Genomic DNA, 72,089 nt, shown 5'->3' with positions numbered 1-72,089 from the left:
CTTGAAAAGGTGAGGAAACCATTTGCTTTTAAAATGATTAACTGACTTTTAATGCGATTAGTTGACTGGAAAAGTGAGTTTAATTAGTTGACTGAGGCGAGTAAACCCATTGCCTTAAAGTGAAGTAAATGAACAACGTGCATTAACTTAACAGTTCCATGTTACAGCGGGTTTATTCGTCTTTTTAAGTAACTAATCATTTCTTAGGTTGTGGCAGAATCAGACATCCATGAGATCCTCTTCATATAAATGATCTGCTGAATCTGGATGCGAGTGTGTGTGTGTGTGTGTGTGTGTGTTTCAGCATGAACTCTGGTCTGATGGTGCGCTGGATTACAGACTGACAGAAGAAGCTCTGTCTGAGGACATTTATACGCTACTGGTGCTAGAGTGGAGAAACTGGGGAATATTTCCTCACACACTCGCTCTCTGGTGTTTGACATGGGTTTCATTTACACATTGTCTTATACTGATGATGATGATGATGATGTGCTTTGTTTTGTTCGTTTGTCAAGTACATTTTAGCAATAAATGCCTTTGATTTAAATCATGCATAGTGGATTCATTATTAGTGATTCTCGTGCATGTATAATGAGTGCAGCTGAATAATTATTTATAATAGTCACCGGTGGCGCGGTAGGTAGTGCTGTCACCTCACAGCAAGAAGGTCGCTGGTTCGAGCCTCTGCTGGGTCAGTTGGCGTTTCTGTGTGGAGTTTGCAAGTTCTCCCTGCGTTCGCGTGGGATTCCTCCGGGTGTCTAAAGACATGCGGTAGAGGTGAATTGGGTAAGCTTAAACTGTCCATAGTATGTGTGTGAGAATGAGAGCGTATGGGTGTTTCCCAGTGATGGGTTGCAGCTGGAAAGGCATCCGCTGCATAAAAACATGTGCTGGAATAGTTGGCGGTTCATTCCGCTGTGGCGACGCCAGATTAATAAAGCTGAAAAAGATTAATAAGCTGAAAAGAATGTGAATTAATTACAGAATACAGTCACTGTGGAATAGTTCACTCATCATTGTACTGTAACTAATTGGATTAATCAGAGTTGGGATATTGCTGATTGGACGAGTGCCGTTTCTGATTCTCAAGAGTCTCAAAGCAGCTGAATTCATTACAAACACTGATGTTTGCTTTCATTGTGAGAAATCTTCATGTTATACTATACAATCATGAAGTGCTAAACTTCTGTTTCTAACTAGTCTAGTCCTGATGATAATTACCTAAATGTATTTAATTTAAATTGAATTAAAGCCTTTAATTATCTGTATTTGTGCATCATATCACTGCTGTTTTTTATTTAAGTTAATTATTTTCTTCTAATGTGACCAGCGTTAATCTGCATGGGTGTATTTGGTGGAGTCAGTTATAAATATTTATTTAACGCCAAACACATAATTCTCCCACTGTAAATATATCAGAACTTATTTTGATTGGTAATGTGCATTCTGAAGAGCTTCATTTGCACAACTCTAAAGGTAATTCTCTTAATATTTAGTTATTTTTGAACCCAGATTTTCTGATAGTTGTATTCATTTTCCTTTGGCTTAGTTCCTTATTTGTGCAGCCTGATCTCACGAGAAAACGTAAGTATTTTACGTTTTGCCAGTTTAGTTGTTCAGTCGTACGAAATGGTAAGATTTTAAAAAGGAGGCGTGGCACCTAACCCCACCCCTAACCCCAACCGTCATTGGGGGATGAGCAAATCGTACTAAATTGTACGAATTAGATCGTACAAATTCATACGAATTAGCCACTAAATGAAAAAGTTACGAATTGCCGTGAGATTGTGTTGATTTGTCAGGGGTCGCCAGAGCGGAATGAACCGCCAACTATTCTAGCATGTGTTTTACACAGCGGATGCCCTTCCAGCTGCAACCCAGTACTGGGAAACCCATGGAAGCCCATACACACTCATAAACAGGCCAATAAAGGATATTATATTGAAGCAAATTTATAATAATAACAATGATAAGCTCTGGACTTGTTTACTCCACATTGATCTAAGAGAAAGAGAAGAGAACACGGCAGAAATGTGCAACAATGGGAATCTAGAAGTGCGTTGATGTTAAGAGATGTGCCGAATTTTCAGCCACCAAAAATTTATTGGCTGAAAATGTGTTATGGCATTCATTGGACCCTGCAATTTTTGTGGCATCAGTCATTGTTGGGATGCTTTTAAGTCTGGAAGCATTAACAACTCAAATCAAAATATATATCGTTATGATTCAGTGAGGAAAATAATCATCGAGGGTACATTTTTGCTGCATTGCCCAGCTCTACACTACGGCCAGTTTAGTTGATCAGTTCCCCTATAGCGCATGTGTTTAGACTGTGGGGGAAACCGGAGCACCCGGAGGAAACCCGGAGACTCCAACTCAGCTGAGACTCCAATCTTGTGTTAACTAGAGCCACGGTGCCGCCCTAAATGCATTTATGAAATGTAAAATATTAGTATGTTAATAAAAGGCACTGATGTTTTGATGAGTGGCTCCACATGTAATCTCCGCAGACGTGCACATTATTAAACACTGTGGTTGATTTGATGATGTCTTCAGTAAGGGCGCCGTGTTCTCAGCTAGTTACAGCATTGATTCAGGTTTTCTCTCAAATCAATGTAAATGTGAGTCGGTCGGCTTCTCTCTGATCCACACTTCTGATCAATAATCTGCTTTAGTGCATTGATGCTCCAGTGAGGAACCTTTAAAATCCATCAACTCTTTACAGAGAAGCGTCTTCTCTTTACTGAAATGCACCAACAAAATCAAATCTGCTTCATTCACGTTCGGAGTCCACTAGAGTCCTTCAGAGATGCTCTGTGAGTTCATCAACTCCTTCAGAAACTGTACCTGGATGATAGAGGCTTTCAATCGTGCTTCCGACTGAGCCGAGCCCAGTTTGAGCAACTGTTAACCGGTGTCGGCAGGAGAATTTTCTCTCAAAACACCTATTAACTCTACGTACTTTGTACAACACCAACAATAGGCGCTACATCATAATCACGTCCATACAAAAGCAAGCTCTTGATTGGTTAACGCACCACGAATGTCCGGCGAAGTTCAGATTTTCTAACTCAAGTGATGCGCATCAAATGCTGCTTCATTCGCGTGAATCATTAGCGCAGCAGGATGTTTATTTGTGTCTTTGCATTTACGCAACTTACAAATCATTTGCATGTGACGCTTAATCTGCATCTGGTGTCAATGCAGCATTAGGGGCCGATCACACCGAACACGCTATTATGTTCCAAAAACACGAGGCTCACCACCCTGCCTTATTGTTGACAAAAAAAGTTGAAAAAAATAAGTGCCGTGCACCTTTTATGTTGCCAGACAACAACTGAATCAGATGCCTACTGTACGCGAGTGTTGCTGTTGATATTGTTATATTTTTATTATTAGAGTAATAATATTGTGATATTCAAAATTTGTGATGTCATAAATCTCTGTATTACTCAAAACAGCAGCCGCTAGTCTCTCCTCAATCTTCAAAAATCTCCATAGTCTTCATGACAACGCAAACACTGCCGTCACCTCAACAGAAACCCCGCCTCTGCTTTCATTTGATTGGAGAACAGACGCGACTCACGTAATGCGATTTTTCCGCTCAGAGTTGACTTTTTTCATCTGTGAGTGCAGAACGCGCAACTGTGAAATCTCACTGGCCCAAAGTTCTGCTTCTCTTTAATACGTGTTAATAATAATAGATAAGGAAAATCTGATTGGATACTGACAGTATTTCAGAAGAGCGCACAGTAGCAGAGTTGAAAGTAAGAAATTGACAGTATCAGAGTTGAGGATAACAGAGTTGTTAATAACAAGAGTGAATGTTAACAAGAGTAGGCGGTTACGAGTCAACGGTAACAAAAGTCGACAATAATAGTCAACAATAACAGAGTTGACAGTAACAAGAGTCGATGGTAACAAAAGTCAACGTTAACAGAGTCGACCATAACAAAGTCGACGATAACAGTCGACAATAACAAGAGTCGACGATAACAAGAGTCGATGATAACAGTCGACGGTAACAAGAGCTTATGGTAACAGAGTCAACGATAACAAGAGTCGAGGTTAACAAAAGTCAACGGTAACAGAGTCGACGATAACAGTCAACAATAACAGAGTTGACAGTAACAAGAGTCGACGATAACAGGGTCGACGGAAACAAGAGTCAATAGTAAACAGAGTTGAGTGTAACAGAGTTGACGGTAACAAGAGTCGATGGTAACGAGAGTAGACGATAACAGATTCAACAATAACAGAGTTATACAATTATAGCAAGAGTTGACGGTAACAAGAGTCGACAATAACAAGAGTCGCGGACAACAGAGTTTACGGAAACACAAAGTTGAGAATAACAAAGTTGGCGATAACAGTCGATGCTAACAGAATCGACGGTAGCAGAGTCGACGATAACAGACGATAGGAACAAGAGTTGACTGTAACAGAGACCCACCCCTGCACACACACACTTTTAAAATATCCGCCACGCCCCTGGTGTGTAGTAAAAAGAGCAGCACTGATGAGCACACGAGCTGTTTTCCACTCTTTCTCTCCTATACGTCTCACAGCTCCTGCCCGAGTGGAATCTGCGCTTGTAATTGGAAATTTTAAATCTTTCACAGCGGATGAAAGTGACAAACCAATTTCCCTGCAGAAGCGTGGCTGTCCAGACCCTGCTATCTAAATGCAAATGCAGATGATTATTTCCAAGAGCTCCGACAGCAAATGAGGTTATTCTGTTCTCTCCAGGCCACAACTCGAAGGGAATCAGCTTTCTTCTCTGCACACGGAAGTGGGAATAATTCTGTGACGGTTCAGCAGCATCTCATCCCTGTGAGTTCATCATGTGTTAACCTCTGAGAGAAGACATGAGTCAAAATGACATTTCTGTATTTCAGATGGAGAAATCTGTGAAATCTCACTGGCCCCAAGTTCTGCTTCTCTTTAATACGTGTTAATAATAATAGATAAGGAAAATCTGATTGGATACTGACAGTATTTCAGAAGAGCGCACAGTAACAGAGTTGGAAGTAAAAAATTGGTAACATAAGTTGACAATAACAGAGTCAATAATAACAGAGTTGGCAATAACAAGAGTCGACTGTATCAAGAGACGACCATCACAACAGTCACCAGTAACAAGAGTCGACGATAACAGAATTGAATGTAACAAGAGTCAACGGTAACAAGAGTCAACAGTAACAAGAGTCGACAATAACAAAAGTCAACGATAACAGTTGAGGATAACAGAGTCGATGATAACAGTCGACGGTAACAAGAGTCGAGGAAGAGTCGACAATAACAAGAGTCAACAATAACATTGCACGGTAACAAGAGTCGAGGATAACAGAGTCGACGATAATAGTTGATGGTAACTAGAGTTGACGGTAACAAGAGTCAACGATAACAGAGTCGACAGTAACAAGAGTCGAGTATAACAAGAGTTGACAGCAACAAGAGTTGACATTAACAGTCAACGATAAGAGAGTTGTCGGTATCAAGAGTCGACGATAACAGAGTCGACAGAAACAAGAGTCAATGGTAAACAGAGTCGACAGTAACAAGAGTCTAGGATAACAGAGTCGACGGTAACAAGAGTTGACGGTAACAAGAGTCAACGATAACAGAGTCGACAGTAACAAGAGTCGAGGATAACAAGAGTCAATAGTAACAAGAGTTGACAGTAACAAGAGTTGACATTAACAGTCAACGATAAGAGAGTTGTCGGTATCAAGAGTCGACGATAACAGAGTCGACAGAAACAAGAGTCAACGGTAACAGAGTCGAGGATAAAAGTCAACATTAACAGAGTTGACAGTAACAAGAGTCGTAGATAACAAAGTCGATGGTAAAAAGAGTCGATGTAACAAGAGTCGGGGGTAACAGAGTTGATGATAAAAGAGTCAACGATAAAAGAGTCGCAGTAACAAGAGTCGACGATAACAGAGTCAACAATAACAGAGGTGACAGTAACAAGTATCGATGGTAACAGAGTCGACGGAAACAAGAGTCAATGGTAAACAGAGTAGAGAATAACAGAGTCAAGATTCGACAGTAACAAAGTCGATGTTAACAGGGTTGACTGTAAGATAGTCTACAGTAAGAAGGTTGATGGTAACAGATTTAACGGTAATAGTTGACAATAAAACAGAGTTGATGGTAACAGAGACCACAGTAAGAAGGTTGAAAGTAACAGTTAACGATAATTGTTGATGGTAACAGAGTTGACTGTGACAGTTGACAGTAACAGATGTGACGGTAACAGTGTCCAGTGGCTCGCCGCATACACATTTGAGATGCAGAGCGTAGTTTACCATGACGATGGGGATCGAGTCTGATGAAGAATGGTTCTAGAAAGCAGGTAAGACAAAACAAAAGGCAAAAAATAAAACAAACAACACCTGAAAATGTAGTAAAAGAAATTAGGTGAGTTATTTTCTTTTTTTGGATTGCTTTTGAAAACACTATCGGTTGGGTTTAGGGAAGGAGGTGGGTATTCGGTCGGTTAGTCAGTCAGTCAGTCGACAGCGGCTCTCATTTATTTACGTGAGAACAGCAGGCGCGATTGGCACTCGCAAAAGAAATTTGAAATCTGAAAAAGTGTACACAGCGCCCTCTGGTGGATTCACAAAAACTGCAAAAAAAAAATGTCGCTCCTAGGACATATTTGGCGCTCTCCAGAAAGGTATATAAGGGTACATAATCAGAATTAGCCTGTGTTGTTTAAATAACGAAAAAAAAGTAAACGCAAAAAAAAAAAGATGAAACTTAGACGTAATTATTTGATGAGGGCTGAAGTTGAATGTATAATTTAGGAGGTGCAGACAGTCAACAATACGAATAGTGTAGTCTTTAAATTAATTTTATTTTATTTTTATTTTTTCAATACAAAATGTCCATAAAAACACATACAAACATCATTTTTAGAGTTAAATTGATATACTTTGTGTTAGGTTTCTCTTGGAAACAGTAAATGTACCCGCAGCTCTAGAATCAGCCATTAGTCAGTACTGTTCTCTGATTGATTCTGAACCACACAGAAGGTCAAATTTGCAGAAAAATACAAGTTTATTTGTTTAAAACGTCCCCCAGAATAACACTGTTTAAATACACGTAACATGATATGAGTATAAAATGTGGAAAATAAATGCAAACAAGTAAACATCTGTGGTAAATTACTATAGTTTATGTCTGATTAATGTTTTTAGCCCTCGTCGACCGTATAAAAACACAAGTCCAGCAGAATAATTCATCATACACTGACCAGTACAACTAGTGGATTAACATTTCCTCAAACATTAATAATAAACAGAGCATCTTCTGTGATAAATCAGCTGCATTGTGCTCATGATGCATTATTTTCATCTGTCAGGCACCAACGTGAAGAAGTGAAGACGTGTGCTGTTCTTCAGAGCGTAGTGTTCAGTACCGCCATCTGCTGGTGAGTGTGTGTGTGTGTGACAGAGAGAGAGAGAGAGAGAGAGAGAGAGAGAGAGAGAGAGAGAGAGTGTTTGCATGTGTGTGTGTGTAAACATGCCGGCTCTTGTCTCCTCTCGTCTTCACATGAACCCAGAGCTGTAGAATCAGAAACATAAACACACATTGCAGACATTCCTCAGATATTTCCCTGTTTTTAATGAGCAGGAATTCTCTGAATGCTTTCAGCACAGCAGCATCACGCTGTAAAGAGCAGCTGGTATGGTGTGTTGAAATGGTTTAAGTCAGAAAACACTGTCGACAACTTAAGACAACTGACCTATATTCAAGTTAGGGCAGCACAATATATGGTTTGAGCATCGATATCGCAATGTGTGCATCTACAATATGCAACATGTCACAGGACATGCAATGTTGGGATTATAGTTTAACAGAGTTTAATCATAATGGAGTCAAAGTTTATCATCTGCATGCATTTTTAAAGAGATCGTTCACCCAAATATTACCATTTTCATTACACCCTTCACATGTTTCAAACATTCTTTATTTAAATGAACACAAACGAATATAATTGAATAACTCCTGTAGTATTGAAACAAGTGAAGAGTGAGTAAATAGTGAGAACATTTTAATCTTTAAGTAAACTGTCCCTTTAAGGCCTGTGACTGTGAACATTTCAGTATAATAAATAGTATATAATACATAGTTTAAAACATCCGACCACAACACATTTATTGTAGCTTTAATAACGATTAAATAATATGCAGGGTAGGGTTGGGCGATGTCGACCAATTTGGCGTCGTACAACGTCTAATATGAAACATCACGATGGAAGATGGCATTGTCGTCATAGGCGGTGGTGAATTAATTATAAATAATTAATTAATTCATAACAAATTAATTATTTATAGTCTACCATTTTGAACTACCTGACCCGCATGCTCTTTGTTATACCCCTAAACAAATTATAATTGAATAAAGATAAGTTATACACATAATTACTACCTGTCAATCACTTTTCCGCAGGAAATAGGCGTGAATAGGCAAAGTGATCGGTGTCGTTATAATGGCGTCGACAAACTTGGTTGGTAAAAAAGGTGCACAACCAACAGAAACTAACCGACAGTATCCGAGGACTAAAGCAGTCTACTGACCCTCTGACTGCCTGGACCTGCTGGCTCGAGCATTTGACAGTGTGTGTGCATCTGTGTCTGTGTGTGTGTGGTCACGTGATGTGCGTTTTCAGCAGTAGTGTGGAAGGAGGGCTGCTTAGAAATCCTAAACGACAGATTGGATGTGGATCGTTTTCGTTCTAAAATGCCAATTAAAAACTAAGAGCTATTAGTGTAAACAGGGCCCGAGTGTGTATTTTTCACGACAGGTTTGCAAAGAGGGCGGGGCGGAGGATTGCGATGCTGGCTCAGCATCGTGGTGTCTGTCGGCCATCGGCAATGGACGATGGCATTGTCTATCGGCCCAACCCAAATACAGGGTGGGCCATTTATATGGATACACCCTAATAAAATGGAAATGGTTGGTCATATTAACGTCCTGTTTGTGGCACATTAGTATATGTGAGGAGGCAAACTTTTCAAGATGGGTGGCCATTTTGAAGTCGGCCATCTTGGATCCAATTTTTGTTTTTTTTCCATAGGAAGAGGGTCATGTGACACATCAAACTTACTGGGAACTTCACAAGAAAAACAATGATGTGCTTGGTTTTAACGTAACTTTATTCTTTCATGAGTTATTTACAAGCCCCCTCACATATACTAATGTGCCACAAACAGGACATTAATATCTTGAAGCGTATTCATTTAAATGGCCCACCCAGTACAATGAAGACACACAGCTGTGCATGAAAATAAATGTTTACAGTGTCAGTATAACTACTGTAGCCTATATAATGTTGATTTTGCCAGTGAATTAAATAGTCTAATAATGTTGTCAATGACAGCATATATGTAATGCAAGCATATATCTCAAATAGGGGTGTCAAAATTAATTGTTTCTTTGGTGCAGACGCGGACAATTCGGTATCGGTTCAGTAATAATTATAACCAGTTATTATGTACTGAAGTCATTTATCTCATTTGCGCTCTGTCGTGAAGGAGGCGAGCACGATTACTCACGAACACTCAGACGACTTAAAAGTCATAAACTGTGCACAATTTGACTGCGTGTGTGTTTGCTGGATCAGTCTTTCACTGACACACAGCAGAAGCCCCTATTTCACTGTGATTGAGAGAATGACTACGCCATTTCTCTCTCTCTCACACACACACACACACACACACTCTGCCCCATTTGACCTGCTGGTGTGACTTCTTCTCCTCTCGGCTGTTTTACAGCGATACAGACACGAGCGCGTGCCTGCAGAGTTTTTTCCACCGTGTCTATCATGCATCAGCTGTATCCCCGCACCTGCCGCTTATCAGTGTCGCTTATTTGTGAAGAGCGCAGCGCGCAAGAGCCAATCGCAACCGTTTTTGTTGAGGGTGTGACCAATCAAAGAGGTGTAAGAGAACTAGACAAGGATCAGAAAGCGAGTGGGATATTGTTTATACTAATCACAATAAATGCTCGTGTTGATTAAAGGTAGAGTTTATATATCTGACTGTTTGTATTAAATGACACAATTGTATTACAAATAGTATATAAATATGAATATAGTTATACATTTTAATACAAGAACTGCTGCTGTGAAGAAAATATAACGATGTGTATGAAAAGCACCGTCAATGCACCGTGATATCGAATTGAACCAAATCGATGGCATGATAATCGTAACTGAACCGAACCGTGAGACTAGTGTAGGGTTACGGCTCTAATCTCAAACTAAATTCGATATCAGAATTATTATAAGTAATCAGTAGACCTACACATAATATTATTGTTGTTTCACCATATGTTTGAGAGAAAACAGTAATAATTGCCGACTCATATTAACCTTTATTTTACATCTACACAATCCTGAGAAAATCCCGATCTTTATTTTAAGCAAAAAATAAAAAAATAAATAAAAAAATAAAAAATTCGCAATTCTCATATTAGCCAGAATCGTGCAGCTCTAAATTACAGTCGGATTTTGCCAAATGTGTTGACCTTTACCTAATACTGTACTGATTTGTGGCATAAACACACATTTGACAGATAGAGTGTGTTGTTGGCCTGCAGACTGAGGTTGTGAGTTATGTTGTGGTAGTGAAGAGTGAAGTGTGACTGACTTCTTGCGGTCTTTGTCCTTCTTGTTGTTGGTGCTGGTGTTGAAGGACTGCGCCTGCAGGAGTTCGGTCGCTGCTTTGCGTTTGCTGAACACACTCATCTCCTCCTCCAGACTCCTGCGCTTCTCCTCCAGCTTACTCTTCTCATCCGCATGCAGACGCTTCAGCTGCTCGAACTTACCCTGCAGCTGCACACACGCACATACACACACACACGATATGACGATGAGGCTGAGTCTGTGAGTATGTGTGTGAAAGAGAGAAAGTGTGCGTGTGTGAGAGTTAGTAACAGGCGCATTTGAGTGTGTGTCTGTGAGAAAGAGTCTGTGAGAGAGATTGTGTGAGAGAGATTGTGTATATGTGTGCACGCATTTGAGTGTGTGTGTGTGTGTGTGTGTGTGTGTGTGAGTGACAATGAGAGTGTATGCGTTTGAGAGATTGTTTGTGTGTCTATGAGAAGAGGGTGTGTGTCTGTGGGAGAGAGAATGTGTTTGTGTGTGAGAGTGAGTGAGCATGAGCGTGTGTGAGAGAGAAAGTGAGTCTCACTGTGTGTGTGTGTGTGTGTGTGTGTGTGTGTGTGTGTGTGTGTGTGTGTGTGTGTGTGTGTGTGTACGTGTGTGTACGGTGTGTATGTGTGTATGTGTGTGTGTGTGTGAAAGAAAGGGACAGAGTGTGTGTGTTTGTGTGAGAGACATTGTGTGTGTGTGTGTGTGTGTGTGTGTGTGTGTGTGTTGTACCTCTCTCTCTGCATCTTTCAGCTCGGCCTCTTTCTCCTTCACTCTCTGCACAAACGTCTGCCTCATCTCTTCTTCTCGTCTCTGCAGTTCACCCAGAAACTCCTGCCGCTTCGCCTCGTACGTCTGCTGGAGACTGACACACACACACACTTCTGCAGTTATCCTTTAATTCACACTTTAATACAACACTTCAACAACACAGAATATTCTCATCTCTGCTGGGTGTTACGGCCCATTCACACGGGGCTTCAGCGTCAGCGCTTGACTGAAGGCGTGTCTGAAGTTGGGGCTGACGCGATCGTCACAGCAGGGTCAGCCAATGAAATTCAGTCAGCAATGGGCCACTGTCTAGCTGGTGTATTTGCATACAGAAATCTGATTGGCTGACGCTTCCACAATGCAGTTCGGCAACGCCTGACGTCACCCATTCAAAGTGAATGGGAAGCATTGACGCTGATGCCTCGTGTGAATAGGGTATAAAGGGTCAGGTCACTTAAAGTCAATTCTGCCATCATCTGCTCGTCTTTTACCTGTGTTGCTGTTATTTAGAACACGGTTTAAATCAGCTGTGTTAGTCAAACTCGCTCCTGTTGGTCAATCTGGCAACCTGCTTTTGTTTTGGTTCAGTAATGTAATACCTAGTTCAACCACTGGGTGTCAAACTGAAATACCGCACCTTTAAACACATATTAATCTCATTTTTTTCTTTATTGTTTTTATTTTCTTAGTCTTGTCTCTTTTATTCTTGTTTAAGTTAAGCACTACTATTGTGTTTGCTTGTGTGCTTTATAAACAAACTTGCCTTAAATTCAGTTCGAAATGAAAAGTCCCTGGTGGATGAAGCTCACTGGTGAAACTCCACAGTTCAGAGCTGTATTTCAGTGTCTGTAATGTGTTTCAGCAGTACACTTATACACAGCAGCCTGTAATAAACGCCAGCGCCGCTGCTGTAATCTGAGAATCTGCTGCTGCTGCTGAGAGAATCTGAGGAATGTCCTGATGGTGAGGTTAAACCAACAGTTCCCATGATCCCCTGCCACTGACACGGCCATTAGCAGCTGCGCAGGAAACCACTCTGTGTGTGTGTGTGTGTGTAAATGTGTGTGTGTAAATGTGTGTGTGTGTGTGTGAGAGAGAGAGAGACAGAGAGTGTGTGTCTGGCTGTGTTATCAGTATGTAATTGAATGTGTTTGTGTGTGCTTCTCTATACGTTATTGTGTGTGTGAGATTGAGTAAGTGAGAATATGTGTTTTTCTTTTGTATGTGATGTGTGTGTGTGTGTGTGTATATGAGTCTGTTTTTCTATATGTGATTGTTTTTTCTAATGCGTTTGTGTTTTTCTATATGTGATATTTTGTGTGTGTGTGTGTGTGTAAGTCAGTGTCTATGTGAGTGTGTGATTGATTGTGTCAGTGAAAACAACACGGTGTGTGTGTGTGTGTGTGTGTGTGTATGTGTGTACCTGACAGGTTTACACTCAGGACCTGTGTCTTTAAAGCCCATCTCCTCCAGTTTGCAGCGTCTGTAGAGCTCGTAGTGGCGTGTGTGTGTGTGTGTGTGTGTGTGTGTGTGTGTGTGTGTGTGTGTGTGTGTGTGTTTGTGTGTACCTGACAGGTTTACACTCGGGGTCTGTGTCTTTAAAGCCCATCTCCTCCAGTTTGCAGCGTCTGTAGAGCTCGTAGTGGTGTGTGTGTGTGTGTGTGTGTGTGTGTGTGTATGTGTGTGTGTGTGTGTGTACCTGACAGGTTTACACTCAGGATCAGTGTCTTTAAAGCCCATCTCCTCCAGTTTGCAGCGTCTGTAGAGCTCGTAGTGGCGTGTGTGTGTTTGTTCCCGCAGATCCTCCATGTTCACACAGATCAGCATCTCACGCAGCTTCACAAAGTCACAGTGGTTCTCGTTCTCCACTGAAACACACACACACTAATATTAACACACTGATGTACTAAACTCATCCTCAAAGACACACTCAAGACATACACACGTATAGAAACACACACATACATATAGACACACAAACATACAGACAGATACACTTATAAATACACACATACAGACACACACCCCCATCAACACACACTGATCTGCTAGACAGTTTACAGTAATAAGAACACTCTGAGATCTGACCCGGATAAACACTGATACACAAACCCGTTTACCACAGTAATGTCATTAGATCAAGAGTGTACAGTGTGTGATGATCATGTAGGAAATATGCTGTACTGTCAGTGTGTGTGTGTGTGTGTGTGTGTGTGTGTGTGTGTGTGTGTGTAATAATGAAGTGCTCACCCTGTACGACACCCCACGGATACTGTCTGGCCTTCACCATCTTATTCCCGATGTTCACCTCCTCTGTGCTGCCGACCACAGCGAACGGCAGGTGACCCTAAACACCCCACACACACACACACACACACACACACACACACACACACACACACACACACACACACACACACACACACACACACACACACACACACACACACACACACACACACACACACACACACACACACACACACACACACACACACACACACACAGTCAGTCTAAACCAGCACATCACATCTTCATTTATGGGTTAACTGTCCCTTTAAAGAATAATAAATAAATAAATATATATATATATATATATATATTTTAATAAATAAATAAATATATTAAAAATAAACTTTTTTCTCTCCAAATTTCTTTTTCCAAGAAAATGTTGTTGTTTTTATTCAATGAAGAATGTAAGACATTCATTCATTCATTCATTTTCTTGTCAGCTTAGTCCCTTTATTAATCTGGGGTCACCACAGCAGCATGAACCGCCAACTTATACAGCATGTTTTTACGCAGCAGATGCCCTTCCAGCCGCAACCCATTTCTGGGAAACATCCACACACACATTCACACACACACACACTCATACACTATGGACAATTTAGCCTACCCAATTCACCTGTACTGAATTGGACTGTGGGACTGTGGGGGGAAACCGGAGCACTCGGAGGAAATCTACACAAATGCAGGGAGAACATGCAAACTCCACACAAAAACACCAACTGAGCCGAGGATCGAATCAGTGACCTGAATGTAAGACCTGTTTTATGGTCTTTAAAGTTGACTGTTTTCATTATTTGATGTATACTTTTGTTTTACATTTAAGTTTGTTTTTGAATCTACGCTTACATAAAGAAACTTAGGGCTGTTTTAGGATCATTAATATATGTTATAAGGGGGGCGACACGTGTCACACTGTGGCCTCAGAGCAAGTGTGTGTGATTGAGTGTGTATGGGTGTTTCTCAGTGATGGGTTGCTGATGGAAGGGCATCCGCTGTGTAAAACATATGCTGGAATAGTTGGCGGTTCATTCCACTGTGGCAACCTCTGATGAATAATGGACTAAGCTGAAGGAAAATGAATGAATAATATATTTTTTAATTATTTTATGAAACTTTTTTAACATTTCAGTATGTTTTGTTCGGCAAATTACACTTCTATAAAACAAATTAAGGCTTTTTCAGGAGTTTTATTAGAAGTAAAAAAAATCTGTTTTTGTTTTCTGGCAAAATTTATTTTTATTAATATTTTATATTTATTTATATATTTATTTTTTCTAAGAAAATAGTTTCTAATCATAATAGTGTTAATAACTTATCTCTAATAACTGATGTCATTTCTCTTCTCCATGATGACAGCACATAATATTAGACGAGATATTCTTCAAGACACTAGTGTTCAGCTTACAGTGACATGTAAAGGCTTCACTAGGGTAATTAGGGTAAAGTTAGGGTAATTAGGCAAGTCATTGTATAACAGTGGTTTGTTCTGGAGACAATCCAACACTAATATTGCTGAAGGGGCCAATAATATTGAGCTGGCTGATATAAACACACAGTGCTTTTTTTCAATTTAACAACATATGAACGGTGGACCAATTGGAGCTGTTTTCAGATCGACCGCAACTTGACGTAGGAGTGCAACCCCCCAACCCCCCCTAACTATGTGCCCTTTAAAACAATTAAAAACTGCTTTTATTCTGGCCCAAATAAAACAAATAAGACTTTCTCCAGAAGAACAGATATTAGAGGAAATACTGTGAAAAATTCCTGAATCTGAAAAACATCATTTGGGAAATACTGGAAAAGAAATAAAAATTCACAGTAAGCGAATAAATCTGACTTTTGAATACATGATATTTAAATTTTAATGTGAACTGCCCCTTTAAGAGTTTTTAATAGTTTCTATAGTGTATAAAGCAGATATTGTGTGTGTGTGTGTGTGTGTGTGTGTGTGTGTGTGTGTGTGTGTGTGTGTGTGTGTGTGTGTGTGTGTGTGTGTGTGTGTGTGTGAGAATAAATCTCTCAGACTGACGTTCATGGCCGTGTTGATCTTGGCCACGGTCTCGTCGTCGATGGGGAACTGGTAGATCTGCACGCCGTTGCTGACCAGCTCGCTCATGATCTTGATCTTGAACTTGTGTAATTCGCTCTTGGAGATGGTGTCAGCTTTAGCGATGACGGGAATAATGTTCACCTGAGCGGCAGAAGCAAAACACACACGCAAATACACACATGAGCAATTCCAGCGTTACGGATGTGTCGTGTGCAGTAAAAACTCAAAACATATATTCACATGTTAACATTATATTAAAACATCAGTTCATATTTCCCAAAACTACTAACCACAGAGATATGCGATCAAAGAAAATATCAATCTGTAAACCTTTTCCATATTTTAACCCTTGTGTATTGTTCAAATCGACTCCCCTTTGGTTATGTTAGCAGACATTGACTTCCATTATAAGCACATTTATTGTTGGCAAAGCCATGACAGCATATAATCATGCATTCTTGATTGCTGCTGGTTTTCCCTGTCGGGATTAAGAGGGAACATTTCTCATTTTCACTGTTGATCATCTAACAATGAAGTGTGGGCTAAAAACTGAGGTAAACGCCAGGAGGAAGCATTTTCTTATATATTTATGTAGACAATCATGAATATTTTTTACATCTTAATCACTCAGTTTTTCATATTTAACGATATATGTGCATTGCTGTACATCCCTGTGTGTGCATTAAGCACTGTGAACAATACTCAGACAAAGAAACTGAATAAATAGATGTAAAATAGCAGTATAGCCTTCATCATATACATAATTAAACAGATTAATCTTCGTTAAAGCCACAAACGATATCATTTCTTGTGCATAAATGTGTTAAAACTTAAAATTAGTTGTATACACAATATATAAACTACACAATGTATTGAAAATTAAAATGTTAAAAGGTTATCGAATAATATTCATTCATTTTCCTTCGGGTTAGTCTCTATTGTCACCACAACGGAATGACTATGCCAACTTGTCCAGCATATGTTTTACACAGCGGATGCCCTTCCAGCTGAAACCCAGTACTGGGAAACACCCATACACACTCATACACTATGGCCAATTTAATTAATCAGTTCCCCTATAGCGCATGTGTTTGGACTGTGGGGGAAACCAGAGCACCCGGAGGAAACCCACACCAACACGGGGAGAACATGCAAACTCCACACAGAAACAACAATTGACCCAGCCGAGACTCGAACCAGCGACCTCTTTGCTGTGAGGCCACAGTGCTAACCCCTTAACCACTGTGTTGCCCATCGCACTAATAGTATATGCAATATTTACATCGTAGAGCTGTTGACAGCTGTTAATTTTAGGGATGCACCAAAACTAAAACTCATGACTGAAACCAAAAACTCTGGATGCACTTGGCCAAAAACAAAGGCTGAAAATGCTTTACAGGCATCAGCGCACTGAAAGAAGCACTTAAAAAATGCATGATTGAGTCCATTTAGTCTATAAATAAAGCAGAGATGATGTAAACAGAACATTTCCTCAATCTCAGACACTGAGCACACAAACCAATCCAGCTAGGCCCGTCACAATTATGACTTTTTAAAAATAATTGTCTAAAAGAGTAATAGCTGTAAAAAAAACAATAAAAAATAGATGATTTCTGTGTGGTTTGTGAGCACATATAGAAAATAACATAAGAGCAAATATGAACATATACAAAACTAAGATATTTGAAGATATATATTTATCTAATTATTCATTCATTCTTTTTCTTGTCGGCTTGGTCCCTTTATTAATCCGGGGTTGCCACATCGGAATGAACCACCAACTAATCCTGCATATTTTTATGCAGCGGATGCCCTTCCAGCTGCAACCCATCTCTGGGAAACATCCACACACACTTATTCACACTCATACACTAGGGACAATTTAGCCTAGCCAATTCACCTGTACCACGTGTGTTTGGACTGGGGGAAACCGGAGCACCTGGAGGAAACCCACGTGAGCGCAGGAAGAACATGTAAACTCCACACAGAAACGCCAACTGACCCAGAAAAGGCTCGAACCAGTAACCTTATTGCTGTAAGGCAACAAAACTACCTACCGAGCCACTGCGTCGCCGCTATCTAATTACTCGTTTCAACTAAAAATTCATTCATTCATTTTCCTTCAGCTTAGTCCCTTTATTCATCAGGGGTCGCGACAGCGGAATGAACCGCCAACTATTCCAGCGTATGTTTAACACAGCGGTTACCCTTCCAGCCACAACCCAGCACTGGGAAACACCCATACACACTCATTCTCACACACACTCATACACTACAGCCAATTTAGTTCATCAGTTCCCCTATAGCGCATGTGTTTGGACTGTGAGGGAAACCGGAGCACCCGGAGAAAACCCACAAGAGAACATGCAAACTCCACACAAAAACACCAACTGACCCAGTCGGGACTCGAACCAGCAACCTTCTGGCTGTGAGGCGATTGTGCTACCCACTGCACCACCCTGAACCATGACATACCACTTTTTGGGAGCCTATTGTAAAGGTAGCTGGGTACCCGTGGACACTATAGAGTAGCCAACATTCTTCAAAATATCTTCTTCAATACTGTTCAAAAGAAAATAGTATCTCATAAAGGTTTGAATCCACCTTGAGTGTGAGTAAATGATGATGAAATCTTCATTTATAGGTGAACTGTCTTTTTAAGCAGTTGGAACTTAAATCTGGGTCAGACGGATCTGAAAACAGCAGAACGGGTGACCCAAATAGCCTTGAATTCTCAAAGAAAGAATCAAGTCACAAACTAATTAGTTCTGACAGTTTGCTGTGAATGTTGTGTTGGTTTGTTTCTAGTGCATTTGTGTGAAACACCAAGCCTCATGCACACCGGGATGTTTGCTGATCATCAGCGTTTTTTTCGACATTCATATTTAAAGGAATATCACTCCGCCAGCATTTCTGATGATTTTCAGCTAAATTTGATGTCCTCCAGTATTTCCTGCTATAATTATAAGCAAAGTATAAAGGAAAACAAAGAACCACATCTCTACTTTTAAACAAAACCAGCATTTTATTCTATTTTCATGTGTTCAAGTTGCATCAGCACTTAAAAGCAGATTATTGATGCAAAATGTGACATTACTGACAAAAAAAGCATTCCACTAGAAAATAAAATAAGTAAATAAAATAAACTAAATTAAATTAAAGTAAAAAAAAAAAAATATATATATATATATATATATATATATATATATATATATATAATATAAATATTAATTTTATATATAATATAAAATAAGAGTAATTTTATATCTAACCAGCACTCCTGATCCTCCATAGTACCTTTAATGCAACACGCCAAACCAAAAAAAACAAGCCAGAGGCGTTTTATTTAAATTATTGCTTTTATGCACGCTGTTTTGCACTCACGTTAGTGCACTTATATTTGCATTTTTGATAATAATAAAGAATCAAACGTCAGTTATTTTTTATAAAAAAAACGTTCTATACTTTTAACGTGGCACATCAAAACAAAAAACAATCCAGAAACATTTCATTTTTGAAATAATGCTTATTGCATGCAGTTTTGCACTCAAATTCGTGCACTTTTAGTCATGAGAGGGCCCACATAAAATCTGTGCACGCAGAATTCTGCAGATTTTTAGCCTATGATTGATTCTGTTCATTTGCTTGTGTGAACGTGTGATTTATATTTATTAGTTTTTTAATTAATTTCAGTATAATTTTTGACTAATATAAAAAATGTTCATTTATTTTTTTACAATACAGTTTGTAAAGTAATATTTTAATATTATATTAGTAATATTAGTATTTTTCCCAGAGATGGGTTGCGGCTGGAAGGGCATCCACTAAGTAAAAATGTGCTGGATAAGTTGGCGGTTAAATCCGCTGTGGCGACATCGGATTAATAAAGGGACTAAGCTGTTTATTCTGTTTGTATGCAGATGAGTTGCACAGGTCAGCAAAATATAGAACACTGTTGTGGTTGTTTTTATTTTTAAAACTTACAGCATCTTTGTACCTTTAACGAGATGCATCAAACCAAATAACGATGCTTTTTTAAATGATTTTATGCATGCCGTGGTGTGAAACGTTGGTTATAATAATGCACCATAATCATCCCAGTGTGCACAAGCTTTGAGAGTCTCACCTTGCTGTCCAGCTTCTTCATAGTGACCAGATCCAGGGATTTGAGCGAGTGTCCCGACGGAGCGATGAAATACAGGCAGGCGTGGATCCGGGAGTCGTGGTAGTTATGAAGAGAGCGCTTGATCTTCAGCTCCTCCTGTAAGTACGACTCAAACTGCGTGTCGATGTAGTCCACGATGTGCTGGTAACTGCAACAGAGACATCACTCATGTGCTGAATGAGCATATATTAGAGCTGCACAGTATAGCGTTTCAGCATGGATATATTCAGCATTGAACACAAGAGAACAGGACTGACCTCTCTTGCTTGTTCATCTGATCCCCGAAGCCGACAGTGTTGACCACGGTGAGCTTTAGACGAACATTACTCTCCTGGAGATCGTACGTCTGCGCACGCAGCTTCACCTTCGGCTCAAAATGAGAAGACTCGAAATTTTCAAAATTAGTGTTAAAGAGAGTGTCCATCAGCGTTGATTTACCAATCCCAGTTTCACCTGGAGGAGGAGAGGAAATGCAGAATCAATCATGCATTCAATCATTTTCCTTCAGCTTTGTCCCTTATTTATTAGGGGTCGCCCCAGCGGAATGAACCGCCAATTATTTCATTATTGCAATATTCCATTGACTTACATTAGTGCATATGTTTTATGAAGCGGATGCCCTGTAAGCTGCAACCCAGTACTGGGAAACACCCATACATACTCAATCACACACACACACTCATGCACTACAGCCAGTTTAGTTGATCAGTTCCCCTATAGCGCATGTGTTAGGACTGTGAGGGAAACCGGAGCACCGGGAGGAAACCCAAGCTGGGACTCCAACCAACAATTATAGTCACAAAATCTGAATTGACCATCAATATCTGCAATCGTGTCCTCATCTCACCGATGCAGAGGATGTTGAAGCAGAATCCCTGACTAGTGGACTTGTTGACTAGTTGATCCGGCAGACTGTCGAAACCAACATGGCCTGATAGAGCCAGCGGGCGAGCATTCTTGTCCTGGAAGAAACAAATGAATGAGAACATGACCATAAACACTCAATTATTAAGAAAGCAGCTTTTCTCTCAAATCAGATCAGGTTTACAGATTCAGCAATTAACTAAAAAACATGGCACCTTTAAAAAAAAAACACAATGATTACAGTGCTGTCTGGAATACGATCAGAACGGTGGCTCAGTGGTTAGCACTGTGGCCTCTCAACAAGAAGGTCGCTGGTTTGAGTCCCGGCTAGGCCAGTTGGCGTTTTTGTGTGGAGTTTGCATGTTCTCTTTAATAAATAAAGGAACTAAGTTAAAGGAAAATGTATTAATGTCTGGAATACTTCTTTCCGATTGGTTGATCATAACGTTCCAAGGTATGTTACTGTCAGATAACAAACAATAATAACATAGACTCATCTAAGTATTACGAAACGTCTTTACTTAGTGATTATATATATTTATATATCATGTTTAATTAAAGAATTAGTCAATTATTACAGCTCAGCTCAACGTTTTGGTCTTATTGTTTAGTGGCCAGTAGCAGTGTAATGATCAGTAATGCTGGTGGGTTTTGCAGAATCAACCCTTCCGTCTTATACAACAACTACTGATAAACTTTTAGTTGTTCAATAATCTGAATGACCATATAGTTGTGTTTGAGTAAAGCTAATGATGACCTTTCGTCAAATGAAAAATAAAAAATGTCTTTTAAAGGCATTTTGTAGATTAAAATAAGCAAAAAATTGCATGATTTTATGTCTCATAAATTTTTGACAGCACAATTCCACAATTTTTAGTCCAGAAGAGTAAAAAAAAACTATATTTTGGTGGAATAACCCTGATTATTAGACAACAAATGAAAACGTTTTGAAAAAGAAAATGCTCTTACATTCACTTTTTATTCTTATATGAGCTTTGGAAGAAATGTTATCCTAAATTTATAGGATAAAACAAATACTAACATTTTACTCAAACCCATGCCTAATAAATCCAGGCAAACTGAGACTTTTCGAGTGGTCTATTAAATTGCTTTTTATTTAATTAGTTTATTTTGCTTTTATATCTGTAAATGTGCACGCAACAACAAAATAAAAAGTCAAATTCCCTACACAAAGTAGTTTTAGTATTAGTTAATCAGTTATATTTCAAACTGAGAAAGTACTCAAAGTTATAAATGCATTAAAAGCGTAAAATAAAGTGTTTTTAAATATTTGTATTGAGATTGATAATTATATTCAGAAACATAAATCGTTAAGAAACCCAATAAATTGTAATCAAAATGCTTAATCAATGTGTTCTATTCTCACCAATATACCTCATCATGTTTATGTTCTGATGGATATTTTAACCTAATTTTAGATACAGATATTAATAATTCTAATAAATGTATTCAGACTGATAAGTAGATGCAGAACATCAGACACAAGCAATGTTTGGTTTATAACACGATGGCATTCAGTTTTATTTATGAACACACAATCAGAATCACCGGTCAGATTCACTCATCTCATTTATTCATCTCTAAACGTCACACATTCATAAACTACTTGAATTTACGTTGATAAGATCAAATATTTGTACTCAAGATTAATAATTCAGAGATAAGTATTCATAATCATGTTCATAGATCAGATGCAAGTTAGTTACTATTCATGTTGACAAATCTGATTTTCTGTTGTATTCAGACTCAGACTGCTCAATCGTATTTAGATCAATTAATCAGACACAGGTTAACTTCAAATCGATCAATCAGGTTAATCAATCAATCAATCAATCAATCAATCACATTGACGTTAATCGTTTATTTCAGTTCGATCGGGCGCGCGCTCGTGAGTATTTAAGCAGGTTATAATTAACGTTAACGAGAGAGTACTTAACGTTGCTCTGAGGTGTAGATTTAGGATCGGGCGTTAATAAAATACAAGTAATGTACAATTTAATAAATAATATAAATATTTTCTCGTTAACATCCGGCCGCAGCTGTATCCCTTCTAGCAACAAACGTCGGACACTCCCAGGCGCGTCAGAAAGTTGAATCTGGGGTTGGGATGAGAAAACACACTGAACCCCTCACCGTGTCGATCACACACACTCACCGGTTGTCGAAGCACGTCTGAGGAGGCCATTGGAGCGCAGAAAAACGGTGGAAAGTCGCTGAAAAGTCGCTTCTGTCTGATGAAAGTCAGCAAAAGTTACCGTGACGCGCCTCGTCCAATGAATTCCAGCGGGCGCAGACTGGAAAAAGAGCCGCGTCCACTTCACTGCCTGCGGGAGGGCTGTTTTTCCATATTCCTCCACAGATTATCACCATTTCACATGACATGTACCACGACTAGCATTTTCGTAACACTTCATATATACACCAGCTAAATTAAAGAAGCAACTCCAAGTCAATTTCGTGAATTTCTACTTGTATTCTTCAGAGTAGAAGAAACACCCCCTTGTCCCATTAAAGTAGTATGTTCTAAAGTCGGACTCGCCCTCAGATTTGTGGTGTAACTGGACGCCATTTCGGCTCCAAATGGATTCATGCTTTAAAAATCTCCCTTTTTCCATGTATGCACGTCAGTTTTCAGATTTTAGACATTCCTCAAATTATTAAAAAAAAAATTAGTAGCACTGTTCATTTGTGTAAATGTTAATATCTTTAGGGCTGTTTTAATAAAATGGGTTTAGTCCCGAAACACTTTAGCAGTGCTGACATTAAAATAGAGTTTTCTTCATGTTTATTCTGATGGACAGAATATGTTTATATTTTTCCAGATTATATACACGTTTATTATTATTATCTACAAATAAATAATAATAAAAAAACTGTATTTCGCAATAAAAAAATTATAAAGTGATGAAAAGAGATTCCTAAAAGTCACTCTGTAAAAACATTTGACTTTAATGTTAAAAAATAAAATAAAACTGGTTTATTTGAAACTGAATTCTTTCAATGTTCAGATTTTTTGTGCTAAAAATGTATGTGCTTTACTGCATTTTTAATTCAACAGTAGATTATTTGCATATTTAAACATAACATTGTACAAAATAATAATAATATGAAGCATGTTTGCAATTCTATTCATTTATTTATTCTGTAATTGAGTAGTAGGTAGCATGATCGCCTCACAGCAAACGTCGCTGTTTCAATCCTTGGCTGGGACAGTTGGTGTTTCTATGTGGAGTTTGCATGTTCTCCCCGTGTTGGCGTGGGTTTCCTCCGAGTGCTCCGGTTTCCCCCACAGTCCAAACACATGCGCTATAGGGGAATTGATCAACTAAATTGGTCGAAGTGTATGAGTGTGTATGGGTGTTTCCCAGTGATGGGTTGCAGCTGGAAGGGCATCTGGTGTGTAAAACATATGCTGGTATAGTTGTCGGTTCATTCCGCTGTGGCCACCCCAGCTTAATAAAGGGACTAAGCCCAAAAGAAAATGAATGAATAATTACCCAATTTACCTGCAGTGTATTACTTTGAATGGGTCTGTGTTGTAGATTTCAATTTTTAGACATAATTTTGAATGAAGAAATTACAAAAAAAGTAAAAATAAATGCAGAGTGACTTGCAAATTAAATAATTTATTTAAAAAACATTAAAATAAAACCATTTGAGACCTACGACACAATGATCCAGCGTTTTTAAGACCTAACACTTTGTATATTAAAGCAACAATTCACCCAAAAATAAAACGTTCTGCAAGATTTGCTCACACTCAAGTGGTTCCAAACTTTTATGAATCATTTCCTCTGTTGAACACAAAACAAGATATTATAAAGAATGTGGGAAACAATCGTCCATTACTCAGGGTTTAATCCTAACAACAAGAAAATCCCATATATAAATTAGCTGCATTTCCACTAAATTGTTAGAGTGGCTGACTGTAGTATTGGTAACCTAGCAACCAACAGTAAACAAGGCAATCATAATGCAGAGCGTGTACTGCACACTACATCACAGTTTATTTGGTAGATGTGTTTCACTTCTCCAGTGACGGATTTAGGCATGGGCAATATGGGCGATGGCCAAGTGCGACATCTTGCTGGGGGGCATAGGGAGGAGGTGAGAAAAAAGTGCCCAAGTAAAATCTTTGATATCTACTTAATGCAAGTGTATTAGTTTAGAGTGGTTATCGCAGATATAAGACATTAGTGGCCATTCATATTTGGCGTCTTTTGCACATGCAAGTTTGTTGTTTTCTATGTGCAACCGAAACAACGCTGATGAAAACAAATTGACACATGTGCTCACACGCGCTGATCCTGGTTGTTTACATGCACGCCGATGCAAGTTGACAAAACTAAAGTTATATAATATGATGATGATGTTACTTTGACTAAGCATGGCTATAAAGCAGAAAGGAGGAATAATCAGTCAGGAAGGCAACTTGTTCATAACATTAATTCTTGGTCGTGCGTCAAGTCTAAGACAACAGATAATTCTGTAAAACATATATATTTTTTTGTATTCTATAGAACTGTCATAATTAATAATCATGCAAATGTCTTAGAATATTACTCCAGTTGTGTCTTTACATTGTTTTTCACTTACATTTAGGATTGATTTCTGTTATTTATTTAGAATAATAATTGTATAATAATAATAATAAACAAATTGTTATATTTATTGCAAACAAATAAATATATTTAAATTTATTTAATAATATTTAAATGTATATATTAAAAAATAATAAATAAATAAATAAATAAATATATATATATATATATATATATATATATATATATATATATATATATATATATATATATATATATATATATATATATATATATATATATATATATATATATATAAAGTCAACCACATAGTGTCTTTATTTCTTGGGGGAATGCGGAGGGGGTATGTTTGGGGAAGTTTCGCCCAGGGTGCCACTTAAACTTGAACCGCCACTGCACTTTTCCACACAAGTCTAAAACCAGCTCAAGTGAAGGTTAAAACACTTGCAAAATTATTTTGCAAAAAAAATAATAATAATAATTAACTAGAAATTTGTAATTTTTATTACTTTTTTCTCATGCCATATTCAAAAATCGTATTAAGATTCGGGTTAAATCGTATTAAGATGTTTTTAATCCACTTCAAATATTGACTACTACTATACTTCCTGTGACAAACTACAAACAGTACATGTTTATACCGTTTTACATCTCCTAAACGCGGATTTAGTCACTGTTTTTGGATCAAACTAGCTTTTTAACAAACAAAACTCTTACTAACATCTATTAACATTTTAATTTTACGGGATTTTTAAACGATATCAGAATGTTATTGTGAACTGACCCTTTAAGAGCCCGAATGAGCGCCGCTGCGCTGCAGTTTCCCAGCAGTGAATGTGTTCCAGTGTTGCTAAGCTGCAACTCTACCGACCCCTGTCTGACAGTCCGCGATGTGTTCATCACCACCACCATCATCATCAGCGGCGCACAGATTTACCGCAGGCCGGCTCTGAGATGCTGAAGGCGGCGGAGCAGGTCACGCAGGAGTCGGTGCTGGACTTTCTGCTGGAGAGCGGCGGACGCGTCAGGAACAAGGAGCTCGTGGCGCATTTCAAACTCATCCTGAGCGGGGAAAACACGAACAGAGCCGCGCTGAAGGAGAAATTCAAGCGCTTCGTGGACAACATCGCGTATGTGAAGCAGGAGAACGGAGAGAAGGTGGTGTGTTTGAAGAAGAAGTACCGATTCCCGGAGGCGCGCAGCGAAGATGGCGATCAAGAAGATGATGATGATGATGATGATGATAAAGAGGAAGATGGAGATACAACTAGAGATAAAGATGGAGAAATAATGTGTAAAGATAAAGAGGAGATTAACAGAGCAGTCAGCGACCTCCAGCTCGAGGAGAAGCAGGTGTGTGTGTGTGTGTGTGTGTTGTGACATATCAGGACACTAATGTGTATAATGACATGTGTAACACTGGTATTACCGGAGAAAGTGAATTATGAGGACACTGCTATAAGGAGATTGAGATAAAATACAGTTTGTACAGTTTAAAAACAATGGAAACCAATGTAATGTCTCCACAATTCACAAAACAACCCTGTTTGTGCGTATGTGTGTGGCTGCATGATACTGAATTAAAAAGCTGACATTGTGATATATCGCGGTGTGAATATAATTTCACTTAAACAGATAGTTCACCCAAAAATACTATTTACTCTCCTGTTTTAAAGGTTTGAGTTTATTCTGTTCACAAAATAAGATGTTATAAAGAAAGCCAAAAACCAGTAACCATTGCATTCCAGTGTAGGAAATACAAACACTTTCAGTCGATGGTTACAGGTTGACATCATTCTTCAAAACGTCTTCTTTTGTGTTCAACAGGGTTTGAGACGAGTGTGCATGAATGAATACAGAACTTTCATTTTTTTGCGTGAGCTGTGCTTTTAAAGCTACAAATGCTTTTTTTTTTTTTTTAGCCTAAATGGTTTTAAATTAGCTTGAAAGCGTACATAGTCACAGGCTTTAATTTGTTGCTAATGTTATTTTTTCATGTGTTCAGGAGCACTGTTTTCTCAGAGGTGTATAAAGGACTAGAGACCCAGACTTGATAAAAGTACAAGTGCTCTATCAAAAAAGGGACTTGAGTAGAAGTTGAAGTGCTCTTCAAGCATTATACTGAAGTGGAAGCACTAAAGTATTCAACATTTCTTGTACTGAAGTATTGCAAATAGTTTATTGCAAAATTTACCACTCAAGTACTGAAAGTAAAAGTACTTAAAAGTACTAAAAGTCTTGTGTAATGTAGTTATTAAAGGTTCACAAAACCCTCAAATACTTTTTTTTAGATGTTAATAAATGAACTTAAATTAATTTAATACTAATTCAATAATTGTCAATCATCACTAATAACATAATAATAAAACAATTAATGTATATTTTCATTATATTACATGAAATTATTTTTTAAAACCTGCTTTAGCCCAAATATGACTGAAAATCCAATCTGAGTGTCTGAACTAATAATAATCCAAATTTGAAGTTGATATCTCCAAACCGCTCCAAGCTGGATTCGAACCGACAACCTTCCGCATGGGAGTCAGATGCTCTACCAAGGAGGGTTAAGACCATGGCCACTAGCGTCTGTCACTAGAGCGCATTTAGAGGTCAGAGGAGTGAGGTTTACCTGCTTAGCAATTAGTAGCTGGCCTCTGTTACACTCACCCCCCTAAACTTCACTCCTATCCGGGTCACAACACCAATGAAACCCCACCGGTCCTACCCCACCCAACCTGCTCCAAGCTGGATTCGAACCGACGACCTTCCGCATGGGAGTCGGATGCTCTACCAAGGAGGCTTACCTGCACAGCACTTACTAGCTGGCCTCTGTTACACAGTACCAGACATGACCACCAGGTTCAGGCGTTCAGGCTAAATGGATGACCTTATATTGGACCATGGCATCATGGTGATGCAGTGAGTCGCACAATCTCCTCACAGCAAGAAGCTCACTGGTTCGAGCCTCAGCTCAGCTCAGTTGGTGTTTCTGTGTGGAGTTTGCATGTTCTCCCCGTGTTGGCGTGCTCCGGTTTCCCCCACTGTTCAAACACATGCACTATAAATTAGTAGTGATGTGAGTGTGATTAAGTGTGTTTGGATGTTTCCCAGTGATGGGTTGCAGCTGGACGGGCATCCGCTGCGTAAAACAAATGCTGGATCAGTCGGCGGTTCATTCCGCTGTGACGACCCCTGATTAATAAAGAGACTAAGTCGAAAATGAGACGAGTGGATGAATATTGGACCATTGATGACCTGTTTTTGTGTGTGTTGTGAGGAATATGAATCATATTTTTTCATACTTTTGACAATATTTGTAAAGTATGCTTGAAATTCAGTAGCAGAATGGGCAGTTTGGTGGTATTTGGTTTAAATTTAGCCTAAAAAAACATTTACATGTGGATTGCTGTAGCAAAGTAATGATATATACTTAGTTTTTCATGTTTAGACTGCAGTGTTATGGCTTAAAGATGTAACCTCAAATGATCCCACAGTTTGAGGAGAGAGAGGGAATGTGTTTTGATTTCTTACTATAACTAATAACTATCAATATTTAGCTTGTCGTGTTAGAATTGGGATTTAGATTCTACATAGTGAGGTAAACATCCTGCTAATGGGACAGTGATAGTTAAGGGGCTTTAGATATGAAATAATTTTTCACAATCTTTTAAAGTGCCCATGATATCAGTATTGTGCATGGTCATCGTCACGCTATATTCAATTCTTGAATGTCTGGACATGTGCAGTGTGATGGAGAGTCTGCAGAGATGGAGCTGGAGCATGCAGAGGTGTGTGTGTCTGATATTTCCCTCATCGAGACGGATTCTCCTGCTGACTCCAGACCGGCGCAGCTCCTCATCAGCCGCCGCAGGACCTCCAGAGGCTCTCAGCGGGGTCTGCTGGCCCCAGAGGAGGATGGAGGAGCTCTGGACGGGCAGCTGGAGGACGGCAGCACCCCGAGGGGCAGCCGCAAGAACTTCATCGAACTCATGATGAGCAGTTCCCCACAGGTCAGACTGCATACATGCTTATATGCTGTAATACAAACGCACAATGCATATGATGTGTAGCGCAAATGCATGTATTATAATGCATATAATGAGTCTGAATGCACATACTTTACATATTGTGTAATCCAAATGCACATTTTGTAATGCAAATATAATTTAACAGCACATAATCCTATATTCTACAATCCAGTTCACATGCATGTAATATAATACATACAATGTAGGTCAGAATGCATACATGCCTATATAATACAAGCACACGATGCATGTATCATAATGCATATAATGATTCTGATTGCACGTACTGCATATAACGTGTAATATAAATGCACATATTATTATGCATATATGATATAAAGTGCACTTTCTGCACATAATCCAAATGCATGTAATGTAATGCATACAATATGTAATGCAAATCCATATAATGCATGTAACATATTATTCAAAATAGGCATTATTATACATAAATAATTAAAAAATTTAAATACTGCATGCAAGTTATGTATATTTGCTTGATGCGCATGCATTGATGCATGGAAACATAAATACATATACTATTTAATACATATGCACTTCATCGAGCTCATGATGAGCAGTTCTCCACTGGTCACACTGCTGCCATTGCACTGCTAATATACAGTATATCGTGCTTATATAATACAAATGCACAATGCATATGATGAACGCAAATGCACATATTACAATGTATGAATGAGTCCAAATCTACATACAATGTGTAATTCAAATGCACGTATTGTAATGCATATATAATTCAATAGCACATAAAGCCAATACTCCACAATCCAGTGCACATGCATGTAATATAATGCATACAATGTAGGTCAGAATGCATACATGCTTATATAATACAAGCGCACGATGCATGTATCATAATGCATACAATGACTCTGATGCATCATATTGCCAATACTCTACAATCCAGTGCACATGCATGTTATATAGTGCACACAATATGCAGTGGGTCAGAATGCATACATGCTTTTATAATATAGATGCACAATGCATATGACGCAAATGCATGTATTATAATGCATATAATGAGTCAGAGTGCTCTTAGTGCACTATAATATGTAATTCAAATGCACATAATGTAATGTTTTATAATTCAATGGCATATACAATTCAATACAATACAGTGCACATGCATGTAAAATAATGCATACATGCTTTTATAATACAAACACTCGATGCATATGATGCCAATGCATGTATTATTATGCATATAATGATTCTGAATGCACATACTGCATATAATGTGTAATCCAAATGCACATATCATAATGCATATATAATATAAAGTGCACAATCTGCACATAATCCATATGCAAATAATGCATGTAATGTAATGCATACAGTATGTAATGCAAATGCATTAAACATATTAACCAAAATACACTCCTGATGCATAAATAATTCAAAAAATAAAATACTGCACACAAAATGTAATGCAGATATGCTTAATGCACATGCATTGATACATGGAAACATAAATACTATTTAATACATATGCACTTCACTGAGCTCCACCAGTTAGACTGCTGTCATTGCACCCCATACACATATACAGTATATAGTACTTATATAATACAAATGCACAATGCATACATTCTGCACATAATCCAAATGCACACAATGCATCTAATATAATCAATTCATATGAGTACATAATGCAAATGCACATATTACAATGCATATAATGAGTTCAAATGCATGTAATGATTTTGAATGCACGTACTGCATATAATGTGTAATCTAAATGCACATATTATAATGCATATATAATATAGAGTGCACGTTCTGTACATAATCCAAGTGAAAATAATGTATGTAATATAATGCATACAATATGTAATGCAAATGCATTTAACATATTATCCAAAATACACATTGTAATGCGTAAATAATTCAAAAATAAAATGCAAATGTGCTTAATGCACATGCATTGATACATGAAAACATAAACGCATTTAATACATATGCACTGCATCGAGCTCCATCAGTCAGACTGCTGCCATTGCACTGCATATATCCAGTATATTGTGCTTATATAATACAAATGCATGTGATGAATGCAAAATGCACATAATATAATGCATGGATGAGTGCAAATCCACATACTGCATATAATGTGCAATCCAAATGCTCTTATTGTAACATAATGCATATACTCTACAATCTAGTGCAAATTCTGCACATAACCTAATTGCAAAGACTGCATGTGATATAATTCATACAATACTTATGCAAATGCACATAATGCATTTAACATATTATCCAAAACACTCATATTATAATTAATAAATAATTCAATCTCCCATAATGCACACAATATATAATGCATGTCATTTATAATGCAAATATGCTTAATGCACATGCATTGATGCATGCATATTATAAATAATACAAATGATTAATGCATACATGAATGTTGTATGTAATGAAAAATGCATACAATGATAAAAGACGAGATATGGTGGGAGTCTTTAAAATGAATTATCTTTATTAATCCCGCAACGGGCAATTAAATTAGGGCAGTAGCATCATGACACATCATGCAAACAAAATCACACAAAAACAATAGTGTGATCAACCCTGCTCCTGGAGATCAGCCTATCTTCCTGTGCAGAGTTCAGCTCCAACACTGATCAAACACTCCTGAACCAATCCATCAGGACCTGAACCTTATTAAAGGCGGGTGTGTTTGATATGGGTTGGAGCTGAACTCTACAGGAAGGTAGATCTCTAGGAGCAGGGTTGGTCACCCCGGTGATAAAGAATATTAAAAACACACCCCAGCATGCTTCATAATTCATTCAAGATGGCGTGATCATGCATAGGCTGTTTAATAAAGTGTGTCCTGCATGCACAGGTGAGGCGTTCTCTGGTGCACCGTAGCTCTCTGTCCATCAGGAGCTCTTCAGTGGACGAGGACTGTACGTCGGTAACGCTGGACCCGCTGGAGCACCAGTGGATGCTAATCACAGCAGACGGCGACTGGGAGAGCCTGCGCCGCTTACTAATGTGCGACCCCACGTTAATCTCCAAGCGAGACTTCGTGACCGGCTTCACCTGTCTGCACTGGGCTGCCAAACAAGGCAAGCACGAGCTCTTAGCGATGCTACTCAAATTCGCCAAACAGAACAACATAGCGGTGAACATAAACACGCGCTCCAGCGCAGGATACACGCCGCTACACCTCGCAGCAATGCACAGCCACAGCGAGGTGATGAAGCTGCTGGTGGGAGCGTTCGATGCGGATGTAGATCTGCGGGATTATAGCGGGAAGAAGCCGGCGCAGTATCTGTGCACCAGCGCCTCCGCGGACCTCAGGGATATAATCGGAGACTGCGGGAGTGAAAACGCGGAGGACGAACCCGCCGGCGGCCGCTGGAAACTACCCAGAGTGCTGAAGATGCTAAACCACACAGAGGACCTCGACAGCAAACCCAGAGCTCTGTGTCGGAAATCATCCATCAGCCGAATACGACTGCAGAGGAACCGATTCAAGACGCAGATCGTCCACAGCATGTCCTTCAGAGAGAACGAAGAGGTAGACGAGAGTCTGAAGAGCCCTGTGAAATCCAGACCGCTGTCAAACCTGTTCGGCTGATGCTAAAACTGCAATTAAAGAGATTTGGTTTACCTCAGAAGTTCAATTCTGCCATCAGTCGCTGTGCTTCCAGTCAAATATGTGAATTTGATTATGCACATGTAACCCCGCCGGTCCTACTCCACCCAACCCGCTCCGAGCTGGTATCGAATCGGCGACCTTCCGCATAGTAATGTAATGTAATGTGTGTTTATATAGTGCATTTATTGTGTATGGCCATACACCGAAAGCGCTTCACAATCATGAGGGGGGGGGGGGTCTCTCCACACCACCACCAGTGTGCAGCATCCACTTGGATGATCTGACGGCAGCCACAGGACAACGGCGCCAGTGCGCTCACCACACACCAGCTATTGGTGGAGTGGAGAGACAGTGATAGAGCCAATTCAGTGGAAGGGGATGATTGGGAGGCCATGATCGTAAGGGCGGATAGAGGGACTTTGGCCAGGACACCGGGGTTACACCCCTGCTCTTTCACGAGAAGTGCCATGGGGTTATTAATGACCACAGAGAGTCAGGACCTCGGTTTAACATCTCATCCGAAAGACGGCGCCCACTGACAGTGTAGTGTCCCCTTCACTATACTGGGGCATTAGGACTCACACAGACCACAGGTTGAGCACCCCCTGCTGGCCTCACTAACACCACTTCCAACAGCAACCTAGTGTTCCCTAGTGGTCTCCCATCCAGGTACTGACCAGGCTCAGCCCTGCTTAGCTTCAGTGAGTAACCGCTCTTGGGCTGCAGGGTGATCTGGCTGTGGCATAAGAGTGGGTTGCTCTAACAAGGAAGCTAAAGACCATGGCCTCTATAGCGTCTGTCACTAGAGCACCTTTAGAGGTCAGAGGAGTAAGGTTTAACTGCACAGCACCCACTAGCTGACTCCGTTACACAAACACACACACACACACACACACACACTCACACACGTTTATATCTGTCACATCATCTGATCAGCACAAACTACAGCACTGAAGTGCACACACTGTACCGATGAAGTGCAGGCGCAGACTTTACTCACTCAATTTGGTTGCATCAGAGTTTATTAGAGAAGAACAAAGACATGATATGCTTTTCTTTCTTAGATTTTTTTGTAAAAAATAATCAGCAAAATAATCTTATCACAAATCGAAAAACTAGATTATTGCTCACCCCATTGGCAGATCATTTTGCTTGATTTAAGGAAAAACTCGCTTCATTTTGGCATATTATTTCTTAAAACAAGACTATATGTGTTGCTTTTCTAGAAAATGCTTCTTGATTTAAGAATTTGTAGATATTTGGACTAGAAACAAGACAAAAAATCTAAGTAAGAAAAGCATTTTTTGCAGTGTAAAGAAATACACACTACATTACATCAGATGGAAACGCTGCTTTATTAGCTGATGCTTTATGCAATATTCCAGTTTTGTGCATGAATTAAATTCACGTCTTTTTAATGGAAGCACTGATATTTACTCATCCTCCACTTGTTTTAAACCTGTTTGAGTTTATTTCTTCTGTTCAGAAGAACAAAACTCATAAAAGATTAAGTAGATAATGAGTAAATAAAATAGTTGGGGTGAACTGTGCATTCAAGTGTATTGCGCAGATCATGATGCATGAGTTTCACAGATGAACAGAGAGTTAAACTGAAGTGCATATTATAGTTTGAATTCAATGCAACACTTGTTAATACATTTCAGACATTTATAATGAGAGAAGAATTCATTTATGAAAACAAAACTTCTTTCAAAACAGTCTTCTGAAACACTGGATATTGTACAATTAAAGGCAAAATGACTCGACTCCTTTGAAATATGAATTATTTTTAAATAAATCATGCTGTTTAACAGAGCAAGGGGAGGTTTTCACAGTATCACTAGGGAAATGTACATTTAAAGTTAGAATTATTCGTGAATAATTCTAATTTAATTTTATAATAAATATTTCACAGGATATAATTTTGCCTTTAACTGTATATACACAGAAATGATGACAGTAAGATGAGAACTGCTGCTGCTTTGTTTACATAGTACTTTATATATATTTTAATGTTTAAATTAATAATAAAATTATTAAAATAAATACATTTTTAATTAAAATGAAGATTTTAAATAATGAAAAAAATTCAAAAGATTTAAAAACATGTAATGATCGTGTAAAAAGACTACTTTACAGTATCAAAAGTTAACTATGGTATATTAGTTAAAATTAACAATTAATTAAAAACCAAAACTAACAATTAATAAAATTTCTCCATATAAAAAAATCTCAGTTTCTCTATTAATCTTAATATAAATATAAGAATGTTTTATTTTATAATATTAGTCACAACATGAACAAAGATAAGGCAGTAACATTGACAAAGTTTAAGAAATGTAAAAAGATTAATTAATCGATTAACTATTGTTAACAAACATAAATTTATTTTAAAGTGTTACACAACTGTGTTCAGCCAAACAAAATTATAGTTTCATATGGTTTATTTTTTAAAATGTGCAAATAAATTATGAATTTATTAATGAAATACATTTTTGATTATAATGAAGATTTTAAATAAAGAAATGAAAGCTTAAAATAAATAACAAATTGCATTTTATTAAAAGTCTAATTGTACAATAAAAATTATTTTAAATTCTTACAATTGTGTAAAAATCCACATATTATTTTTGATACATTTAAAATATAATTTTCCACATCGGGCACTTGTAGATGGAGATATATGCAGTAGCTTCTGCTTTTAAATGTTAGGATGAAGACGGATCAGCTGGAACACATTTCAATGCAATCACAATTGTTTTACTATGCACAATTATTTGATCAGATTATACAGACAGAACAAATGTAGATATAATAATCATATCGAGTATTTTTGACTTCATATTTCCCTGAATGCACTTTTTTTTGCTGTTTTACTGTATTGTGAAGGTCTTTCAGACGCAGACATGAATGTGTTTTTTCCGACTGTTATCCTGTAAATGTGAACATGACCTCATGTGTTTACGATGCTTCATAAGCTGCTGTTCAGATGGTGGATGGTGTTTTTTTCCGTGAGCTGTTTTCTGCACTTTTAGCTGATTTAATGACTGAGATTTTCATGTGTTAGAGATTCTTATGATCACTAATTAATAGGGATGCACTGATGCTGAATTTTTTACATTTACGATAACCGATAACTTTAGATTTGGCCAATATCCAATATAACAATCTTTTTAAAAAATAGTTTTTCAATATTTTGTGAATGATTGCAAATGCATATAGACTGAAGATATAGCCGATAACGCTTCACATTTGAAGAATAACAGCCAATATATTGGCTTATAAGCATAATAAAATTTTCCAATATTGGCATTGCAAACACATAGAGTGAACCAATAAGTCTTTAAATTTGGAGAATGATAGCCGATATGTAGGTTAAAAACATACTCTTTTTCTGTAGGATTGCAAACTTGTGTGAACAATAACTCTTTAGATTTAGAGGCCAATATGTTAGTCAATAAACACATTTTTATAACTTTTCTGCATGAATGCAAACACAGAGTGAATCAATAAATCCATAGCTAATTTTGAGGCCAATAGCCGATATATTAGCTGATAAATATAATTTTTTCAAATTTGTCTGCATGATTGCAAACACAGAGTCAATCGATAGCTCTTTAGATTTGGAGGCTAACAGCCGATATATTGGCTGATAAACATACATTTTCTGCATGCGCAAAAACATAAAGTTAACTGGTAACCGATAACTCTTTCAATTTGAAGGCCAATTACCGATATATTGACTAATAATTTTACACTTTTCAAATTTTTCTGCATGATTACAAACACAGATAACCGATAATTCTTTTAATTTGGAAGCAGATAGCCGATATATTGGCTGATAAATCAGTTTTTGCATGATTGTAAAGACATAAAATGAACCAATAACACTTTACATTTGGAGACTGATAGCCGATATATACATTTTTCAATTTTTTCTGCGATTGCAAACATATAGTGAAACAATAATCGATAACTCTTTTAATTTGGAGGCTGATTACTGATATATTGACCAATAAATATACACTTTTCAAATTTTTCTGCATGATTGCAAACACAGATAACCGATAATTCTTAAAATTTGGAAGCAAATAGCCGATATATTGGCTGATAAATTTACATTTTTGTGGAATGTTTCTGCAAAATATCTAACACAGAGTGAATCGATAACTCTTAAGATTTGGTGTCTAATAGCCGATAAATTGGCTGGTAAACATACATTTTTCAACATTTTCTGCATGCGCAAACACATAAAGTAAAATGGTAACCGATAACTCATCAATTTGAAGGCCAATTACTGATATATTGACTAATAAATATACACTTTTCAAATTTTTCTGCATTTGGAAGCAGATAGTCGATATGTTGGCTGATAAATATCCATTTTTCTGTATGATTGCAAACATAAAGTGAACCGATAACTGTTTACATTTGGAGGCTGATAGCCGATACATTAACTGATAAATTTACATTTTTCAGATTTTTTCTACGATTGCAAAAACAGAGTGAAACAATAATCAACCACTCTTTCAGCTTGGAGGCCGATTACTGATATATTGGCCAATAAATTTACACTTTTCTCATTTTTCTGCATGATTGCAAACAAAGGTAACCGATAATTCTTTAAATTTGGAAGCAGATAGCCGATAAATTGGCTAAGAAATATCCATTTTTGTGGAATGTTTCTGCAAATTTTCTAACAGAGTGCATCGATAACTCTGAAGATTTGTAGGCAAATAGTTGATATATTGGCTGATAAATATACTTTTTTCTGCATGATTATATGTCTGCATGACATATAGAGTGAACCGATAACCGATAATTCTTTATATTTGGAGGCAGATAGCTGATATATTAGCAACAGAACCAGTAGAAGTAAACATAATTTGTTGACTTAAATATATCAGCCTAATTGTGTCATCAGACCGATACTGATAACATTAAAAATAGCAAATATTGTGCATCCCTATTAATTACTGTAGTAATCCCAAATTCCTCAATGTGCCTGAGAGAGAAATGTTCATTTTAGGCACCGGTAAATGAATAATAATAATACAAAACATTATACACAAATAGACAAAATTAATTTCTTCTTCAAATATTTTCCAAATGATGTTGAACAGATTCAGGAATTGTTCACTGTGTTTCCTGTAATATTTGTTCTTCTGGAGAAAGTCTTAATTATTTTATTTGGGCTAGAATAAAAGCAGTTTTTAGTTGTTTTAAAACCATTTTAGCAAAAATAAAACTGCAATATTAGTGTTGGATTGTCTCCAGAACAAACCACTGTTATACAATGACTTGCTTAATTACCCTAACTTTACCCTGATTACCCTAGTGAAGCCTTTACATGTCACTGTAAGCTGAACACTAGTGTCTTGAAGAACATCTAGTCTAATATTATGTGCTGTCATCATGACGAAGATAAAGTTAATCAGTTACTATAAATGATGAACTGTTATGATTAAAAATGTGTTGATGAAAATTTGTAGAAATATTTGAAATTAAAATGTGTCATCATCTGTAATGAAAGCGATGTATATTGACAGACTATTAAACCCAGATCTGTGTTTACATTCCCTGAAGATGATCTGAAGTGTGTTTGCTGTTGTTCCGCAGTTACTATGGTGTCTGTTAGTGGTTGCTAGGTGATGTCCTGTTGGCTTTGATGTCCTGTTGTCTTTGATGTGTGGAGTTTTGACTGTTCACTGATGCGGCTCTTAAATATCAGCAGAGCTTCACCAGCTGCTGCCGCCGATACATTATTGATGGACATTTAGGAGATGCAGTCAACTTCTCAAACACACACACACACACAAACACAAACACAGAGAGACACAAACACAGAGACACAAACATGCATATTGCACACACACACACAGAAAAAAAATGCACACTACACACACATTGACACACAAACACACTACACATGCACGCTTAAAAAGACACACACACACAAATACTATACACACATGCACACACTCATGAATACACTCTCAGACACACACAAACACAGAGAGACACAAATATGCATATTGCACACACACAGACAAAATGCACACTACAGACACATTGACACACAAACACTACACATGCACGCTTACAGAGACACACACACTACACACACAGAAAAACTATACACACCAACACTAACACATGCACGCACTCACGAATTCACTCACTCTCTCACACACACACACACACACACACACACACACACACACACACACACACACACACTTGACTCAGTAAGTGTGTAATTGTATAATTTTCACACACACACATACACAGTGGCTCAATGGTTAGCACTGTGGCCTCACTGCAAGAAGGTTGCTGGTTCAAGTCTCGGCTGGGTCAGTTGGTGTTTCTGTGTGGAGTTTGCATGTTCTCCCCGTGTTGGTGTGGGTTTCCTCCAGGTGCTCTGGTTTCCCCCACAGTCCAAACACATGCGCTATAGGGGAACTGATCAACTACACTGGCCGTAGTGTATGAGTGTGTGTGAATGGGTGTTTCCCAGTACTGGGTTGCAGCTGAAAGAGCATCCGCTGTGTAAAACATATGCTGGAATAGTTGGTGGTTCATTCCGCCGTGGCGACCTCTGATTAATAAGGGACTAAGCTGAAGAAAAACAAACTGAACTGTGACAGCAAATAAATACAGCGCTTTCAGCACTGAGAGGTGTTTTTGCATGAGCTCATGATATTCAGCAGCAGACCCGTGATAATCATAATCATATCCTTCACTTAATGTGCTTCCCAGATGACTTTATTGCACTGTAAGAGATGAATCTGGCTGGCTGATGATACTGGAGCAGGATTTGCACTGTCAAATATGAATAAATAAGTGAATAAACACTGTCAGATTGAACATGTTTGTGATCCTGAACACAGGAGATTATAAGACTATGACAAATGCAATAATGTAAATATGAGACGTGCAGTAATATTCTGTGCTGTATAGTGATGCTCATTTGTTGTGTTTGACTGGAAGCCTGAATCAGATCACCTCATTTACATCACTAAAAGCATGTGTTGGGTATAAACATAAGCTCTTTGACTCTGTATTGACTTTGTGTTTGTGAGGGTTGTGTGTTTTCTGTGTGCAGGTTTCTCCATCAGTGAGAGGTTTATTATGATCTGCAGCTCTTTGTGTTTGTGGTTTAGAGATTTACTGGAGATTATCATTGTTTCCAGAGCTGGGCAAAGTTCAGGAAGTTTGAGAATGTTTTATTTCTACATCATCAGACCTCATAAAGCTAAATGTGTGTAAAGAAGTTTCTGGGTTTTAAATGTTCATCAGCTTAATTTAATTTTAAAATTAAATTAGTTAATTAATTAAAATTATTTATTTTTATTGTATAATTACTTTTAATTTAGTTCATTATTTTATTCATTTTTATTTTATTTTATTGATACATTTAATTTAATTACATTTTTATATTTAATTCATTAATTTTCTTTCAGCTTAGTCCCTTTACTTATTAAGGATTGCCACAGTGGAATGAACCTCCAACTATTCCAGCATAAGTTTTAGTACAAGGAAGTACAGGGAAACACCCATACACACTCATTCACACACACACACACACACACACACACACACACACACACACACACACACACACACACACACACACACACTCATGAACTACGACTAATTTAGTTAATCAATTCCCCACGCGGAAACCCACGCCAACACGAGGAGAACATGCAAACTTTTAGGGTTTAGTCCCTTTAATTATCAGGGGTCGCCACAGCGGAAGGAACCAACAACTTATCCAGCATATGTTTTACGCAGCGTGTGCCCTTCCAGCCACAACCCATCACTGGGAAACACCCATAAACACTTATTCACACACACACTCATACACTACAGACAGTTTAGTTGATCAGTTCCCCTATAGCGCATGTGTTTGGACTGTGGGGGAAACCGGAGCACCCGCCAACACGGGGAGAGCAAACTCCACTAATTTAAATTAAATTAAATTAAATTAAATTAAATTAAATTAAATTAAATTAAATTAAATTAAATTAAATTAAATTAAATTAAATTAAAATAATTTAATTTAATTTAATTTAATTTAATTTAATTTACTTAATTTATTAATTTATTTATTTTATTTTATTTTATTTTATTTTTTTATTTTATTTGATTGTTTAATTTGATTTAATTTATTTAATATTATATGTTATTTTATGTTATTTTGTAATTATTTTAAATGTAATTTAATTGATTATAAATTAAACAAATTTAATTAATGTGTTTAATTTAATAATTTTTAATGTTATTTTATGTTATGTTTTTAATTTAATTCAATTAGTTCAAAAATTTATTTTATTGTTATTTAATTTTATTTGTTTGTTTTATTTTATTACTTTTTTATAATTTAATTTAATTTAATGTTTCCCAGTGTTGGGTTGTACTGTGTAAAACATATGCTGAAATAGTTGATTAATAAAGGGACTAAGCAGAGAAGAAAATGAATGAATGAATTTGATTTATAAAACAAAATAAAGCTAAACTTCTGAGAGTAGCATCACTGATTTCGTTTTATGTGATGGATCATTAATTTGAATGTCTGTTGTTTTCCACACAATTGAACTTCTATTTTTTATTTTATTTATTTAGTGACCCGAGAAGAGTTTTCCCAGACAATAATTAACCTATTATAAATTATTTAAAATTAAAAACAATTTTTACTCCATTTTTATTATTTAAAAAAATAAATGTTTTAATTGGGGGCATCACGGTGGCGCAATGGTTAGCACTCTTGCCTCACAGCAAGAAGGTCACTGGTTCAAGTCTTGCCTGGGTCAGTTGGTGTTTCTGTGTGGAGTTTGCATGTTCTCCTCGTGTTGGCGTGGGTTTCCTCCGGGTGCTCCGGTTTCCCCCACAGTCCAAACACATGCGCTATAGGGGAACTGATCAACTAAACTGGCCGTAGTTTATGAGTGTGTGTGTGTGTGTGTGTGTGTGTGAATGAGTGTGTATGGGTGTTTTCCAGTGATGGGTTGCACCTGAAAGGGCATCCGCTGCGTAAAACATATGCTGGAATAGTTGGTGGTTCATTCCACTGTGGCGACACCTGATAAATAAAGGAACTGAGACGAAAAGAAAATGAATGAATGAGTGTTTCATTTAAAAGTATGTGTTTGGGATTTTGGCATCGTGGCCTGAGAGTATCTTTATCATCTGCGCATAGATTAATGAAATGTCATTTTTATGTCACTGATCCTTCATTATAAAGAGGTGTAAAGAGGCTCAGGGAACTATTTGTTTAATTCCGACTTTTTTTTTTTTTTTTACTTTTAATATATAATTTTATTTATTTTAATTATTTTGTTTATTGACGTCTGAGGGCTTTTACCCAACATTAATAAATATGTTTCATCTATTAACTCAATTTCAGACTAAGATCTTTTTTGTACTCAATTTCGTTCATAAAAACAGACATTAAATCAGGGGTCACCAACCCTGATCCTGGAGAGCTGCCTACCTTCCTGCAGAATTTAGTCCCAACCCTGATCAAACACACACCTGAACCAATTAATAGTACCTAAAGCAGCACTTGATAATTACAAACAGGTGTATTTGGTCAGGGTTGCAACTGAAATGTTCAGGAAGGCAGCTCTCCAGGAACAGGGTCGGTGACCCCTGCATTAAATAATAAATATTCACACAAATATAATCATATTTATTTTAATTTGCTACCATTTTATTTTATTTACACTTAATTTATGTATTTATTACTTTAGAAACTCTGTGAGTGCGTAAGTCTGATAACTTTATCTCAATTATTTATTTTTTATTATTATTTTTTTATTCATGATTGAAAGAACGGAGTGAAATGATGCTCCAGTTCCAGTGGCGGCAGCAGAACTCCTGCATAGCCATTCAGGCCGCAGTGACGTATGCGGAAGTGGTGCGCACCATGTCCGTTTGTTTCGGTTGAGCGGAGCGCCGTTACATTGCTTCACACAGGTTAGTGATGGTTTATTTAAAATTATAATTGATTAAAACAGCAGTCAAGAATATGTTGAACTAGTTAACCAGAGATAACCCGAGCGGTGTCGCTTATACCCGCTTTAATGACGCTTTACACGAGTAAAGGAGTCGAGTTTACTTCCACAGCTGTAAACACAACAGAAGAACAGAGAAAATACACAGAAGAACTGAACTCAGTCATCTTTAATTCAACTAAAGCAGCATTCTCCCACTGTATTTATGTGCACATATTAATATAACTACTTATTAACATGCAGATCAGTGTTGTTTGATGAGCGTTAATGCGATATTAAAGTATGTATCCGCATGTTTAATTCTTATAATAGTCATTTTAAGTCGTCCTTTAATTAAGGATTATCTTTATTGGGCGAGTTATTGGTAGTTTTCTGTTTATTTACGCCAGAGATGCCCAAACTAGGGCCCATGATAACCTTTGATTTGGCCCACCATCCTATCTGAGAACAGAGGGAGATGATGGGAATGTTGGGGCCAATGCCATCAGCAGAGCCGTCATCTCTAATTTTAACGTAACCGTTTGTTTGTTTGTTTGTTTAAATGTTGAGAAACAAAAAGCAAATAAAATGTTTCATTAAAAATGTAAGGATCCTTTCGTTCATTTTCCTTCGGCTTAGTCCTTTTGTTCATCAGGGATCGCCCGAGCAGAAGGAACCGCCAACTATTCCAGCATCCATCACACACACTCTTACATTACGGACAGTTTAGTTGATCAATTCCCCCATTATTATTATTATTATTATTATTATCATTTCCTTTATTTAGCCAGGAGATCACATGGTGACATGATTGATTTATTTTTGTATTGGCTGATTGTGATGTTAGTGTGTTTTCCCTGGTCTTGCAGTGCTGCCTGTAGCGTGTGCCAGCCGTAATGGCGTCTGTAGTGAGCGACGCAGCAGAGGCTCTGGATCTGTGTCCACAGCATCATCTGTACCTAAAGCCCATCTCCAGACTGACCATCAGCGTGGCTCTGCCGCACCTCAAGCTGCCCGGCAAGTCCATCTCCAACTGGGAGGTGATGGAGCGTCTGAAGGCCATGGTGCAGCCGGAGCAGTTCTCTGCCCTGCGCATCTCCAAGAGCACCATGGACTTCATCCGCTTCGAGGGAGAGGTGGAGACCCGCAGTGCTGTCAAACGCATCCTCAGCCGGCTGGAGGGAAAGAGCATCAAGCTCAGCGGATTCACCGACACGCTCAAGGTGACAGCTAAACCAGTTGCGTTTAACTGTCTGTTTAGTTTGCTTAACCTGCATTTAGTTATACATGAAGGTAACGCTGTAATTATTTTGTTGAGGTCATGCTCTGGTTATGTCCAGGTTATGTTAAGGTATTGTTCTGGTTATGTGTTGGTCATGTTCATTTTTTGTTGAGGTTGAGCTCTGGTTATTTTGAGGTTTTGTTCTGATTATGCTCAGGTTATGAATTGGTTATGTTGAGGTTGTATTCTGGTTTTGTTCAGGTCATGTTTGGTTATATTCAGGTTATGTTCTGACTATGTTGAGGTTATGTTTTTGTTTATGTTCACTTTTGTTGAGGTAATGTTCAGATTATGCTCTAGTTATGTTCATGTTATGTTTTAGTTCTGTTCGGGTTATGCTCTAATTATATTCAGGTTATGTTTTCGTTCTATTCAGGTTATTCTCTAGTTATGTTCAGGTTATGTTTTAGTTCTGTTCTCTGTTCAGGTTATTCTCTTGTTATATTCAGGTTATGCTCTAGTTATGTTCAGGTTATGTTTTAGTTATGTTCAGGTTATGCTCTGGTTATGTTAAGGTTATGTTTTAGTTCTGTTCAGGTTATTCTCTTGTTATATTCAGGTTATGTTTTAGTTCTGTTCAGAGGGGTATTCCAGAAAGCTGGGTTAACTTACCATCTGCTAAAACCTAAACTCTCGGTTGATTTACCCAAAACCTGCTTACCGCGAGTATGTTGGTTCCAAAACAGGTGACAAGAGTTAGTTAAATTAACCTCCTGAAGATAACCGCGGGTTAATGTGCGTGCACGGCACACACCTGAAGGCATTTTCAGTAGATCGCCGAATTCACGAGTCACCATAGAAAGTCACGGTGAGAAAAAAAGGGCAACGCACTTTACAGAGGCGAAGCTGGAGGTTTTAAACACAGAGATTACACATCTGCTTCAACGAAGGAAAGAAATATAGAATAAGAAATAGATAAGAAAATAAAAAATAAATAATAAGAAAATTTATTAGTTCATTAAATTACACATGCCACCCTCCATTTTATTTTAATGATAAATTAAACTACTCTTTAACATCCTTTTTGAGTATGTTGTGTAACCATTCATGCATTTATTTTTATTGCCATTAATTTCTTAAGGCCACAATATGTGTATTGACTAATAAGGTTAATAGAAATTGTAATCTTTCTGGAGCAAAAACTCTGTCCAAAGTCATTAAACACAGAAACATTCTCCTAAAAGGTAATATTTAATTACTGGAGCTCTTTATTTAACAATCTAGAATATTCTTTCTGACATGCAGCTAATAGAAAGAGGCCTGTCTAACTGCTGTGTCCTATAATAAAGGCTCATCAGTTGTTGAGTTTTTGACTTAAATTAAAGTAATTAAATATTACCTTTTATGATAATGTTTCTGTGTCTCAGCTTTCCAGTGCTGTATCACATAACATTCGCTTTCAGAGGCTCCGGAATCAGTGCGGTTACGTCATCAAAATTTGACAACGCTGATTTGACAAAGAAACGCTCGTCACTGTGTCTCCGGACAAACCAGACATGATACATTGATGCATTGTCCCTCCTCCATGCCCAGATTGGTTCAAACTCGCTATATCACAACCAATAAGCATAGGTTTCGCTTTTGTTTGTGGACCAACATGAGCTTTTTGAACAACACGGAATGAGAATAAAACGCAAAAAAAAGTTTTGCATGAAATAATTTGTCCCATTTATTTTTTATTTATTTATTTTTTATTTATTTTTATTTTTTTTTATTTATTTATTTTTTTAATTTATTATTTTTTTTTTTCACAGAAGAAAAAACATTATTGGAAAAAACAGCCTATGCCGGTTGTTAAAAAGAATCAGTCAGTATTTTCGTTTTGTAATATAAATGAATTATTTATATGAAAATAATTAAGGGCAGTCCTATTTATTTTATTTAGATTATTCTGCTCTTCTGTGCTAAACACTGCAGGTGCGTGAAGATGCTCTGTTGTTCTGTTCTGTTATTAATATGCTAGCATTTAAAAATAAATCAGTAGCATTAAATGCAATATTTAATGTGTCAGACACAAAATAGACGCGTCAATTTGTTTAATATAAAATTAATAGTAATCTGACCAGTTAACCGTTAATAACCGATTAATGCGCGGCGGTTGTCCGTTAGCAAAATTAACCGAAATGAGCATCCCTAGTAGCTATTTAATTTACTTTTTCTATGTAAGAGAACTTGATTGAAAAAGAATTTTCAACGTGCCTGAACCATCTACACAATGGAGTTTAGTTTTGTTTGGTTTTTTAACAGTATTTTGTTACAAAGAAAACAAAAGTGATATAGCTTTGGCTATTTATTTTTTTTATATATGGCTATTTATATTGTTAATAATTTGCATAGTTAATATTGTTCTTTAATGTTTAGTTTATAAAGATTTTTCAAATGTTATTTAATAAAAATAGTTTTAAAAATCTTTTTTTTCCACCCCACACGAAAAAAAAATCTTGATACGAACCAAATCGTGGGTCAAAAATTGTGATACGAACCGAATCGTGGGTTTGGTGTATTCTTACAGCCCTACTCGCATGTATATCTCAAATTAACAAATTACAAATAACTATACTCTTAACATATGTCACCAACTGCGTCACACATGCAGGTGTTTAACCAGATTTTTATAAACCTTTTAACCTGGTTAAAACACAGATAGACTTAGAAAATTTCCACATGAGTGTGTGTGTGTGTGCGTACAATTCTGAACATTATCTCCAATGATTACTTGGGCGTCAAGCTTATAAAAGTCAGACATAACAGGAGGATATTTCTGTGGTCGGGATTATCAGAAGTGAAATTCAGCTCATCATCATGTCTCCACCAAGAGCACACATACACAAAGATGACTTATCTACTTCAAGGATGTTTTGCTCTCTTGCAGGCATCGTATCAGAATGGTACAATAAACACTTTCTACTGGCAGATAGCTGAAAGATTACAAAATAATCTTAAAATAATGTATTCTTTAACTCTCAGTAATGTTGACATCTAGTGACAGCTGTTCAAGTAGCATCAAACGTCCAGTTCCACATGAGAGGTCTCCTTGACCTCATCGATGGGCCTGAAGATCCTGAGGAAACAAAAAACATGGCATACAGAAAAAGCAAAGACACGCATATTATTTCCAGTTTTACTTTGAAAAGGGATGACACCTAGGTCATAATATAGTGTAATTCTTTAAACTTTCAACATTATTAATAATAATAAAGACATGAGAAAGGATATGTGTTACTAAGATTGGCCTAATGGTTCAGTATACATGAAGGTAACACTGAGATTTTGTTGAAGTTATGTTCAGATTACGCTATGGTTATGTTCAGGACATGCTTGGTTATGTTCAGGTTATGGTCTGGTTATGCTCAGGTTATGTTCAGGTTATGGTCTGGTTATATTCTGGTTATGTTCAGGTTATGCTCTGGTTGTGCTCTGGTTATGTTCAGGTTATGCTCTGGTTGTGCTCTGGTTATGTTTAGGTTATGCTATGGTTGTGCTCTGGTTATGTTCAGGTTATGCTCTGGTTATATTCTGGTTATGTTTAGGTTATGCTATGGTTGTGCTCTGGTTATGTTCAGGTTATGCTCTGCTTATGCTCTGGTTATGTTCAGATTAGGCTCTGGTTATGCTCTGGTTATGTTCAGGTTATGTTCCGGTTATGCTCTGGTTATGTTCAGGTTTTGCTCTGGTTATGATCAGGTTTTGTTAAGGTTGTGCTCTGGTTATGTTCAGATTAGGCTCTGGTTATGCTCTTGAAATGTTCAGATTATGCTCTGGTTATGCTTTGCTTATGTTCAGGTTATGCTTTGGTTATGTTCAGGTTATTCTTTGGTTATGTTTAAGTTATGTACAGGTTATGCTCTGGTTATGTTTAAGTTATGTACAGGTTATGCTCTGGTTATGTTTAAGTTATGTACAGGTTATGCTCTGGTTATGTTTAAGTTATGTACAGGTTATGCTCTGGTTATGTTTAAGTTATGTACAGGTTATGCTCTGGTTATGTTTAAGTTATGTACAGGTTATGCTCTGGTTATGTTCAGGTAATGCTCTGGTTATGCTCTGGTTATGTTCAAGTTATGTACAGGTTATGCTTTGGATATGTTCAAGTAATGCTCTGGTTATGTTCAGGTTATGCTCTGGTTTTGTTCAGCTTATGCGCTGGTTATGCTCTGGTTATGTTCAAGTTATGTGCAGGTTATGCTTTGGATATGTTCAAGTAATGCTCTGGTTATGTTCAGGTTATGCTCTGGTTTTGTTCAGCTTATGCGCTGGTTATGCGCTGGTTATTTTGTAGAGGTTATGGCTTATTCCATGATTAGTGATGAACTGCAGCGCGTGCACATGAACAGCCAATCACACGACACATGAGTGCTGCAGACTAAATAAATAAATTCTACATTTGCTAAACTTCTGCTCTGCTTTTCAGGTGCGGACGGCAGAGAATAAAGTGGACTTCCCAACGCGCCACGACTGGGACTCATTCTTCCGGGACGCGAAGGACATGAATGAGACGGTGCCGGGCGAGCGTCCGGATACGGTGCGTCTGGAGGGTTTGCCCTGTAAATGGTTTGCGCAGAAGGATGGATCACCGGACAGGCCATCAGAGGCCGTGCTGAAAACAGTGTTTGAGAAATTCGGACAGATCCGGAACGTGGACATCCCCATGCTGGACCCGTACCGAGAGGACATGAGTGGGAACCACTTCAGCACCTTCTCCTTCGGCGGACACCTGAACTTCGAGGCGTTCGTGCAGTACGTGGACCACACCGGCTTCCTGAAGGCCATGGAGGCGCTGCGGGGCATGAAGCTGCTGTTCAGGGGGGATGATGGGAAGGCGGTGGCCTGCAGCATAAAGGTCAGACGCACTGCTCTGCTACATTCCTCATAGACCTGCACCATTAATAGCTTTTAATCTGAAATCTTGATTTGAAAAATGGTGATTATATCAGTAAGAGAAAATAGCCAGTCATTACCCTAAATTCCCCTTAATGCCTGTGCTGTCTCTTATCAATCAATGTAGAAAAGTGATGTAAAATATTAGCATTACTGACCACCTGGCAAACTCCCGATCATAGATATGTGTATACATGTGTGTATATCTATGGCTCCGGATAGCCAATCCGCCACTGCACCTTGGTCCTACATTATTTTCAAGGGAGCGCTACCCTGTACCAGTATGGCGGCTATATTGAAGCATTCTTTTCAATAGACAGCAATAGCATAGGCAACATCTAAAGTAAATATCTATGCATGAGAACAAGGAAACAATCGCATTTCCATGTACTGAACTCTTATTATTCAGCTATGCCTAGGTATATCAGGATTTTCATTATATTGCAGCTTTAATTAAGTGGTTCGTCAGTGGAGTGCAGCGGCTTGAGTTAATGAGTGTTTAATAAATGAGAGTCTCTGCTGTATCATCATGACTTCAGGATTATTGAGCAGAGGATTAGAGTCTCTGATCTCCATCAGTCTGGACTGCTGGGCTGAATCTCTATTAGACTGTACGTCAATTAGAAGTATTCATTATTAGCATGGCCTGCTTTAGAAATATCGTTCTCTGATGTACAGAAATTAATATTTTTAATGAGGTTTCACCTGGAAAAGTATTAGAATTTTGATCAAATATTACAAGATTTTATACTCTTGTAACTGTTATGATCAGAATATTATAATATTTTAAATTAATTCAGAATTGTCTGTGCATAAATGTATGTTCAGTATATGTTAAATAATACAGTGTATTTAAAACCCAACAATAATTATAATTCATAACAATAATAATAAGATAGAAGGGATTTTAATCAGACAATTATTGGACTGATAAACTAATCATTCTTCTGCAGTAAGCATGAAGCTGTAGGTTAGTTATTGTAGCGTTTATTTCTTCTTTAAGGTGACGTTTGACACGACGAAACACCTGAGCGAATCATCCCTGAAGAAGCGACAGCAGGAGCGACAGAAGCTACAGGAGCTGGAGAAACAACGAGAAGAGCAGAAACGCAGAGAGAAGGAGGACGAAGAGCGACGCAAAGAGGAGGAGAGGTGCCACAAACAAAAATAACAGTCATTATTATTATTAAAGAGCCCTTATTATACATGAAATAGGGTCATATTTTGGTTGTAAGGGTCTCCAACAGCAGTCTAATATTCATGCAAGGTCAAAAATCACTTTCATGGTCTTATAATCTGCATTTACTTTTACCTAATTATCCCAGCGACTCCCATATGAACTGTTCAGTGATGTTCAGTTTTTTCCCAAACCCCTCCTAGGCGCGAAACTAATCTAAGCTTGCAGAATTCCGCAAATTTCCACAGATTTTTAGCCCATTATTAGTTCCGTTTATTTAGTTGTGTAAATGTGTGTAAATCTATATTTATTCATTTAGTTTTTAAATTAATTACAGTAATATTATTAACTAATATGGAAAACATTCATCTGATTTATGTACAATGCAGTTTGTACTGTCATATTTTCTGTCTTTTAGTAGCGAAATTATATGAGAGACTTGCTTTGGTTACCAATTTAAAAAATTCTAATAGGATTTGCATTTGAAACATTAAATAAAAGTTCAAAATATATTACTATTTTTTTTATTTCATATATTAAGCTTTAAGTTATGATGCTCCCAAAATAATTCCGCAGAAATCCGCAGATTTTTACCAAAATTCTCCGCAAAAAATGGCAAAACGCAGATTCCGTCTGGTAGAGATGCGCGGATGGGCTATTATTTCATCCGCAACCGCATGACAAAATTCATCATCCGTCCGCCATCCATCCGCAGTAACATTTTTGACCAATTTTTAAAACCGCACCCGCCCGCCATCTGCTGATTTAGCTCTTTATTTGAATGGCTTATTCCTTTTTATTATTAAATGAATGTTTCTTTATTGATCATTGTATAATAGAGAATGACTTTAATGTAGACACGCAGTTAATCCAAACGTGCAAGTCGTTAATTGACAACGCTTTGAAGTGACGCTAAAGATACAAGGACGTGTCTTTTCACTTGATTCGATTCCTCGGTTCTTCAGTCTTTTCCTTGCGTCCTTCCCTCGTATCCCGGTGGGGTGGAAACACGAGGAAAGAAAGCAAGGAAAGGAAACGAGGATGCACAAATAAGAAATGAGAAGCACCCGAGCTCTCAGAATATCAGCAGTGAACTCCGTCTCCAATCGGCGCACAGGGACAAAAATAAATAAATAGCCTAAATTAAACGCACTGTACTATACAACTTTTTTTTTATTGTAGCCTAATAGAAAACGCATTGACACATCATTTCAACATGCTGCTATTTAGCCTACTACTAAATGCCTATTTCACTTTATTTTTTAGTAAATAGATAGAATAATAAGTCATTTACATTATAGCCTAATAATGTTTACATTTGTAGTTGTCCATAGCAACCCCAAAAACGTACCTGCTTGCCTTCCACATCTAATTAATGGGCACAGTTTTTCGACTATTTTTAATTTTTTGCTGTGGATGTTATTGAGCTTGTAGAAATCGGAAACAACACAGTTCTGCGACACAGATGAACCTTTATTGATATCTCTATCAGACAATACCTATTTTATATGCCAAAAGAAACAACAGGCAGTAAAAAAATATTAACATAAATATCTTAATGTAGGCATAGGCTATAGTCGCATGCTTTGGCAAACAGTTGAAAATTTTTTAATAAAAACGTCATATCGTGCCTAAGCCTTGTAGGCTCAGTCACCCCCACAATTAGAAATTAAATTAGAAAAACAGATATGCCATCCCTCTTTGAGCGAACCTGACCAGGCTAAAGTGCATGTATGACAAGTGCCCCAATAACCCATGGACTTAGGATCATCCCCATTCCCCTCAAACTTGAAGCATAACGAAATACTATGCCATTAAAGTTGCGACAAAGAAATTCTGGCAAAATAACCTTAGCCTCGGAACGTAAAAGCGAGGCCAACATGTCTAGAATAGAATAGGCTGAACCAATATGAACGTATAATTATCAGCTGACCGAACTCAAAAGTTTATATTGAACATATGTGTAGCCTAAATAACATAGGCTAATTGGTTTAATATGCCTGACCTTAGGTCTAGTTTGATTTTTTTCTTGGCACAATGCAGGAATAAAATAGCCTCTACAGTGTCAGGATTCAGACGGGAGTGCCTGCATAGCCACTATAATGCGCCCTGCTGCACTGAAGGAGCGCTCGCTCGCAGCACTTGTTGCTGAAATGCATAGAATTCTCTTGGTAAGGTTCTGTAGTCTTGGGAATGCCTGGCCTTATTTCTCCCAAAAGGAAAGTAGATTTTCCTCTGCTGATCCGTCTATACGGAAGTTTGTAGAGGAATACTTCTGTACTTCATCCAGAATTAGTGTATCCGATTCCTCCTCCCATTCTGTAAAGTCAGTCCTAGGCTTTTTCGTTGGTGCGCCAGCTATGAATATAAAAACAGTACAACCACCCACCACCCGCCCGAATTTAATTAAAATATTATTTTTTCGTAACGTCATCCGCCCGATCCGCGGAGTCCGTGGCTATAACCGCGAACCGCGCATCTCTACCGTCTGGCCCTAATAATAACCAAAATCGTAATTGCAATCTGGGATCTGTTCTTCGTAGGTGGATTACTCAGTTAGCTGGATTTGGATATTGACGATTTGACATGATCCAGAATCGTTTCATCATCAAAACTGATCTGAGAGTTGTTGTCATAGCAACAGTTCTGGTAGCTCAAACCTGATCGGGAGCAGGCTCATTCATATAGACAGGATTAGATCAGGTAATTTCAAGCAAAGATAATACTGAAAGTATGTACCGAATGCTGATGTTTTCTTTCAGTAGTAGTTATATATGCTTGGGGAAATAGTAAATATAATTTTTTAACTATATATATATATATATATATATATATATATATATATATATATATATATATATATATATATTTATTTATTTATTTATTTATTTATATAAGTAAAACATATATATTAATATAACTTATGCAATCTGCACTCTGAAATAAAGTACAAAGACTGCCACCTGGTGGTTTAAAGAGAACATTTATTGATATGAACTTTTTAGTTACAAACGCATACATGCACAATATTCAACTTTGTTTTTTTAAAATGGTAATAATTTATGCTGTCATGCCCATGTTTTGACCGCTATACCAATGATTTAAATCAATTTAAATCATCAATTGATGCTTCGCAAAAGTTACAGACACAATTACCAATATAAAAATGCTTTTTTGAAACTAAATTTATTTATACAGTTATTCCTAACGCCGATTAAAAAAAAAAACTTGAGTACGCCTATATGCTGCTATAATAACGAAAATCTTCTCTAAATGTAGAATTAAATACATTGATATGCATTGAAATACATGATGAATGCTCTCTACACATGAAAGTGTAAAGCAAGGATGGCCAATCCTGTTCCTAGAGAGCTACCTACCTGCAGATTTCAGTTGCAACCTATAATCAACACACCAGCCTGTAATTATCACGTGGTGTTCAGGTCCTAGTTAATTGGTTCAGGTGTGTTTGATATGGGTAGCAACTGAAATTTGCAGGAAGGTGGCTCTCCAGGAACAGGATTGGCCATCCCTGGTGTAAAGCCTGCAGCTTATGTGGAAAGTAATTTGCATGTCATATTTAACAAGCCGTTTACTGCTAATTTTATGTCATTTTGCTCATATGGATAATTGAATATTAATCAGATGATGTCATTACTCTGCTGTGCTGTCAGCCAATCATTGCATTGCTGATCATGATTTAGGATCGATAGATCTGTCCTTCACAACACACGCAGTGATCTCAGATCAGTTCATCCAGACACTTTAATCTAATTCCTGAACTTGTTTGAAGAACCTAATTAGCCAGAGATCAGTTATCAAGATGAACAGATCCAGGATCTGCCAAATCATCTTAGATCATTTAAGCGAGGTATGAAGAACAGACCCCAGATTACTAGTCATAGTTTAAAAGTTGTTGTTGGTGTAGATGTTATCAGCTGTGAGGTTGGGTTTAGGGTTGGTGTAGGTGTTCGATGGATGTACATCTTTTGCACTTAAGGTTGAATATCGTAATAAATGTGTATATCACAATAAAAGCTTCAGCAAATAATCACAACAAGAAAATCTAAAGCCAACACAAGCCTGATGTTTACATTGAAAACAATTAAACAGTAAAGCATTGGAATGGAAAGCATGTTCTGTGTGGATGTCCTCTAATATCGTTCAAATAAATAATGAATGAGTGTTTGTGTGGTCCAGAAAGCAGCGCGAGCAGGAGGAGCAGGAGAAGGAGCGGCGGCGGGAGGAGAAGCTGCGCAGGAGAGAGCAGAAGCTGAAGGAGAAAGAGGAGAAGAAGAACCAGAAGAAGCTGAAGAAGCAGCAGGAGGAGGAGCAGAAGAAGATGAAGAAACAGCAGGAGGAAGAGCAGAAGAAGCTGCAGCTGAAGATCCAGATGGAGGAGAGGAAACTGCTGCTCGCCCAGAGGAACCTGCAGTCCATACGGCTACTGGCGGAGCTGCTGAGCAGAGCCAAGGTCAGACACACACACATACACATGCATACACACATATACATACATATATACACATACAGGGGTTGGACAATGAAACACTAGGCTGTTTAGTGTTGAGGGTTTGATGGCTGTATGTGCTCCGCCTGGTGTTCAATCTTCACTCCAGCAGTAAGAGCAGAGTGAAGGGTTCATCAGCTGAGGATCAGCACAGTTCTGCTTCAATACTGCACACAACACAACATTATAGGGTCGTATCAGAGTTTAGAAGAGGACAGATTGTTGGTGTGTCTCTCACTAGCGCATCTGTGAGCGAGACAGCAGGTGTGTGTGATGATCAAGAGCTGCGGGTTCCAGAGTAATGCCAGCAAACCACCAAGAGGAAGAAGCACATGCAGCAGGAGAGCTGTGGAGGCCAGAGGAAGCTATCTAAAAGTGCCTTCCGGCTGATAACCCTGATTTACCCAGAACACATGAGAGCACAGCGGCCCGACTCACTGCAGAATGACATGTGCAGCTCCACTCTCCTGTGTCCAGCAGAACTGCTGCTCTGGAGCTCCACCGGGTCAGTATACATGACCCAAACCTCTGCTCACTCCTGCCCATGCCGAACGCCGCCTTCAGTGGAGGAGCGGTGGGGATCTGGAGCTGTGCATGATGTGTAGCATGTGCTGTTCTCTGATGAGTCCAGCTTCACTGTCTTTTTCACATCCGGGAGAGTTACGGTGTGGAGAAGCCCCAAAGAAGCGGCCCACCCAGACTGCTGATGCCCAGAGTCAAGCGTGGGGGGATCAGTGATGGTTTGGGCTCAAAATCATGGCATTCCCTAGGCCCAACACTGGTGCTAGATGGGCGCTGGGTCACTTCCAAGGACTACCCAACCATTCTGGAGGACCATGGTTCAGTCACTAAATCCTGAAGGCGGTGGTGTTTATCAGGAGGATGATGATGATGCAGTGATACACGCAGCAGGACTGGAGTGGTTTGATTAACATGAAAGTGAAGTTGAACATCTCCCATGGCCTGCACAGTACGCAGATCTAAGCATTATTGAGCAGTTTGGGCTGTTTTGGAGGAGTGAGTCAGGAAAGGTTTTCCTCCAGCAGCATCAGTAGTGACCTGAACACTATTCTGAAGAAGAACCGCTCAGAATCCCTCTCTGACCACTGTGCAGGACTCCTGTCTGACAATCACTACACCAGCTGATGCCGGACTCAGGAGGAGCTACAGCAGACTGATAACTCACTGTACATACTAAAGCTTCAGCACACTCTGCTCTTACTGGTGGAATGTGAAATCAATGAAGATTGGCAACAATTGGCCCCTGTATATGTCTATACACAAACAGACACTACTGCAGAAACACACAAACAAACTCGCACACAACACACAACACTGAACTGAGCTAAACTGAACTGAACTTAAACACTAAAAACTGAACTACCCTGATCCAGTTACTATGACCATTTATGTGAAGCTGCTTTGACACAATCTACATTGTAAAAGCGCTGTACACAGGGTTCTTACGGGTGCTGGAAATCCTGGAAAATGCTTGATTTTTAATATAGTGTTTTCAAGGTTAGAAAAGTGCTTGGATTTTGGACAAAGTGCTTGAACCTGCTTGAATTTGAATTTGCAGGTCTCGAAATTGTGACTGTTTTGGTTGCATATACACACGATTTTTTCTATGTGACCTCAAAATATATTTGGGAGCATATGTGCGAGTGCATAAACTGTTGTCATACGGCCAGTTTTCATTGCAAATTGGTTACCGCATGCCCGTATTTATGGAGCTAATAATCAGCCTAAAAAATCTGAATATGAATTATGTTAAATTGAATTATTAAAGGGCCATGAAACCCCCTCGTTTCAGCAGGGTGTTTTCACACCTCTACTTTGGAAAAAGTCAGAAAAGTGGGCGTGTCCAGCTCTGTTTAGGGGGGAGTGTCGGAGGAAGAAAAGTGGGATGGTGTGGGAGTGTCTATTTGGGCGCGCCGAGTTTCAGAGTCTAAATATACACACATGCACACACATACACACACAGGAGAAAGTGATGGTGTTTACATGGACATCTGTAGTCGAATTATTTGCCAAATTATTAAATGGTGGACTTTAACTGCAGTTTGGCTCTTTCATTCAGGAAATTCATTCATGTCCCTCGCGACAAACGAGATATTTGATTGGAGGATCTGCTCTAAGCGTGTATTTTTCATGTAATGTTGGATACCGCACGGCGAATGAGAGAAAAAAAACCCTCTGCATTTCCCGGAAACTTAGATCCACACGGCAGGTAGTGTCAGAAAGCCGCGTGTGTTATTCCGGTCACAAAATGCGGTGAAAATCCTACACGAGGTTAAAGTTTGGTTGTGGTGCTAACATGTTTACAATCGGTGCAATAGTTAGTTCGATACGAGCAAACTGAATAAACAAAGAGCACTGGTCACTCACTTACCAAATCTGTAGAGACAGAACAATCACCAGCAACTAGAGCCGCGTCTTTATGAAGAGGAGACTACAAGCCAATCCGGATCTCAGCGTTTGCAGATGAGAACAGCTCTTGTAAGTTAATAATACTGATTATGTCCTGTTAGAAATATTTTGTATTTCTTAACTTGATTATTGAACATCTGAAACTTAAGACAACTTAATTTTTTTATTCCAATTTTTATAGACATATTTTTAAACTATTTATTCTGAATTCAAAAACTGCAGACATTGGTTATGTAAAAATTGAGTTTTAAGTTTTTAAGAATTCAAATTAACTTGATTCAAATTCAGATTGTTTTGGCAATGTTAGCTTCATGTGTATTTAGGAGACATTCACCCAGAATGCATCTTTGCACCTCAAACGCCAATCCAATGGCTAAAAAATAACGACTGGTCATGAAAGTTTGGTTCTACATACAAACGAAATCTGACTGTAAGCTCATTTTTTGAGATACTTTAGTTAGAAAGAGACCAAACTTAAAAAAGCATACTTCATCCAATAACTGAATCATTTTTATTTATTTTTTTAACAATTTTTGGGTGAACTATCCCAATAAATCTATGCTCTATAGTACTCAACGATTTAAGTTGAAATATCATATTGTGTTTTTTAAAATAGCACAATGGACTTAAATGTGAAAACGTACATACAACATATATAACGTAATTAACCATGGTTATTAGGTGCTGGAAAAGCATAAAAATGCACCTTGAAAGTTCTTGAAAAGTGCTGAAATTTGAAGTTGGAAAAGGTGTCAGAACCCTGTATACAAATAAAGCTGAATTGAATTGAATTGAACACTATACTTCTTAGTGCAGTAAAGATGAAAGAAAGATAAAAATTTAAGCAGATTATTTGAAGCTGAATGTATGATTCAGACGGCAGAGACAGTCAGCAGTAGGTATAGTGGAGTCTTTTAGTTCATAGATAAGACAAAATGTCCATAAATACACACACGAGCATCAGTTTTAGACATTTAACTGGATGTAATTACTAGGGGTGTCACAATTTCGATTTTTAATGGAAATCGATCGAAATTTATGCTCAATTTCGATTATCGAATCCAAAAATAGAATCGTCGATGCTGCCACGCCCCCATGTCACGTCAGCTTGGCTTGCTAAGCGGGAAAAACAGGCTTGTTGAAGTGCAGAAGCAGGAGACCCGTCGACAGAACTTAAACCCTCTCCTCTTTCAATGAAGTCGCCGGTGTGTGAGCATTTTGGATTTCCAGTGAGTTATGTTGACAACGTTTGTGTTGTCGACAAAAAAAAAACACCGTTTTGCAAGCTCTGCTATGTACGTATTATGTACGGTTCGTCCGATAGACAACACCGGCATCGCGATCCTCCGCCCCCGTTGCAAATCCGCTGGTGAAAAGTACACACTCAGGCCCTGTTTACACTGTCTTTGTTTTTAAATGGCATTTTAGAACGACAACGATTTGACATCCACAGTGGCGTGTAGCATTTCTGAGCAGCCCTCCTTCCTCTCTACCTCTGAAAATGCACATCACGTGACCACACACACACAGACGCACACACAGCCATGCGCTCGAGACAGCAGGTCCAGGCAGTCAGAGGACTGCTTCAATCTTTCACTCACTTGTACTTAGTCATTTTAGCGAACACCTCAGATACTGTTGGCTGGTTCCTGTTGGTTGTGCGTCTTTTTTACCGACGCCATTATAACGACACAGATCACTGCCTATTCACGAGTCCCGCAGAAAAAGTGATTGACAGGTGGAATTATGTGTGTATCTTGCCTTTATTCATTTACTGTATGATTTGTTTATGGGTAAGACAAAGACCATGCAGGTCAGGTAGTTTAAACAGTAGGCTACAAATCATTAATTGGTCATTAATTATTCATAATCGAAAATAGAATCGAATCGTGCCTTCAGAATCGAAAATGTAATCGAATCGAGGATTTGGAGGATCGTGACACCCTTAGTAATTTGTTCCATGTTGTTCAAAAACGTTTTATTAATGGTTGTGTGTGTATTTGTGTCTTTTTGTTTCTTTTGTGTGTGTGCAGCGCGAGCGTGAGCGCGAGCAGCAGGTGGAGTGTGTGCGTCTGCAGCAGCTGCAGCAGCGGCGGCGTGAGCAGGAGCAGGAGCTGCGGCGTGTGGAGCAGGAGAAAAGCAGAGCGCTGGAGCTGCAGCGGAGAGAGAGAGAGCTGCGCCAACGCCTGCTCGACAACCTGCTCAAGAACAACACACACGCACAGAGAGACGATGACACGCACGCTCTGAAGGAGGAGCAGCAGCAGAGCAAGACACTGCAGAAGAAGACGAGAGTGGAGCGCAGCAGGAGGAGCCGCAGTCGCACACACACACGCAGCCGGCGGCGGCGGCGCAGCACACACAGCCACGGCCAGAGCAGCAGCCGGAGCCGCAGCCGCTCCACCAGCAGAGGCAGACGCAGACACACACACACCACCAGGAAAAACTGACACAAAACACAGATACAGAGAGAGAGAGAGAGAGAGACACAACAACACACACATGTACAGAAAGAGACTCACACACAAATGCATACAGAAAAAGACACACACAGCGCACACATCAGCAGAAAGAGCAGATCAGGAGAGTAAACCCGTTCACTCTGGTATTTTGTTTACGTTTTCTTAAAGGCTCAGTTCACGCAGAAATGCACATTTGCTCATTCTCTATATTTATGATCCTAAAACATGAAAAAAGAGGAATTTTCTTTGCAGAACAAAATGAAAATAAACATAAAAATACAGATATGAAGGACCAAATAATAGATCTCACATTCTCAATGAAAACTCTATCAATTACTCAATTACATATTTAAAAAACTATTATTTCTTACTTGGAATTGGACACACTGAGGCTTTGTGCCGAAATGTCTGTGTCTTTTAATCACCCGTAAAATGTAAGAAAATAAAAACAGTACGAAGCAATTGAGTGCAAATTTTTTGAATAATAGCTTTAATAGGATTGACGCACCAAACCAAAGAAGTTCCTAAAAAAACGCAAGCGCGCAGGGCAAACTTCAGTAACTTTACTTGGAGTTGACCCAAAAATACCCCAAACTCCCAGAATTCTTCAAAGTACTTTGTTCAAACAAAGAAATTAATAGATTTTAAAGTCTTTTTGCGGATAAATTATGGGTGAACTGACCCTTTCAGAAATTCATGCCTGTCTTGTGTCCGCGAATGTTGCAGAACGTATTCATTTAGTTTTTTCAGCTTGTTTTAATTATTATTTTTTCCAAGAAAATAGATGCCTGTTTTTTTTCTAGAATATGTGTATATATATATATATATATATATACATGTATGAGGAGTTGCAAAACCCTTTAATTGGTGTCTGAAATGTTCCTCTAAAAATGAGCATTTTTATCAGGTTCCTGTGTGTATGTTCAGTAATATCACTTTTATGGCAAAGATTAGGTCATTTTCCTGGTCTTTAAAGTGAAATACTCAACATAAAAAAAGGAGGCTGAGAAAAATGTTCATTTTCAATAGACATTTCAGACTTCACGACAACGTTTTTGCATCTGAACTCTTCATATTTAATTAGTTTTGTTGTCTCAGCAGATTTTGATCTTTTAAGTAGATCTATTTTTTTTTTTACTATTATTCTTAGGAAATTATTATTATTATTTTCATAAAGAACACAAAGCCTGATATTGAATTACAGTTTTTATTAGGGGTTTATTTGAGTTAAGCTCTTGTTGAAAAATCAGATTAATTGTAAAGAGAAAATACATAAATAGACTCCTAAATAAAATCTGTAATGTTAGGCTTTATTCTCGCTTAAGGAGAGTGTATTTATCTTCCTCTCTGATTACGTGTGTTTAGGACCGTGATGCTGTGTGATCTGACAGAAAACAAACAAACAAACAAACACAGAGACTGAATCTCTCTCATCTGTGCTAATGTTTCATTCAGTGTTACTAAACCACAGACCTGAAGACTTGAGTTTAACGAGTTTTTATTTTTAATATCTCTGTGCAGTGTTTGCAAGAGGCAAGCGTCACCTCTGAGTGAGGACTCATTTTCCTCAACACCAGAGAAATGCTTTATTTAAAGGAGACCCGTTCTGCCTCCTTTACAAGCTGTAAATGCGTCTCTGCTGTCTCTAGAGTGTGTAGTGAAGTTTGAGCTGAGAACAGCACACAGACTTTCAGGCTTTGATCCTAATTGTGGTGTTTTGGTGACTGTTGCTTTAAATGCGAATGAGATTGTGCTCTTTTCAGAAGAGGGCGGAGCTACAGATGCATATGCATGAACATAGCGACAAATGTGAAACAGCAGTGTGTGTGTGTTCAGTGCTGGTCAGGTGTGCATGTGTGCTTCTGTCTGTCTATGTCGCTGTTCATCTAAAACTCCACATCTATAATCCTCAGAGTCTATGCTGACATCATCTTCAGCAGCTCAAACACTTTAATGGCTAATGGACAGACGGCTGCTTCTCACTCAGGGCTGCTGTTTATGCTAATGAGATGGAGAGATGGGCACTTGTGGGCGGGACTTTCCCCCTCTGATGACACGTACAGAGAGAATATTTCATCAAGTCTGATTCTAACAAACACAATCTACTCATGTTGAGCATTAGAGGCTGGAGATATTCACACACAAAAAGTGTTGTTTGCCTCATGGGTAACAAGTTAAAGCTGCAGATGTGCGGTCATCATATAGACGCTTGTTATTCATTTAAACTCAATAAAGCAGAGCTCTGAACACAGCAGCTGATACACTCTTCTTTATTTCTCTGCTTTACACATTAACTCTCATCATCCCGATAGGCTGACGCTTAAGTTTACTTCACTATACTGCAATTAAATTCTAATCTAATCATGACAACCTATATATTACTATAAGGTCTATCTATCATCTATCACTATAAGGTTTAACTTTTGATTACATGTTGCATGATTTATCTTTTTGGTTTTGTAGGAACAGTAAGAGATTAAAACACATTTACTGTCACTCTTCAAGCTGTGAGGTCATTTGTGGGTATATTTTTAAAGCATAATACTATAGTCTAAACTTGAAGCAATCATGACAAACTCTCATTTGAAAGCCTAAATGTCTAATTTCCATATCTGGTGACTGATTCTTGATAGATATTACTGAGCAGCAGTTATTAATTTGTGACCAGGATAGTCATTGGAGTCGTGAAGCATTACTTTGCTACAGCAATCTACATGTTAATGTTTTTTTGAGGCTAAATTCAACTCAAACACCACCAAACTGCCCGTAGTATTATAGAATTTTTGGGCCCTGTCATACACCCGGCGCAATCTTCAGACCAGCACAACCTTAATTTTCCCATTTTACGCCTTGTTCAAATAGCAAATTCATTTGTGTCGCATTGTGGACTCATGGGAGGTGTGTAAAGGTGCATTGTTGGTGCGTTGCTATTCTGAGGAACTGAAATAGACTGCACAATAGACCAATTTTTATTTTATTTTATTTATATTTGCTTTAATAAACACAAGTGTAGATGTGTCCAGCTGTGGGGTTTTGGAGGCATCTGTATCAGCATATGGGCAATAAGAGCAGGACGTGTGTTTGGATATAACTCAGTTTTCTGAGCACACTTTATTATTATTGCTCATTTATTCCTTTGCTGGAGATCAGAACTGAATTTAGAAATAGTTTTGAAGCAAATCATTCCGCTTAACAAAGGAGATTAAATATGTGGGCTGATGGATGTGTTCAGTGGAGTGAGTTTCCACCGTTTCCTCACTCCACCAAAGTAAAGGAGTAAAGTAAAGAGGCCGAATGGAGGAAGCTGGTTCTTTATCCTTGCGCTGCAGATTCTTTGTTTAATGGTGTTCTCGCTAGTGAAGCGTTCAGTTTTTACTCTTACAAAGCCGCCATGTAAATAGCAAATGTGCCATGGAGTGACTCAACTGATTCTTAGGGCGTACTCGCACTATGCCATCCGTACTGTGCCCAGACCCGTTTCCCGGATCGTTTGAGAAGTGTGAGTGCGCTAAATCGGGCTCAAGCACGGTTCACTTGGCCGGCCCTGGCCCAGTTGGAATAGGTGTGCCTGAGCGCGGTTCACTTGGGCTTTGGCACGGTACGCTTGTGTATGAGTGCAAAACGCGCCAAAGCCCGAAACTGAAAGCGAGACGTGACTTTTAAGGGGCTGTTTCATATGGATTTATTAATCATTCTTACTGTTCAGTGAACGCAAACTGCTGTAGTTTATTAAAGACGCAAACTCCTCACTGCACGACAGCTGCACCTTCAGCAGACCTCCTCATTCCTGCAGCACGAGGACTTTATGATTGTTTATGAGTGCCAAAAGTGGCGGATCTGTCCGGTAAAATATCTGACTGCTTGTCCCCGCATCCCTAAGGACTGTTTGGCGAAATATTTGACTGCATGTCACTGCATAACAAACAACTGACACGATATAACCAGAGAAATCTCCACTGTGCTGCTGAGCGAGAGCGTTTCTCACTGAACAGCGCAGCAGTGATGACGTAAGCGTGCTGAGGCCCGATTGTATGTGAGTGCGGGCCGTCAGGGGAGACAGGAGGGGGGACAAGCGTTCTTTTGCACGGTTCGAGGCAACTGTACCTAGTGTGAGTACGGCCTTAAAAGCAATGAGAGACGAGACTGATTGGTTTAATGCAGGTTATGCTCAAAGCACAACCACAACTCATCATGAGAATCAGCACAGCCCTGTTAGAGCAGTGAATTCAGACATGCCCTAAATGCGTCATGCCCTGAGCTGCAGACTGGATTGTTAAAATAGAGCCCTTTATGTCTACTTGCATGACAGGAACAGGGGATGCCCTTGTATGATCACTAAAGCCTGGTTTATACCTCTGCTTCAAGTGATCGGCGTGACCCATTGCTGTGCATTTATTCTTCTGCGTGCTGTTTCTGTTGCCCTGCAATACACTTCTGTAACACTAGCTGGCAGTGAGGTGTTTATGTTGCTCTGTGTCGAGTTTCTTCGCTGGCGTTTTGTTTTTTCTGAACGCTTCCTTAATGTACAAGTAGCTCAAACTCGCTCATTTTGAGGCGGGAACCGGCGGACATGCAACAACTATAATCATAATGTTAATTCACACCAGACATGGAAGAAGCATCAAGCGTAAGTGATGAACATGTTAAGTCAATGCAAAGATGCAAATACAGATCTTGCTGCACGATACGTGTGAATGGCGCGGCGCGAATGATGCAAATTGCGCAGCACGAATTGATCGTTTTGCGCGTTTGACGCGCTTAACCTGCAAATTGCGCGATTTGTTCGAGTTCGAAAATCTGAACTTCAGCGGACATTCGCTCTACATCAACCAATCAGGAGCTTGCTCATGTATGGGCGTGATTGTGACATAGCGCCTATTGTTGGTTTTCCGGGGGAAAATCCTACTGCCTACACCGACAACAGTTCTTCAAACTGGGCTCGGCTCAGTCTGAAGCACCGCTGCAAGCCGCCATCATCCAGGTTAAGTTTCTGAGCTCACAGAGCTGCTGCACCTCTGAAAGGATCTAGTGGACTCAGACACGGCTCCAAATGTATCAACGCCGTTTTTCAGCCTTCATAAAGCACATAAACACAACTACTCAATAAAATTTATGTTAGCCGTTTAGCAATTAAGCTACAGTCACCGGGCAGACAGAAGCCCTGCCCTTGATCTGTTCTGAAGTGACTTTGACACGCGAATTAAATGAGTAAACTTAAATTTTCACGCGTCTATTTACGTGAGAATAGCGATATTTATCCGCACGTTCTGCGTCTGGTGTGAACACAGCATAAGATAAACACAAATGAACAGTCTCCTTCACGAGACTCCACATTTGTAAACACTCGCTGCATCAGCCTCGCGCGGCTCTCACCTCCGCCTACTCTCGTCATCGCTACCAAGCTGACCAATCACAGCTTGCTCTATGCGTCGTTGCGATGTGTAGTTATATTTTTGAGAGGTGCGCGTCAGCATTGATGACAGCCACAACGAGGGTCCACATGCCGTAGCCTGCGCATGCAGAAGTATAAATCAGCCGTAATGGAAACTGAATGTAAACCTGGTGGTCATGTCTGGTACTGCACCCAAACTAATGCTTTGAATCAGTGAATCAGTTTACAAATCAATTGGTTCAATTGTCTTAAAGCTTTGAAAAACTTTCTCCGATTCTGTCAAAATTATATGCAAATGACAACACACCTTAGAATGCCCATCAGCCAATCCGAATCGAGCACTGTATAAACTCTGAGATGAATTAATTCTGTCTTGAATGCTCTGTCACACTTGGTCATGCTCATGATGGTGTTTGTGTTTAGATCTGCAGTTTGCTGAATCGTTCATCCATTTATTGATTCATTCGTTCATTATAATTAAACCTGATCTGAAGGTCTGGGTTAAAGCTGCTCAGAGTGCATCAATCTGGAGTGTGTAATCTCTGTAATCTGATTATGTCTCTGAGTTAAAGCCTGCGCTCAGACTTTCACACGCAGACGAACAATCACTGTGAACACACAGAAAAACATGGCAGAAGAAGCGGAGCTGTACCCCAAAAAGATCCTCGAATACATGGAGGGGTTCCTGGTGTCCAAGGTACATCACATCTACACCGGCTGGCTTCATTTAATCAAACATACGCTAAAAAATCTGATATATTTTTAGAGTTTATTAGAGCTGATTTTTGTGTGAGTATGTTGAGAAGTGTAATTTATACTTGAGATTTAAAGCTGCATTTTCAGCATCATCACTGCAGTCTGAAGTGTTCATGATCTTCAGAAATCTGTGTAATACGAGGACTTGATCATGGTTAGATGTCAGTGATGAGCACAGATGTTCTGCTTCATGTCTTTGTCTAAACTGATACAGGATAAACAGATATTAATGATTTTGTTCAGACTCGAGATGCATTTAAATGCATTGAAATTATTTCAAATGAGTTCTCTGAATCCTGAAAAATAAAACATCTGCTGATCTGAGGACTGCTGTGCATGCATGCATGCGTGTGTGTGTGTGTTCTTCAGACTCTGTTCTCCGCCTGTGAGCTGGGTGTGTTTGAGCTCCTGCAGTCTGCGTGTCTGTCTGCTGGTCAGGTTTCTGCAGCTCTGAGCACCAGTGTGGACGGGACGGAGCGTCTGCTGTCTGCGTGTGTGGGGCTGCAGCTGCTCAATACACACACACACACCGACAGAACCGGTACCGGTACACACTCATGCTGCACCTGTCTCATTCATTCATTTATTTGTTCATTCATTCGTTCAGTCGCTTTCTCACCTTCTCGCTTGTTCAAATATTTGAGAAAATAAACATTTTCTCAAATATATGCATGTAGTATATATCCACGAATTAATCAGTAAATGAATATATACTGATTTATTTGTAGATATATACTGCATGCATATATTTGAGAAAATGTTTATTTATATTTAGAAGTATAATATATATGTATATGACACAATTTATATATACATTTAGAAAACCCATGCAACAAAGTTGTATATATTTTTTTAAGTATGTGTGTATTACATATACATAATAAGCAAATATAACACACACACACACTCACGCACACACATTAATTGCAAAATTAACCCGGCTCTAATAAAAATAATCACATTTGGTGTGAATCAATCAGATCAGCCAATCAGAATCAAGCTTTCCATAGTCTCCTAATATAATGACTAGTAAATGACATGTTACACACAGAAGCCTGATGACTAATGGATGAGCTGTTTCCTCAGTTCTGTACAGTAACACAGAGATGTCGAATGTGTTCCTGGTCAAGTCCAGCCCGAAGTCTCTGTATCACTCTATCGAGTACAGCTCCAGAACCATCTACCTGTGCTGGCATTACCTGAGCGACGCCGTCCGGTGCGTAAAACAGCTACTGTGTGTTCATTCATTCATTCATTCATTCAAACAATCACTCACTCATGCATGCATTCACTCATTTATTCATTCACTCATTTATTCATTCATGCATAATTAATGTATTCATTCATTCACTCATTTATTCATGCATTCATTTGTTTACTCACTTATTCTTTAATTAAGCCATTCACCAATTCGTTCATTCATTCGTTCATTCATTCATGCATTCATTTACTCATTTATTTATTCACTCACTCATTCACTCATTCATTCATTCATTATTTCACACACACACATTCAGTCACTCACTCATGCATGCATTCACTCATTCATTTATTCACTCATTCATCCATTCATTCATTAATGCATCCATGCATTCAATCATTCATTCATTCACTCATTTATTCATGCATTCATTTGTTCACTAACTTATTTTTTAATTCAGCCATTCACCAATTTATTCATTCATTCGTTTGTTCGTTCATTCAATCATGCATTCTTTCACTCATTCATTCATTACTTTACACACACACTCATTCATTTATTCATTAATTCACTCACTCATTAATCCATCCTTTCAATCATTAATTTTCTTTATTCATTCATTAACTTATTAATTCATCAATTCATTCATTAATTTATTCAGTAATTCATCCATTCACTCATTAATTTCTTCATTAATTCCCTCATCATTTTATCCTTTCAATAAATCATAAATTTATTCATTAATTCCCTCATCATTTCATCCTTTCAATCAATCATTAATTTTTTTAATACTTCACTCACTCTTTAATTTATCCAATCAATCATCCATCCATCCATCCATCCATCCATCCATCCATCCATCCATCCAATAATTAATTCATTTATTCTTTAATTCACTCACTCATTAATTCATCAATTCAATTAATTATCTATTCATTCATTCATTCATTCATTCAGTAACTTATTAATTCATCTATTCACTCATTCATGTATTCATTAATTCACTCACTCATTAATTCATCCATTAAACCACCCATCCATCCATTCATTTATTTATTTATTTACATATTTTTTCATTCATTCATTCACTCAGTCATTTATTCATTAAATCCTTCATTCATCCATTCCCTCATCATTAATTGATTAATATAGGAAGACAGAGGTGTGAACAGCAGCTTTAATAATCCACATCTCTGCAGTGGAGTGGAGACTGATTATTCTATAACTCCTGTTGTTTTTCCACTGTCAGAGACGGGAAGAACCAGTATGAGAAAGCCTTTGGAGTCAACTCTAAAGACCTGTTTGAAGCCCTCTACAGGTGTGTGTGTGTGCGCGCCTGTGTGTGTGTCTGTCAGAGAGTATGTTTGTGTGAGTGAGAAAGAGTATGTGTGATGCTTTGATGTGTGTGTGTGTGTGTTTGTCTGATGCTCTGATGTGTGTGATGCTCTAATGTGTGTGTGTGTAGGTCTGATGATGAGATGGTGAAGTTTATGCACCTGATGAACTCGGTCTGGAATATCTGCGGGCGAGACGTGATCACAGCCTTCGACCTGACACCGTACAAGACCATCTGTGACCTCGGAGGTAAGAAGTAGATCACACACACACACACACACTCTCTCTCTCTCTCTATTTCTTTAGCAGTAAATCATGACAGTGTAGCTCAACACTGGTGCAGTCATGATAGTTAGAGCGCAGGATCCAGCAGATGGCGCTGTGGAGCTATTGCTGCACACACACACACACACACACACAGCTCTGACACCGTCACAGTTAAATATTGTAGAGTGTCAGCACCACAGTAAAGGATTGAGACGGGCTGTTTTGGTAAACAGATGAACAGTGAATTAGCAGCCAGTGATGCACACACACTAAAGAAAGAAAATACCTCACCGGCCACTTTATTAGGTACACCTGTCCATCTGCTCGTTAACACTAATGTCTAATCAGCCAATCACAGGGCAGCAGCTCACTGCATTTCGGCATGTAGACATGCTCAAGAGGATCTGCTGCAGTTCAGAGCGAGCATCAGAATGGAGAAGAAAGGGGATTTAAGAGACTTTGAGCGTGTATTTGAAGATATGAATATATTATTGATCATATTTCAACATGTGTTTCTGTCATCCTGTGTGTGTATGAGCACGAGCATGTGTCTGATGGTATGTGTATGCGCATATCCATGTGTTTTGCGGATGTGTGTGCACGTGAGTGTGTGTATATGAGCGAGCATGAGATTATGTGTGTGTGTGTGTGTGTGTGTGTGTGTGTGTGTGTGTGTGTGTGTGTGTGTGTGTGTGTGTGTGTGTGCATGCATGAGTCTATATATTTTGTGTGTAAGAGAAAGAGAGAGAGTGTGTGTGTGTGTGTGTGCATCTGTGTGAGCATGAGCGTATGTGTTTTTGTGTATGTGTGTGCATAAGAGAAAGAGAGTGAGCATGAGAGTGTGTTTTGTGTGTGTGTGCATGCGTGTGTGTGTGTGTGTGTGTGTGTGTGCGCATGCTTCAGCGTATGTCTGTGTAAGAAAAAAAGCGTGTGTGTGTTTTGTGTGTGTGCATGCTTAAGAGAGAGAAAGTGTGTGTGTGTGAGCTTGAGAGTGTGTGTTTTGTGTGTGTGTGTGCATATGAGTGTGTGCATGAGCGTATGTGTTTTGTGTGTGTGTGTGTGTGTGTGTAAGCTGCAGAAGGAAGTGTCCGTCACATCAGTTTTCCTCTCCTCTTCCTCGACGTGCCCTCAGTTATTCCCCCGCTGCGTCTTTAATCATGTCAGATTTGTCAGAGGTGTGTGTCCTACATGCGGGAAATCATCAGGCGACACCTGTAGACGAGCTAATGAAACGAGATCACATTAACACTATATGAGTGTGTGTGTGTGTGTGTGTTTCTTATCTGCTATTTAAATAAGAATGCTGAATAAATGAATGTACACATGCGGCAGTTATTGACACTCCTCCTGCTGTTTGTGCTGCTCGGTCCTGATTATTTCACAGTCGTCCCCTATGCAGTGCTCATGAGCTTGTGTTAATTGAGAAACTGCATTAAATATTTGCACTTTTCAAGATGCATTTGTCAGATGGCGACGGGATTTAAAGTTAAATGAGATTATTAATGATGGATGAGCCCTCAGACGGTCAGTTTTGACACTCTTCAGTGAAACTCTTAATAATAGAGTGTGTTTACAGGAATCGGGCGCTCCACGGTGATCCACACAATCACTAGAGCACTCAAATGTGCCGTTTCATATGAGAAATGTGCCGTTTTAAAGTTCACATTGTAGAGTTCATTGGAGAAGCAAAGGGGGGTTCTTCTGTTGCGTTTGTATGCAGGGTTGCCAAGTTTTCACAGCAAAATCAGCACAATAATGCAAGAACATGGAATAAAGAATAATAATAAAAAATAGAATAGAAGAAAAATAGAAGAATAAAAGAATAGAAGAGAAGAAAACAGGTGATAATATAATATAACTGAACAGAAAAGAACTGAACAGAGAAGAAAAGAACTGAACAGAACTGAGAAGAACAGAAAAGAAAAGAGAAGAACAAAACAGAGAAGAACAGAAAAGAACAAAAAAGAACAGAACAAAGAAGAACAGAACTGAAAAGAACAGAACAGAGAAAAAAGAACAGAACAGAACTGAAAAGAACAGAACTGAAAAGAACAGAACAGAGAAAAAAGAACAGAACAGAACAAAAAAGAACAGAACAGAGAAGAAAAGAACAGAACAAAAAAGAACAGAACAGAACATAACTGAATAGAAAAGAACAGAGAAGAACAGAACTGAACTGAACAGAGAAGAACAGAACTGAAAAGAACAGAACAGAACAGAACAAAAAAGAGCAGAACAGAACAGAGAAAAAAGAACAGAACTGAACTGAAAAGAACAGAACAGAGAAGAAAAGAACAGAAAGAAACAAAACATAATAGAACAGAGCAAAATTGAAAAGAACAAAACACAGCACAAAAGAAAATAACAGAACCGAACAGAACAGAACAGAAAAAAAGAAAATAACAGAACAGAACAGAGAAGAACAGAACTGAAAAGAACAGACAAGAGAAGAACAGAACAGAACTGAACTGAACAGAGAAGAACAGAAAAGAACAGAACTGAACAAAAAAGAACAGAACAGAGAAGAACAGAACTGAAAAGAACAGAACAGAGAAAAAAGAACAGAACAGAACAAAAAAGAACAGAACAGAAAAGAACAGAACAGAAAAGAACAGAACAGAAAAGAACAGAACGGAAAAGAACAGAACAGAAAAGAACAGAACAGAAAAGAACAGAACAGAAAAGAACAGAACTGAAAAGAACAGAACAGAAAAGAACAGAACTGAAAAGAACAGAACTGAAAAGAACAGAACAGAAAAGAACAGAACTGAAAAGAACAGAACTGAAAAGAACAGAACGGAAAAGAACAGAACAGAAAAGAACAGAACAGAAAAGAACAGAACTGAAAAGAACAGAACTGAAAAGAACAGAACTGAAAAGAACAGAACGGAAAAGAACAGAACGGAAAAGAACAGAACGGAAAAGAACAGAACAGAAAAGAACAGAACAGAAAAGAACAGAACTGAAAAGAACAGAAAAGAACAGAAAAGAACAGAACGGAAAAGAACAGAACGGAAAAGAACAGAACAGAAAAGAACAGAACAGAAAAGAACAGAACTGAAAAGAACAGAACGGAAAAGAACAGAACAGAAAAGAACAGAACTGAAAAGAACAGAACTGAAAAGAACAGAAAAGAACAGAAAAGAACAGAACAGAGAAAAAAGAACAGAACAGAACAAAAAAGAACAGAACAGAAAAGAACAGAACTGAAAAGAACAGAACTGAAAAGAACAGAACAGAAAAGAACAGAAAAGAACAGAACAGAGAAAAAAGAACAGAACAGAACAAAAAAGAACAGAACAGAAAAGAACAGAACTGAAAAGAACAGAACAGAAAAGAACA

At 38.4% G+C, this 72,089-nt stretch overlaps 4 protein-coding genes across 7 annotated transcripts in view; 3 read left to right on the top strand and 1 right to left on the bottom strand.

Moving 5' to 3' along the window:
* Positions 1 to 6,846: 6,846 nt before the first annotated feature.
* On the bottom strand, positions 6,847 to 23,114 carry septin10 (septin 10). 4 transcript variants are annotated; one of them, XR_015498826.1, is made up of 10 exons: positions 22,988 to 23,114; positions 20,795 to 20,909; positions 20,205 to 20,400; positions 19,909 to 20,095; positions 15,762 to 15,923; positions 13,688 to 13,784; positions 13,137 to 13,305; positions 11,399 to 11,531; positions 10,056 to 10,849; positions 6,847 to 8,988 (listed from the first exon to the last, which is right to left on the bottom strand). XR_015498826.1 is itself a non-coding variant. In XM_087266415.1 (10 exons), exons 1-10 carry the CDS (start codon positions 23,015 to 23,017, stop codon positions 7,560 to 7,562), a joined length of 1,566 nt encoding a protein of 521 aa, XP_087122541.1. In that variant the 5' UTR covers positions 23,018 to 23,114; the 3' UTR covers positions 6,847 to 7,559.
* Positions 23,115 to 26,269: 3,155 nt separating this feature from the next.
* On the top strand, positions 26,270 to 34,616 carry sowahca (sosondowah ankyrin repeat domain family Ca). The gene is made up of 4 exons (XM_087268564.1): positions 26,270 to 26,747; positions 29,141 to 29,404; positions 32,298 to 33,181; positions 33,487 to 34,616. Exons 1-3 carry the CDS (start codon positions 26,349 to 26,351, stop codon positions 33,036 to 33,038), a joined length of 1,404 nt encoding a protein of 467 aa, XP_087124690.1. The 5' UTR covers positions 26,270 to 26,348; the 3' UTR covers positions 33,039 to 33,181; positions 33,487 to 34,616.
* Positions 34,617 to 42,931: 8,315 nt separating this feature from the next.
* On the top strand, positions 42,932 to 62,047 carry akap17a (A-kinase anchoring protein 17A). Its single transcript, NM_200682.3, is given in 6 exon segments — positions 42,932 to 43,040; positions 43,927 to 44,280; positions 48,751 to 49,179; positions 50,221 to 50,369; positions 54,595 to 54,868; positions 59,368 to 62,047. Coding segments are annotated over 5 exon segments (1,596 nt in total). The 5' UTR covers positions 42,932 to 43,040; positions 43,927 to 43,953; the 3' UTR covers positions 59,785 to 62,047.
* A 3,736-nt stretch (positions 62,048 to 65,783) lies between these two features.
* asmt (acetylserotonin O-methyltransferase) overlaps positions 65,784 to 72,089 on the top strand; it is a 13,786-nt gene continuing 7,480 nt past the window's right edge. Inside the window, 5 exon segments of the mRNA NM_001114909.2 lie at positions 65,784 to 65,885; positions 66,314 to 66,485; positions 67,031 to 67,160; positions 68,395 to 68,463; positions 68,611 to 68,729. Of these exon segments, the coding sequence (NP_001108381.2) occupies positions 65,817 to 65,885; positions 66,314 to 66,485; positions 67,031 to 67,160; positions 68,395 to 68,463; positions 68,611 to 68,729 (559 nt within the window). The 5' untranslated portion in view covers positions 65,784 to 65,816.

Source organism: Danio rerio, chromosome 9 (genome assembly GCF_052040795.2).
Source record: "Danio rerio strain M-AB ecotype USA chromosome 9, GRCz13ab, whole genome shotgun sequence".
NCBI lineage: Eukaryota > Metazoa > Chordata > Actinopteri > Cypriniformes > Danionidae > Danio > Danio rerio.
Note: the sequence above shows the minus strand (reverse complement) of the source record. Positions and strands in the feature narration are given on the sequence as shown.

Excerpts from the sequence above, each read along its gene's own strand:
- septin10 (XM_087266415.1), bottom strand. The coding sequence starts at position 23,017 with ATGGCCTCCTCAGACGTGCTTCGACAACCG. Across the intron at positions 13,785-15,761 it reads AGATCAACACGGCCATGAAC|GGTCACCTGCCGTTCGCTGT; the intron begins GTCAGTCTGAGA and ends TGGGGTGTTTAG. Across the intron at positions 10,850-11,398 it reads TGAAAGATGCAGAGAGAGAG|CTGCAGGGTAAGTTCGAGCA; the intron begins GTACAACACACA and ends GCGTGTGTGCAG.
- sowahca (XM_087268564.1), top strand. The coding sequence starts at position 26,349 with ATGCTGAAGGCGGCGGAGCAGGTCACGCAGGAGTCGGTGCTGGACTTT. Across the intron at positions 26,748-29,140 it reads TCCAGCTCGAGGAGAAGCAG|TGTGATGGAGAGTCTGCAGA; the intron begins GTGTGTGTGTGT and ends GGACATGTGCAG. Across the intron at positions 29,405-32,297 it reads TGATGAGCAGTTCCCCACAG|GTGAGGCGTTCTCTGGTGCA; the intron begins GTCAGACTGCAT and ends CTGCATGCACAG.